A 69,606-nucleotide genomic window follows, 5' to 3' on the forward strand; every position below is an offset into this window, starting at 1 on the left:
GGTGCAGGGAAGGAACAAGGGCTAGGGAAGGCAGGTGACCAGCATGGCACCTCTGAGAAGAGCCAGGCCGGGAAAGGCCAGGGGCAGAGTGGAGGAGTAGCACTGTGGATTTGGACATCACCTGGGCTGATCATTCGTTCAAAGTGAAGTGACTGCCCAGGCTGGAGAGATTGAAGCCATCCCAGAAAAATAGGCGTATTTCAAAACCAACCCTGTTTCTTCAATGTCTCCTTCCTCTCCTGTCAAAACTTCAGTGAGGACCCAGAAGAAAAATCCAATTATACCACGATGGGAATGACCATGAACCTTACCAGCTGCTAATCCCTAAGGAAAGTTTAAGTCATCTCGATTTTTCCAAGGGCAACAGATCGGAGTTTTTCTATGAATCAGTGACAGAATGTGTTTTTCCAGAGGTAGCTGCAACCAATAGCATCTGTTCTACATGTTGGAGTGACCTCAACAATCCCTCACTGAATGGTAGGGTCTTTGTCCCCTGCCCTTGTACTTGGGTCACCTTCTATTCTTGCATCTGATATTGAAGGTGGCAGAATCTAGAACAGCCCAACTCTTTTCCCTGCATAATTTTCCTTCTGCATTTCACTCTCAGTGTCAGGTAGACTAACACATCCTGAGCTGAGCTGCTTCTCTGAAGGTGTTCAAGAACACCCTATTGGCTAGGGCAAATGCAAGATTGTGTTTCCTCATCCTTGTGCTAGAGAGTAGGGAGAGAATTTCAAACACCACTCCCAAATCTTGCAGGAGGTACAATGATGGAGATGGTGACGATGTCTGTTAGTGGGGTGTTACCTGCAAAATGGCACCCATCTCAACTTGGGTGTCAACTATCCTTGGTCATCAATACCTGCATTTTACCTTCAAGTGGCTGTGAATTCAGATGACCCGAAAGGTCATCTGACAAATCCCAGTCCTCCACCTCTTCTAGACTTTTGCTCACGCTTATTAGAAAGCATCATGATTTCAAACTACAGGGCTGGGGCTGGGTCCAGTAGTGGATGATGCAGCGTCTCTTTGTTAGTTCAAACGTTTAATGTCTTTGACAGCCTAGGACTCAAGCTTTAATAACAGCTGGTTAATAATTTTTAAAAGATTTATTTATTTGAAAGTCATGGAGAAGGAGAGAGAGAAAAAGAGAGAAAGGGAGAGAGATAGTTTATCTGCTGGCTCACTCCCCAGATGGTTGCCATGGTCAGGGCTGGGCCAGGAGCCAGGAGCTTCATTTGGGTCTCCCATGGGGGTGGCAGGGGCCTTAAGCATTTGGGCCATCTTCTACTGCATTTCCCAGGCTGTTAGCAGGGAGCTGGATCAGAAGTGGAGCAGCCAGGACAAGAACCCGTGCCCACATAGGATGCCCATGTCACAGGTGCCAGCTTTACCCGCTATGACACTACAGCAGCTCCATGGTTAATAATTTATAAACAGCGGTGGAGAATGAGTGCATTAGACAGTCAGAGTCCCTGTGGGTCCTTGAGAACTTCCAGTGTCCTTTGGAGAACACTTCGTTAGTCCTATCTTGTCCAGAGTAGAGCCAGGACATGAAAAGTGAGGAGAAAGAAGGGGATGTATGGTGGGTTGTGGCAGTGATTTTATTTATTTTTAAAGATTTATTTGTTTGTTTGAAAGGTAGAATAGCAGAATCACACACACACACACCGAGAGAGAGAGAGAGCGAGAGCGAGAGAGAGAGAGAGAGAGAGAGAATCTTCCTTTTACTGGTTCACTTCCCAAAACGCCACAACAGCTGGGGCTGAGCCAGGCTGAAGTCAGGAGCCTGGAACTCCATCTGCATTCCCCGCATGGGAGGCAAGAGCTCAGGCACTTTAGTCATCATCTGCTGCTTCTCAGGTGCATTAGCAGAGAGCTGAATCAGAAGTGGAGTAGCTGGGCTTGAAATGGGCACGTGGATACAGAATATGAGTTTCCCAGGTAGCAGCTTAACCTGCTATGCCACAATACCCGTCCCATGCCAGTGCTTTTTGTCACCCGTCATGACAGCTCCCTGCACTGCTCCTGGGAGGCAGGGTGGAGTGACATGGGAGGTATGAGGTCCATGGTGGCTTCCAAGCACCTGCCCTGTCCTAGAGCATCCTGTGCATGGGCAGCGGGGTTCCTGGTGGTCCAGGTGTCAGATTTCACCATTCTCCATGGCAGATCTTACACAAGAGGGCTCTCTGCTTCTGGAGTCGTTCCCTCAGCACAGACGTCCTTTTTCTTTTTCCCTGGTGAGGAGATCACAGAGAAAGTTACCCCTTTGGTGCTTGGAATCTTAGCATGCAGGCTGGCCCCACTGGCCCTAGAAGACCTGGGGCAAAGAAACATCTCTCCTTGACTTACATGACTCTGAGAAAGGAGACTTCTCAAGACCAGAAAGTTCTTCCTGATGTCCAACCTTGATGTGCACCTACAGCATACCTTTAACAATGGGAGGTCTGCAAAGTCAGGACTGGGGTAGACCTGGTTGAATGGCCAGAAGCCACAAGGCAGAGCTGGGTGCAGCCTCTTGGCTCCCTGTGTGGGGTCTTTCCTTTCCTTTCCTTTGGTGGTTGGGACCTCCATGTCCTTTTTCAGAGGCCAAAGCTGTTCTCTTCTGAACCTTGAAGACATTAGGCTAAGTGCAAGAACTGAGCCCCAAAGGACCACATGGTGTGTGATTCCATTTATGTGAAATGACCAGAGTAGACAAAGCATAGAGAGACTGAAAGGAGATTAGTAGTTGCCTAGGGCTGCAGGAGGATTGAGGGAATTGGGGTAATGACTAAGGGAACGTGGGGTTTCTTTTTGGGGTAATGAAATGTTCTAAAATTGGTTATGGTGATGGACGCACAACTCCTTGAATATACTAAAGCCACTGAATTGTGTGCTATAAATAGGTGAATTGCCTGGTGTGTGAATTGTATCTTAATAAAGCTGTTAAAAATAAAAATGTTTTCCTGGATTTCACCTGCTGATCCTGAATCCTGGGGACTCTCTGGGGGCAAAAGCCAGGGCCAGAGACCCTCATGCTGGCCTACCGGGCCTCCAGGTGGAGCCTCAGCTGCTCCCTCCCCCCACCCCCACCCCCAGAAAGAATAAGCAGGAGTGGGCCACCTGCCCACTGCCATGCTTAGTGACTGGGCTAAGACTGTCAGAAGACACACACACCATAACAAAGGCTGGTGCCTATTCTTAGCTGACCTTGGAGTCAGCAAGTTCAGGCAGGCTGGGTGGAAGTGGCCATAAAGCCCAGGTCAGTCGGCTGGTTCCTTCAAGGACAGGGCTTCCTGGGGCAGAGGTGAGGGCGGAGCTGGCTGTAGAGCTCAGAATGTGGTCTGATTAGAGCTCCCCTTGCATTTGTCTTCTCAGGAAGGTGGCCACTGGTCAGAGGGGATTCTCTGCAGGAGACATTACTGGGGAGGGGTGGGGGAGGGCAGGCAAGAAGGAGCCAGGATTCATCTCTATTTTCACTGAAAAAGTGTTTACTGCCACCACTTCTGTCCCAGGAACTGTGGTTCCAGGAATGACTGGGAATGCCCTGCGGCGACATAGCTTCTGCCCTTAGAGGGATTAGAAGGTAGCAGGGGGAGGAGTGTATTGGCTTCCGAGACCGGATAAGCAGTGGAGATAAAAGGGAGGACATTAGCCAGTCTGAAAGGGATAAGGGGAAGTCAGGAGAGCCTCTCTAGAGCCCACGCAGTGTGAGGGTGACTGGGGAGCAGGCTGTGTAGTTGGCGCAGAGGTTAAGACGCTGCTTGAGATGCCCACATCACATATCACAGTGCCCCAGTTGGAGTCCCTGTTTCTCTCCGATTCTAACTTCCTGATAATGCTCACCCTGGGAGGGAGCAGGTGATGGTTCAAGTACCTGGCAATCAACTGGGAGACCTGGATTGAATTCTGGGTTCATGGCATTGGCCTGGCCCAGTCCTGGCTGTTGCAGGCATTTGGGGAAGGAACCAGTGGATGGAAGATCTCTCTCTGTCTTTCCCTGTCTGTCTCTCAAATATATATCTGAGCAGAAGATGGCTAAATGAAGAGGGGAAGCTGACTGGAAAATAATGGAAAGTCTATTGCAGGCAGAGGGAATAGAATGAATAAAAGGCCTGGTGATGTCTGTGAGAGTATAATTCATCTGGAGAACTACAAGTGAAACCTCGAGTTTGGGGACTGACTTCTCGTTGGAGACCAAAGTATAAGATGGAGAAGTGGGAGAGGAAAGGAGAGGCAGGTCACCTGAGCCTAGGTAAGAGGAGATCCCATTTCACTCTGAGCCCCGGTAAGTCCAGCTCCTCCCCCCACCTCCTGCACCTGCATGACGCCTACCTGAGCAGCGGCCACACTGCCAGGCAAAGAAGAGACCAACGAGGATCAGGAGCAGTGAGACTGGCACCACCACCAATAGCACATCTTTGTAGGAGGTGTTTCCTGGTGCTGGACATAAAGGGGTAGGGTCAGGGGTGGACCTGGTGTCTTGTAGTCCCCAACCATTGATCCCTGGCCCTTGGCCTACCTGCCTCATGATGGCAGCTCTCCCAGGGGGTGACTGTGGCCAAGTTCCAGCTGACAGGGTTGGAGACAATGCAGGAGTAGGCCACGTCCCTGTCTCCTGGTCCCAGGGAAATGCTCAGCACCTGTCCATCCACGAACAGGCTGTGTGGTTCGACACCGGAGTCTGCTGTCCCATCCCGTCGCCAGCTGTAGGTTATGTCACTGATGTTGGAGGCCCAGCAGGACAGGAAGACCTGGCAGGTTTTGGGGAATTGAGCTTCCTCTGCTACCGCGGTGAACACTTGTATCACCGGCCTGGGCACTACATCTGGGCAAGAAGAGGTGTAGGTTAGAGGAGTACCCGGCAGGGCTGACAGCTGGGGCCCTGGGCTTTCTGCAGGGTTAGAGGCCACCTCTGACCAGGCATTGCTTGTTCCTGAACCCTTACGTGGCTTCCACTGTCCATAGGACAGAAGCTGAATTCTTGAGACTGGTATTCAAAAACCTTCAATGACCGTTCCATGTCAACCTCTCCAGCTGGTCCTGCTCGCCCATCCTAATTAGTCTGCAGTCCACCGAACGTTTCACGCTGTTTCATATCTGTCATGCTTTCAAAGGGCTCCTCTGTGCACACATAGGCGTTTCCCTTCTCGTCCCCCTAGAAAACTCCTACCCACTCCTCAAGGCCCAGCTTGGACCCATTGTGTAACACTTTCATGGTGAAGCTTTCCCCGATACCCCAGTCTAGCCTTTTTTGTAGCCCTACTCATGTGGTATCAGTCAGCGACAAGCATTTATTGTCAGGCCAGAAAAGGAACACATCCCTGGACTTTTGGGGCTTACAGATAGATGAGGAAGAAGGACACTTCCAAGTGATTATGAATAATAAAGAAAATAATGACAAGGATGCAAAACACTGTGAAGGGGGAACTCAGAGGTGGGGGCTCTGTCTCGTTATCTTGATAAACTTAGCTCCCCGGGCTGGCAAATAGCAGGTGTGCGATACCTGGGCCACTGAACACATCAGAGTTCTGCTGTCCGAAGCGGTGGCTCCCCTTTCCCGTATGGGTTGATGAGTAAATTGGGGGGCCAGCGGGAGAGCATTCTGGTGACAACAGGAGGGCTCAGGCTGTGACAGCATTCCAAAGTCAAGCAGAGTAAAACCTCATTAATGCCAGCTCAATCTGGTGGGATTTGTGATATGAAAAAAGAAATTATTTGCTGGGCACACTAATAGTATAAACAAGGATTACAGGGGGGATATTTACACCACTTAAGAGGACAAGTTGCTTCCAAACATGATCAGGCACAGTAGAAACACCCATTGACATTTCCAGTAACTGATCTGCTAATTCAAATCATTCTTATCTATTGTCAAAGCAGAGCTCCTAAGGACGGCTGCTTGGCAGCTCTGTGCAATTAGTTCTAATCACGCTATGTATTTGGAAGCAATAAAACAGCAATTTCCTTAAAATCTGTAATTCAGATGCTGGGAACAAGGCATTTTAGAGCTTAGTGGTGTGGGTGCTGCGTGTATTATTGCATTCAATGTCCTCGTTTCACACATGTGGCAGCTGAGATCCGGAAGGGGAGAGGCGCCAGGGCTGCACAGGGGCACTGGGCAGAGGGGACTGCAGGGGTCTCAGGTGGGGCTGGGTGTTGAAATCCCGCTGGCCCTCTGCTTGTTGAGGGAGACCTGCAGCCTGGTTTGGGGCTGCATGCACCCAAAAGGGCACCCTGTAACTGCACATCTGTTCCCGAGGACAGCCGGTCAGCAGCCTCCCCGTTTGTGTACCGTCTTTGTCCCCTTCACTGCCTCCCTTTTCCCGGCTGCCTTCCTTCCTTTCCGTTCATGAATTTACCCTTCTCTCTCTCTCTCTCTTCAAAGTTCTTACTGAGGTAATGGTTTGGGGTCACTTGCATCTCTTTCCCAAGTCCTCAGACAAGCAGACAGGTGGTGGAGATGGAGTTGTTGGAAAAGAAGGCCCACCCAGTACCCCCTGCCAGTTCCGCCACCCCCACTGGGGTGGTGCTGCAGCTGCATGAATGAACTTGGGAGACCCATGCCGCTGGGCCCTGCCTTTCCACAGCATCGTGAGAAATAAAAATAGTTATTGTTTTTAGCCTGTAGGTTTTTTTTTTTTTAATTTTTTGACAGGCAGAGTGGACAGTGAGAGAGAGAGACAGAGAGACAGGTCTTCCTTTGCCGTTGGTTCACCCTCCAATGGCCGCTGCGGCCGGCGCACTGTGCTGATCCGAAGGCAGGAGCCAGGTGCTTCTCCTGGTCTCCCATGGGGTGCAGGGCCCAAGCACTTGGGCCATCCTCCACTGCACTCCCTGGCCACAGCAGAGAGGTGGCCTGGAAGAGGGGCAACCGGGACAGAATCTGGCGCCCCGACCGGGACTAGAACCTGGTGTGCCGGCGGCGCCGCAAGGCGGAGGATTAGCCTAGTGAGCCGCAGCACCGGCTAGCCTGTAGGTTTTGAGATGGTTTGCTTTACATGGATGAATGACTGAGAGAACCCGAGAATGATATGTAGTTAAACTCTCTCTAAAAGAGCTCTTTTAAGACATATAAAAATTGTATCATTTAATTTAAATTTAATTTTTAAATAAAAAAACACATTGTGCCATACTTTGATTTGCAAGATTTTTCCCTTTTCCTTTTAGTGGCCCATAAAATAAAGACACATCTTGTGATCTATGTTGATACCTTAGAATCGAGGAAGCACAGGCCAGGCTCTGCCATTGTAATGGCCGGGGCCTGACATCCTCACAGGCACCAGACACAGTGCTATTGTAGTGGCCACTGGACAGATGAGAGAGGTGAAGCATGTGTTCAAGGCTACTGAAAACGGGGAAGACCGAGCTGGAGGCCAGGTGGGTCTGTGGGATGCTGCTCCAGACAGGAGTGTCCCGGGAGTACTTGGGGGAGTATTCTTAGCTGTGACTGCTGGGAAGCAGCTGTCCCTGGAGTAGCAACAGAGGTTTCTGAAACCCAGCTCTCCCCAGTTCCTTTGCCTCAGGTTGCTTGTCTGGTGCTTTGTGGGAGGGGAAAGGGGTTGGGGAGCATGGTCAGGTGCACTTACCGTATACCTTGAGCTGTAAGGTCTGGGTTAAGGTCCGACCTCCCATGTCTACCATCAGCACAGAGAAGTTGCCGCTGTCTCCAGATTCTAGTGGCCCGAGCTCCAGGCTGAGGTTGGTGTGCAGCTGGGCTCGGCCCAGGAAGCGGGAGTGGTACAGAGTCTCCAGGGAGCCTCGGAAGAATGTGGCCAGGAGCTCCTCTGAAGGCCAGAAACATCTCCAGATGGCCTCTCGGACTTGGAAGCCAGGGGGATGCTGGGCCGCCAGCAGCGCCGAGCTACCAACCATGCTCAACACCTGGGCGCCAGTAGCTGCCGTGGGCAGGAGTGCTGCAAGAACAGAGCCCCCAGTCACTGCTGGCCCCAGGCTGCTCCCCGCCCCTGTCCCGCATACAGCTGAACTGCTGTGGGGTGAATTAGAGTCCCGCCACCTACATTCCCACCGCTCAAGGTGAGCAGGCATTGTGCTAAGTGGCAAGGGTGAAACAGGAAGAGAATTCTATCCCTGCACTCATAGAGCTCCCAGAGGGATCTAGACACTCAAACAAACCATTAAAATAAATTGTGTTAAGTACCACAAGGGTGGACACTGGGGGTACACAGATGAATAGAAGGGACCCCCCTGGGGCTCCCAGTCCATGGAAGATGCTGACTCACACACTGCCCATAATAATAGCAGGACATGGTCAGTCTTGGTGGTGATCCCAGGCCACCATGGGAACACAGAGCGTGTGCAACTTGTAGCAAGGGGTGGGAGAGGGGGAAAAAAAAATGGGATGCCCTGGGAAAACACAGGTAGGCTGATAGGAGGACCTCACCCAGCCTTGAGAGGCTCAGAGAAGAAATGGTTAAGCTGAGATCTGAAGGGGGAAGGGACAGGAGCCAGGCCAAGCCAGACTGCCGGGAGCAGGGATGGTGATGGGCAAGTGTGATAGGCGGAGGGAACAGCGTGCACAGAGGCCTGTGCACTGGGGAACTGAAAGTAGCTCTCTGCAGGGGAATAGGAAATTACACTGCAGAGTTGGCAGGAGCCGGATCACGCAGGGCCCTGAAAGCAGCAGTGAGGGCTGGGCTTTGTCCTAAGAGCGATGGGGAGTCGCAGACAGAGCGTAACATGATTAGCTGCACGGTTAGAAAGATCTCTCTAGCAGAGGTGTAGAGGAGGTGAGGCAGCATGGAGGCTGTGTTAATGCAAGGGACAGGTGATGGGGACTTGAACCGAGGAAGGGAAGATGGGGATGGGCAGGAATGGGAGAACCCGAGAGAGCGAAGCATGGTGAAATCAGCAGGGCTTGGCAATAGGTTAGATCTGGGGCGGGAAGGTGAAAAAGGAGCTGGGATGGCTCCCAGGTCCGTGGGACCCATTGGGTGCCATTCTCAGTGATGTGGAAGAGGACTCCTCCTGTTCATGCTTGGGGGAGGGTACTGAGACGGCTAGATACTGAACATCTTGGGGACTGTACTTGTGTTCACCATGAGCAGAAGGCACCTCTGCTTGGAGAGCTTTGCTGATGTTTTTGCTGGTTAATGTCTGCTTGTTCTCGAAGCATCACTGCCTGGGCTGACCTCTCCCACCCCTTGCTGCAAGTTGCACACGCTCTGTGTTCCCATGGTGGCCTGGGATCACCACCAAGACTGACCATGTCCTGCTATTATTATGGGCAGTGTGTGAGTCAGCATCTCCCATAGACTGGGAGCTCCAGGGGGGTCCCTTCTATTCATCTGCGTCCTCCCAGTGCCCACCCTGGTTTGTGACCACACTGTAGGAGCTCTGTACATTGAACTGAATGAGTGAATGGATTTTCTGAGGACTGACCCTATGCCTGGCACAGGGGTAGGCACTGGGAGGCAGAGCAGCTAAGACCTGAGTATAACACAAGCAAGTGCTGGGAGTTTGATGAAGGAGGCATGTTCTGTGTGGTCACCCAGCCAGCCACGGGAACTCCAGTCTCTCATCCCTCTCACTGCCTTCCCGGCCCCGCCATCTCTGTCCTGACTAGAGTTGGCTTCAGTGGGAACGCAGAGCAGAGAAGTAACATACAGAGAGAATTGCACAAGACACAGGTGAGACCTTGCTTGTATTCTGTCTGGGCTCTGCCACAAGGCAGCCACGTGACTGTCAGTGCATCACCCTCCCTCTCAAGGCTTCGGTGGGCTTGCCTGTAGAACAAGGCATCTACACCAGATCACTTGCATTGCTCTCTTGTACTGTAAGAGCCTTGTAAAATATTTAAGAAAATCACATGTCTAGTGTCCAGGACAATGTCCTCTGTATTAAAAGATTTCGTGAATCAGATTGAGTTTTTTTTTTTTTTTTTAGGACTAAACGTGTGATTTCCTGTAAATGTTTAGAAATGTTGAAGCAATCTAGAAGGCTTTTGTGCTCTCTGAGCCAGGAAACTTGGCAGGACTCTGGACACAGTAGCGTCAAAGTCCCTCAGATTCTCTGTTGTAAACATTGATGTTCTGGCCTTTGTCAGCCCCCATGACTTCCATCCCTGGCCCTTCAGCGCTGAACCATGGCCACTTGCTGACCATTGTGGGGAACTGAGACACTGGACTTGTGGCAGGATCACCCAGTGTCGAAGCGATCTATGTGTCAACCACTCCAACATTGCAGCATTGTCTGCCACCCCAGGTTCACTTGGGGTCACCACCATGGCTGGCCGTTTTCTCTCATCCCTACTCAGTGTCCACCTCCTCTTACACAGGCCTGCAGGGGTGTGTGTTGGGGGAACCTCAGCTTCCCCCACAGGCTGCTGAAAACATACTTTTCTCAGATCTCAGGGAACCTCACTCTGCCTTCTCTTCCCCTACTAAATCTAAAATTTCTATGTGTTGACAGTGCCAAGTCCTCACCATTCTCACACTTAACTTTCTCCCCAAACTAGCTCAGTTCCAACTGCCTTGGGCCACCCACCAGCCTTTTTCTGCCCAACACTGATGCTCCTAGTGCTGCCATCTCCTCCTGCCGGACCTGCATCTCCTGTATCTGTCTAGCTTTCACCATTGCCCGCTCTTCCCTGCCTCCTCACCCCCAGTTCCTGAGTTTTCACTGGGATTAGGAGACCCCACTTACCTTCCCAGAGAAGAAGGCTCCACAGGGAACACATGGCCGTCCTTCTCCAGAGGAGCTGGCATGCTCCCCCGACAGCACAGATCCTGCACATCCCAGGCCGAGTGGAGGCACCGAAGGAGCTGTGATCCTCCTGGAAAGTCCCATGTTCAGGAGGAGGAATCTTGACTCAGAACGAGACGCCTCAGAAGTGAAAGCATCCGGAGGGAAGTGGAAGTTGGCCATGGACTTAGCTGGGCTTTGAGGAGCAGATTCTTGTAAGTCAGCCTCTTTCACATGCACGTGGTTGGCTAATGCGTGGTGACGAGCAGCCCACACCAGCCCACGTTCTCCTCATTGACTCTCGCCTGGCCTTCGGCAGCAGTCGCACCTGCTGCTCTCTGTCCTCACAGCCACAGACAGCCCTCCTAGTTGCAATTCCAATCAAGTCGCTTCTCTGCTCTCAATTCTTTTGTGATCTGTGGCCCCGGGGATGAAGACTTTCAGCTTAGCATGCAAGGTGCTTCTGCTTCTGCAGACGGGCCGCCCACGTCCATCCTGTTCTCCGGCCGTCCCGAGCCAGAACTACCTCTTCTCAGAACTGGCCTTTCACACTTCCATGCATTCTACTTGTTCCTCCACCAGGGTGCTGCCCCACTCTTCCCTCAGGGCTTCCTGACCTCAGGCAGAGTGAGAAGCCCCCCTTCTGTCCTCAGCATGCCCACTCTTCCCTCATCATCCTCAGCAGGTTTTCTGTAGGGCGTTCCTGGTCTTCACAGGCTGCCTAGCCAGCAAGACCTCGATGCATTTCTGCATTTCCCTCAGTGCTCGGCATGTTATAGGTGCTTATCAAGTATCTTTTTAAAAGAGTGAGTGAATGGATGCGCCTGTGGCCTACTGTTTAAGACATTAGTTATAACACCTGTGTCTCGTGTCAGACCGCCTGGGTTTGATTCTTGATTCTGGCTCCAGATTTCAGTTTCCTGCCGGCATAGACCATGGGAAGCATAGTGATGGTTCGTGTACTTAGATGCCTGCAACCCACATAGGAGACCTAGGTTGAGTCTTGGCTCCAGGCTTTGGTCTGGCCCAGTCCTGGCCATTGCAGGTATTTAAGGAGTGAATCAGCAGATAGGAAATGCTGTTTGTGTGTCTGTCTCTCTCTGCCTCTCAGATGATTCCAGACATGTTCATACATTTTGCTTTATGTAAGCACTTTTTTTAGAGATGGGGGAATTTATAAACCAGAATGAGGTTGGTTAAAACCGGAACAAACTTGCTGAGGTCTCACAGAGACAGAACTGGGACTTGAACCTCTACGGTGGGAACATGTATCATTTTGCCACAGACTCCCCCTTCTCACCCTGTTTCCTATGTGAGGGGAGGCTTTTGAGATGTTGCCCTGAGGGAAATTCCCAATTGTCCCAAATGTGGCTGCTTTTGTGGCCCTGTCAATCAAACTGGACACTCTGCTTTGAACCTCCCAAGGAACTAGGCAAGTATGATGTGAGTCGAGCAGGACGATCTTGGGATGTAGTTGCTGTCCTCCAGGTACTCATAAGTAGAATGAGAGAAAAGCAGCTCTCAACTTTGATAATTACTTGGTTTCTTGGGGTGCTGTGTCCATGAGGTGGCGATGGGGCCCACATGTCTGTAGTTTTATTGTAAGTTTATTTACTTATTTGAAAGGGGGGGCGAGGAAGGAAGGGAGAGAGAAAGAGAGAGAGAGAGAGAGAATCTTCCATCTTCTGGTTCACTTCCCAAATGCCCACAATAGCTAGGACAGGGCCAGGCTGAAGCCAGGAGCTCAAAATTCCACCTGGGTCTCTCACGTGGGTGGAAGGGACCCAAGTACTTGAGCCATTATCTGCTGCCTTCCAGGGTGTGCATTAGCAGGAAGCTGGATCGGAAGCAGATATGGGTATCAATCCTAGGCACTGTGGTGTTGAGATGTCAGTTTAACCCACTGCACCACAACACTTGCTCCAGGATCTATAGGGTTGCATTTATTTTTTTTTTAATTATTTATTTGGGGGCCGGCACCATGGCACACATGGTTAATCCTCCGCCTGCGGTACTGGCATCCCATATGGGTGCCGGGTTCTAGTCCTGGTTGCTCCTCTTCCGGTCTAGCTCTCTTCTGTGGCCCAGGAGGGCAGTGGAGGATGGCCCAAGTGCTTCGATCCCTGCACCCGCATGGGAGGCCAGGAGAAAGCACCTGGCTCCTGGCTTCGGATCAGTGCAGCGCCGGCTGTAGCGGCCATTTGGGGAATGAACCAATGGAAGGAAGACCTTTCTCTCTGTCTCTCTCTCTCTCACTGTCTGTAGCTCTACCGGTCAAATAAATAAAAAAATTATTTATTAGAAAGGCAGAGTCACAGAATGAGAGGTAGAGGCAGAGATAAGGAGATCTTTCTTCCATCTGCTGGTTCATGCCCCAAGTGGCCACAATGCTTGGGGCTGATCCAGGCTAAAGCCAGGAGCCTAGAACTCCATCTGGGTTTCCCACGTTCATGGCAGAGACTCACACACTTGGGCCATCATCTGTTGCTTTCTTGGGTGCATTAGCAGGGAGCTGGATGGGAAGCTGAGTAGCCGGGACTCTAGCTGGTGCTCTGATGTAGGATGTAGTGTTGCAAGTGGTGGCTTACCTCACCCTGCCACAGTGCTGGCTCCTGCAGACATCTGCAGCTTTAACAGGCACCTCATTCCAGGAAGTCTGTGGCTGGTGGGCTGAGGACCACTCTGAGGAGGACTACTTGGAGGTAGGGGTGCTATTGCTCACTTTGAGCTAGGAGTGAGCTGCCAGTGAGAGGACAGTGTGCTGAGCAGGCTCGGAGAGAGAGAAAAGGCGCCCAAGACTGGGGAGCAGCTGTTGTGAGGGTCCTGGGGAAGAGGAGATGGGCTCAACCATGAAGGGAAACTCTGGAGTAGGGAGGACTGGGCAGAACTTGGAAGCTGCTGTGAAGTGGAGAGGCCAGCAGAGGGGAACTGTTTATGACTCTATTGTCAACTCCTTCCTCATTTGTGAGGCACTTATTAGGCATTCGCTTGGGTGCCAGGTGCGGGGGACACAGACATGAAAGGCTCAGGCCCGGCCCTCCAGGAGTTCACCGCAGAGAAGGGGAGATGGGAGATGTAACCCAGTGATGGCAGAGTGGTAAGAACAATGCCCGAGTGTGCATGGGATGCTGCGAAGGCCAGAGGACAGACGCCTGCCTTGGTTTGGGCAAGTGCTTGGCCCTCTTCCCCCAGGCTAGGCACTCCATGGGGTGATGTTGTGGGGATTGAGAGCCCCAGTAAGACTTAGTCCAGGTCCTTGTCTTCCTGTGTGTAAGAGTATAACAAGGCCAGCGCCGCGGCTCACTAGGCTAATCCTCCGCCTTGCGGCGCCGCCGGCACACCAGGTTCTAGTCCTGGTCTGGGCGCTGGATTCTGTCCTGGTTGCCCCTCTTCCAGGCCAGCTCTCTGCTGTGGCCCGGGAGTGCAGTGGAGGATGGCCCAAATGCTTGGGCCCTGCACCCCATGGGAGACCAGGATAAGCCCTGGCTCCTGCCTTCGGATCAGCGCGGTGCGCCGGCCACAGTACGCCGGCCGCGGCGGCCATTGGAGGGTGAACCAACAGCAAAGGAAGACCTTTCTCTCTGTCTCTCTCTCTCACTGTCCACTCTGCCTGTCAAAAAAAAAAAAAAAAAAAGTATAACAGGGTAGGACCGGCGCTGTGAAGGCAGCGGGTTAAGCCACTGTTTGCTGTGCCAGTATCCCATATGGACACCTGTTTGAATCCTGGCTGCTCCAATCCAGCTCCCTGCTAATGCACCTGGGAAAGCAGCGGAGGATGGCCCAAGTGCTTGGGCCCCTGCACCCAGTTGGGAGACCTGGCTCCTGGCCTCAGCCTGGCCCAAGCCCTTGTCCTTGAGGCCATTTAAGGAGTGAACCAGCAGATGGAAGATGTCTTTCCTCTCTCTGTCTCTCATCTCTCTCTGTAACTCTGATTTTCAAATAAATAAATACATGCATAAATAAATCTTTTTAGAAAAGGAATGTGAGAGGGTGAACAGAAGGCTTTTGTAGAAAGACTAAGTGGATAGTATATGCTCAGGCTTGAGCATGGACAAGCTCAAGAGAGAGGATTGCCCCCACCCAGTCTGGGGTTGTCTTTTTATAGGATAAGGGATGGGGCTCGGAGCCAAGCCTGATTAAAGGTCCAAAAGAGACAGGGTCAAGGTCGAGGTCAAACTTCCCAGGAGGGGATGCCCTGTTAGCATCTGTCAGGTGGACTGGATGATTCTGCGCTGGGAGGGCTGTAGGGGCAGAGGTGTTGCCAGCGTTGGGTGAAGATCCTGAATTCCTTTGGAGGAGGCAGTGGGCAGTTGCATTCCCTCTCAGCAGCAGGGTTGCTCATGGTGGTCCACCCAGCAGGAAATCAATTGCAGTATTGCAGTCTACCCCACTCCCACCGCCCACGCCCCTTGGAGGGGAATTTGGGGAAGCTGCGGAAGCGGCCAGGAGGAGGTTGGATGAGGACTGGGAAATGCTGGGCTTGTGCTAACTGCAGAAAGATGAACTGAAGGTGTTTCCTCCCAGGTGCAGGGAAGAGTTAAGTCTGCGGCAGGCAGGCAGGCTCTCCCCACCACTGCTAATCACTGGTTCACACCACATTAATTACCCAGCCACAGGGGGGGTGCATTGGAGTAAATTAGCTGCTGAGTTCAAAGGGGCCACTCCCTGCATTCCTTAATTAAGAGAGCAGCTGGCAGCCAGGGCTGCTGCTCCACCTCCCTGGGGCATTTCTGGGAAGCCTGGAGTCGCTGAGTGTGAGTGTGTGTGTGTGTGTGTGTGTGTGTGTGTGTGTGTGGCCTAGCAGTTCCATCTGCCTTGTGGAACAGCCTGCACCCCACCATGGGGAGTGGAGTGGCTGGAGGGGCTGTCAGGGATGGAGAACAGATGTTGGCCATAGCCAAACAAGCGGCCTGCACTTGACCATTGACGCAGGGTGTTTGGTGCAGAGACTCACCCCCTGGTGCATCTCGTGCTCTGGTGCTCTGGTGTGATGCCCTCACCCTGAAGGCAGAAGGGGGCCAAGGTGGAAAAGGGGGGACAGGTGGAGGACTTGAGGGGTGCTTGAGGGAGCAGGTAGGGACAGAGGCAGAACAGCCACAAAGGGAGGAGTGGCATGCAGCAGGCTTCTGGAAGGAGATGGAGGCATTATGGAAGTGTACGAGGCAGGTGGAGGGAACAGGCAGGACCCCGCTGCTGAGCAAAATTTATAGGAAGAGGCCACTGCTTTGCACTGAGCCCTTGCACAAGAGCCAGCAGAAAGGACCAACACAGAATGGGGTCACCTACGCTAAGTGCCACACCTTCCAGTTTTCTGGAAAACAAGAGATTCATGGCAACCACTCAGGAGAGGCCCAGTTTACCTGAGCTTGTTTAACCCTTTCAGGAAAATAATTTGGAACTTCCAATCCCTTCTGCTGCTCTGTTTCTGCTTTTTTTGGCCGTTTTCTGTCTATAACCCCCGCCTCGTCTGCTCAGCTTGTCAGAGCGCCTCTTCTAAATTTTCAGAGGGAAGGTTACCCTATTCATGACTTGTTATTAAAAAACCAATTAGGTCTTTAAAGTAAACTTGTTGAAATAAAAAAAAAATTCATTTTGTTTGAAAGGCAGAGAGAGACAGAACGAGAACAAGAGTTGGGGGGGAGAGGGAGAGAGAAAAAGAGAGAGAGAGAGAGGGAGAGAGAGAGAATCTTCCATCTGCTGGTTCACTCCTCAAATGCCTGCAACAGCCAGGGGTGTGACAGGCTGAAACCAGGAACAGGGAACACCATCTGGGTCTCCCATATCAACGACAGAGATCCAAGTTTTTGAGCTATCACCTGCCTCCCAGGATGTATATCAGCAGGAAGCTGAATTGGACTCAAGCCAGGCATTCTGATGTGGGATGTGGGGGTCCGAAGAGGTGGCTTAGCCGAACCTCTGGCCCAGAAATTTTGTTTGTGCCTGCCTTGAGCTGCATGGTCTGTCAGCACACACCAGGCCATGAGGCATTGGCAGTCCTTCCCTATTCAACCAATGCAGGCATCCCTGCTGTGGCAAGAAGACTAGGTGCAAGCAGGAGACCCTGGAAGTAGCACTGCCTTTTCCACTTGTTAGCAACACTCACTGCTGTTTCTGCACATGTGACGTGGACGTAACTCACCCCATGGGGACATAACTCACCCATGAGACAGTGCTGTCCAAGTGCCTCTTTAAATTTAGTACCAAAGCAACTCTCCTGTCTCTCCCTGGTCAGGTAGAGGGAATGGAGTCTTGGATGTATTAGGCGCATGGTACAGCCAATCGGAGAAGGAGAAACTGAGGAGAGAGGAGATAGAGTGAGATGGAACACCCACAGAGCGGCCGGCGCCTCGGCTCAATAGGCACCCAGGGTTCTGGTCCCGGTCGGGGCGCCAGATTCTGTCCCTGTTGCTCCTCTTCCAGGCCAGCTCTCTGCTGTGGCCCGGGAGTGCAGTGGAGGATGGCCCGGGTCCTTGGGCCCTGCACCCGCATGGCTCCTGGTTTCGGATCAGCTCAGTGCGCCGGCCGCAGCGGCCATTGGGGGGTGAACCAATGGAGGAGAATGGGTGGGCGGGGCCTGCAGCGAGGGTCTGCTCTGCTTTTGAGGCAAAGCTACACCTTCCCGGAATCTGAAGGAAGGCTCTACATGAAGAAAACAAAGCCAGACCTGTGCTTTACGGGGCATAGAGGGGAAACCTGGAGGCTCGTGCATGTATTCACTGAGACACCAAACACTTTTGAGAGCCCATCCTGTGTGTGCTAATGCTTCAAACTAATATTTACAGAATATCAAGCTCACATACACCCATGAGGAGGAACTCACTGCCAAGAGGACTCGTTCGTCTACTGGTGATAAAAGGAATCCACGGTAAGAATTCCAGAGACAAGCAGAACACGCGCTGAATTCTAGAGTTCCAGAGAAGGCTTCCTTCTGAGCAGAGGTGCACTGTGCAACATGTGCTGCAGAAGCGGATTTGCTGGGGCTCCAGGTCCTGCCAACCTCAGCTGCTTCTAGCATTGTAGAGGGAGAGATGCACACAGCACATCCCGCTGTTGTCTGGAAATTCTGGGTCTTCCCATCCTGGACTCCCTGTCTGCAGTTAATGTCCCCTGAGTGGAAACAAAGATAGAAGAGACAGAGTTGTGTACTGGAGGCTCATTGCAAATAAAATGTAGACCTCATTTCCTAGCCAAATCTAAGCTCTTGAACCTAGAGTTGAAAGAAACCTCAATGTGTGCCATCCGCCTGGTTCATGATCCATTTTTAGTTTGTATCCAACTTGTATACCCAAGTACAAAACAAGCACTTAATCATATCTTGCAATGAGCTTGTCCAATGAATGAACACCACAGGCTGATGTGGATGTCCTTCACTACCAGAGTAGGCCACCAGAGGGCAGACATAAGGCACCCAGCTGGCCCTTCTTTCTCCCTCAAGGGACTGCTCCAGGATGTCTGCCCTCAGCCAGCCAGTGTTCTTCCCTCTCTCTTTACCTTGCATGGTATGTGACTCCACGGAGCCCCCCGGGTTCCCCAGAGGAGGCACAGCCAACTTGCCAGGCTGAATAAGTGTACTTAGCTCTGCCGTGGAGAGAAAAAGTGTTTCACAGCGCAGAGCCTGGGGCTATGCGGAGGCTGCTTCTGGGCTCTCCTGAGGCTGGTGTGGCCAGCGCAGCTGTGGCTGGAGTAATCCGCTGGCTCCCTTCAGGGCACCCTTGCTTGGGGTCTGCAGGGTCTGTCCCTAGAGAATTGTGCAAGACCCACTCCCCCCGGACATGGCGTCGTGCCCCTGCCTGCCAGCGTCCTTGAGCAGTGGAAGCAGCTCCTACTCCAAGAGAAGCCTGGAAGTGGAGTCAGGAAGTGATGTGCTGATGTCAGGCCAACCAGCGAGAGGCTGGGCTGAGGAGCGGGGGTCTGCTCAGAACTGCTTCCTCTAGGTTTTTGTTTGTTTGTTTTCAATTTTCTTAGTAATGATTCATTTTGAACATTTTTTTTTTTGACAGGCAGAGTGGACAGTGAGATAGACAGAGAGAAAGGTCTTCCTTTTGCCGTTGGTTCACCCTCCAATGGCCGCTGCGGCCGGTGCACCGCGCTGATCCGATGGCAGGAACCAGGTACTTATCCTGGTTTCCCATGGTGTGCAGGGCCCAAGTATTTGGGCCATCCTCCACTGCACTCCCTGGCCACAGCAGAGAGCTGGCCTGGAAGAGGAGCAACCAGGGCAGAATCTGGCGCCCCGACCGGGACTAGAACCCGGTATGCTGGCGCCGCAAGGCGGAGGATTAGCCTAGTGAGCCACGGCGCCGGCTAACATTTTTATTTTTAAAGATTTGTCTATTATTTATTTGAAAGTCAGAGTTACAGAGAAGGAGAGGCAGAGGCAGAGGCAGAGAGAGAGAGAGAGAGAGAGAGAGAGAGAGAGAAAGAGAGATGAGAGAGAGATCTTCCATCCGCTGGTTTACTCCCCAAATGGCTGCAACAGCCAGGGCTTCCAGGCTGAAGCCAGGAGCCTCAATCTCCACCTGGGTCTCCCACATAGTTGCAGGGTCCCAAGCACTTGGACCGTCTTCTGCTGCTTTCTCAGGTATATTAGCAGAGAGCTGGTTTGCAAGTGGAGTAGCCAGGACTCAAACCGGTAGCACCCATATGGGATGCCGGCACTGCAGGTGGTGGCTTTACCTCTATGCCACAGCACTGGCCCCTATGCCATTTTTTTAATGATTTATTTTTATTTATTTGAAAGGTAAAGTGACAGAAAGAGAGAGGGAGAGTTGTGAGAGACTGAGATCTTCCATCCACTGGGTGATTTCTCAAATGGATACAGCAGCTGGAGATGGGTCGTGCTGAAGCCAGGAACCTGGAACTCCACCTGGGCCTCTCACATGGGTGGCAGGGGCCAAGCATTTGAACCATTTCCACTGCTTTCCCAGGCATTTGCAGGGAGCTGGATCAGAAGCAGAGCCGCTGGGACCCAAATTGGTGCTTGATGCCGGTGTTAAAGGTGGTGGCTTACCCCACTGCACCACACTGCCAGCCCCTCATTCTTTTCTGCACGAAGGGAAAACTGTGTTTTCCCGTTGTGCAGATAGAACTGGGTGGAGAGGTTTGCTGGAGACAGAGCCAAGTGCCTGAGAGGCCCAGGAGTGGTTGTGTGTGCGTGTGTGTGTGTGTGAGGGTGAGTGTGTGTGTAGTTAGAGCTTCTCACCTATCCATGCTGAAGGATGTTTTATTTTTATGTCCAACCCATTGTGGATCTAAAATACAATAAAAACAAATTACCAGAAAAATGAAAAAAAAAGGCAAAATACAAGCGCTAATTTTTTATGATTGCATTAAACAAAATAAAATTATTTCAGATCACTAGAAAAGCTCTACATTTTTCTTTCTTTCTTTTTTTTAAAGATTTATTTATCTATTTGAAAGACAGAATTACAGAGAGGAAGAGGCAGAGAGAGAAGCTTCCATCCACTGGTCTACTCCCCAGATGGCCGCAATGGCCAGAGATGCGCTGATCCAAAACCAGGAGCCAGGAGCTTCTTCCAGGTCTCCCATGTGGGTGCAGGGACCCAAGGACTTGGGTCATCTTTTACTGCTTTCCCAGGTCATAGCAGAGAGCTGGATCGGAAGTGGAATAGCCAGGACTCGATCTGGCACCCATATGGGATGGCAGCACTGCAGGCAGTGGCTTTACTGGCTATGCCACCACACTGGCCTCTGCTTTAATTTTTCTACTTGTCATGGACTATATAAAGTTCACAGATGGGCACCCATCGGTAAGCTACACAGAGTGGCTATTACTGATAGAGAGGCAAGGGCAGGGCAAAGGCATGAGACTCAGGAAGGAGGGCTGGTTCCTTCCCAGGCCCCTCCAGCAGTGTTTCTGTTTTGATTTTTACAGGGGAGAGTCTTTTTCAGATGAGTGGCAAGGGCTTGGGTGCTCCTGGTTAGTCAGTGCGGACCCTGTGCTTTTCAGTCCTCCAAGCAGGGTCTCTGGTTAGCAGCAAAGGAGTGGGGATCTGATGTACTCTGGGCACAGACTGGACTGGCAATGAGACATAAGGAGGAGGATGAAGAAGAGGAAGGACAATGAGGATGGGGTGGGGGAGAGGTGGGAGGAAAAGGGAAGTGAAATGGGAAAAGTGCTAGCATAAGTCATCTTCCTATTCCCTCTCTGTCTTCACCCAGAGCACAGGCATGGATAATTAGGCTCCCAGAAGTGAGCTGATGGATGGGTGCTCTTAGGTTGAGTTTGTGTCCTGTCAGTAGACCTGTGCTATCTAAACTTGGCATGCATACAGATAGCCTGGAGATCTTACTGAGATTCTGATTCTGATGCAACAGATCTGGGGTTGGGCCTGAGAGTCTGCTTTGCTCGTGAGCTCCTGGGAGATGCCAACATTGCCAGGCCAAGATAGATGCTAGCTGCTAGCTGCTCTGTGGTGCTGGGCGCTCTCTGATAAGGTGGACTTGGCTTCTGTGGGTAATGTGTGAGGAATCTGGTCAGCCCAGCATTGCCCTCTTTGTGATTGCCAAGCAGGAGCAGAGGAAGCAGGGCCAAGGTCTCGCAGGAGTGAATAGAGTGAGTCTGCCTGCTGCTATGTATCAAGGAGTAGGTAGTCCTTGAACAAACCAAATAGGCACTGCCAATGATTGACACTGCTGAACATGATGCAAACGGATGCCCATGTGTTAACAACATAGATTTCATAACATGTACCATTTTACTGATTTATTTTTTATGATTTTATTTATTTATTTCCTTTCTTTTATTAGAGAGTGAGCAAGCGAGTGAGCGAGCGAGAGTCTTACATCTGCCTGGTTTATTCCCCCAAATGCCCACAACAGTCAGGGCTGGACCAGCATGAAGACAGGAGTCAGAACCTCAATCTGGATCTTCTGTGTGGCTGGCAGGGACACAACCACTTGAGCCGTCACCTGCCTCCCACGTTGTGGGTTAGTGGGAAGCTAGAATTGGAAGTGGAGCCAGAACTCGAGCCCACACTCTGTTATGGGATGTGGGTATCTCAAAAGGCATCTTAACTCCTGGACCAAATCCCCGCCATGACCACGTCGTCTCAAACAAGCAAGGGTAACAGTTTTCCAAGGTACTCTACAAATGAGGGCTTTGGGCAAGTCTCAGTTCTGTCTTTGATAAGCTGGAAGGGATCTGAACAGAATCGGGGTGGCAGGTGAAGGCAGAGTTCCCAGCGCCCTGGGGCTAGGTGGGGGCGATGGATGCCCTTTTTCTTTCAGGGTCAAGCCAAGTGCATTCAAAGGGACTGTGAACCACAGTGGAAATATACAAGTATAGTAGAAAACATTTTTGGTACAAAAATTGTTACCAACATATGTGGAAAAATGAGTGGCAGAAAAAAACCAGGCATGGATATAGAAACTTTTTTTGGCACCAAAATAAGCTCATACTTTGAGTCACATTTTTCATAAAGTTTTTGAAGTTTCCTTGTGTGTTTTTGTGTGTGTGTGTCTCTCCCAATCATTGCCTTGTCTTCTGCTAAGACAGGGCCAGGACTAGGGCTCAGGAGCTTCCTCACTGCTGGTCTCAGGGACTGGAGGACCCACAGGAGGGGCTGGGGCTGGGGGTGCACTGGAGGCCAAGGATGGGTTGTGTGTTTTCGGGAGATCATCACTAGTAGAGAACCTCGTCATAGTCGCCAAGTGGACCTGGGTGGGCATGGTTCAGGCTCAGCTCCTCGGGGGAAATCTCACGATGGCCTGGCTTTCTCACTTCAGCATAGATGATGGAAATGTCCTGTGGGAAAGTCCGGTTAGGATGAGGAAGCAGAGGTGAGACAGCAGCCCGGAAAAGAGCAGGGATCCCAGCTTACCTTTGGCTCGGAGGTTAACTGCACAGGCCTGCCTGTGGGAAAAGAGAAGCTCCGGGGTTAGATAACTGTGCTCACAGCACGTCACTTGCCAACATGTGGACCCAGCCCAGGGAGGTGCCTTTTCTTTTCCCTCAATCTGAAAGTGGACCAAGTTGGGAATTGGGAAACCAGGGTTCTTGCCCTAGTTTGGCCACACACCAGCTGTGTCAGCTAAGGCCAATCACTGAGCCTCTGAATCTCAACGTTCTTAACCCCCAAAAAGGGTAGTAATTCTACAAGGATTGCAGTGAGAATCAAGAACAGAAAAATCCCAAGACAAAGCAATGTAAGTTGAGGTCCCCCTGGCTTCATTAGATGCCCACTGTACACAAGGGAATCTTCCAGGTATGAATATTATATATTACACCTGCAGAGTAGGGCTTCTTCATTTCCTCTTTTTTTTTTTTTTTTTTTTTTTTGACAGGCAGAGTGGACAGTGAGAGAGACAGGGAGCAAGGTCTTCCTTTGCCGTTGGTTCACCCTCCAATGGCCGGCGCGGCCGGCGCGCTGCGGTCGGCGCACTGCACTGATCCGAAGCCAGGAGCCAGGTGCTTCTCCTGGTCTCCCATGTGGGTGCAGGGCTCAAGCACTTGGGCCATCCTCCACTGTACTCCCTGGCCACAGCAGAGAGCTGGCCTGGAAGAGGGGTAACCGGGACAGAATCCGGCGCCCCGACTGGGACTAGAACCTGGTGTGCTGGCGCTGCAGGCAGAGGATTAGCCTAGTGAGCCGTGGCGCCGGCTTCATTTCCTCTTATGATGGGATGAGAAAATGGAGGTTCAGAGTGGTGAGCAACCCTCTGTTGTCTTTTCCATACATGGAAGTGTAGGTAAGTAATTACAGGATCTGTATGAACTGGGAAAGTTGTTGGCGATGGTGGAGCTGGTGGTGGAAGAGAAGTGTAATGTTTATGGTGGTGTTGGTGGTGGTGATGGTTGTAGCGTGGATGGTGGTGGAGTGGTGGTGATGGTTGTGGTACTATGGATGGTGGTGGAGTGGTAGTGTTGGTTGTGGTATTGTTGATGAAGGTGGTGAAAGTAGTGGTGGTAATGGAGATGATGGTAGTGAAGGGGGAGATGGTGGAGGTGATGGTAGTGGTGAGTAAGGTGGTGCTGTGATAGTAGTGGTGTTGGTAATTATGATAATGGCAATCAATGGTAGTGGTAATGGTAGTGATACTCTCACCCTGGGCCCAGAAGCTCCCCTTAGCAAACATGTCATGTTAGACCCAAATCACTCACATTTACTCCTCTTTAAGGTTGTATGCACCACCGGGCAGGTAACATCTTCATCTTTCTGGTGGTGCACTGGAAGAAGGAATGAGTTGTGAGCACCCATCTGACTCCCCTACCTCAGGCCATAAGTGTCCTGAAACATATATGGAGGGAAGGTGACCAGGTGTGCTGTCGTATCTGACAGTGGCAGCTGATGTTAATGTGGGGATATCCATCTTGTCTGGAGTGCCTGGCTCCTCAGCATACTCTAGCTTGGATGCTGCTTAACCAAAATGTTGACAAACTTTTTCTATAAAAAGATAGTAAGCATTTTAGTCTTTGTCACCCCTGTAGTCTTGGTCACAATGACTATAGTGCAAAGTAGCTGTAATGAATACGTAAACAAATAAATGTGGCAATGTTCCAATAAAAACCTTTTTTTTTTTTTTTTTTTTTTTTTTTTTTACAAAAACAGCCCACGGTCCATGGTTTGCCAAACTTGATCTAGCCGCTACCCACCCTCCCTCCTGGGCCTTTGGCTTCCTGGAAGCCATCCATTTCCCTTTCCCCAAAGAGCCTGATTGTAGAGACTCGAAACTCAGGAGGGCTTGCTTCTTCCTTAAGTGGCCTTTCCCCACATTCATGGACAGACCATGGTCCTGATAGGCATCCTTACCATTGCCATAGATGGGGCACTGCTCTCCACCTGGAGCTGGGGGCAGATCCTGGGATGGAAGAGGCCCTAGGAGACACAAAGGCACAATCCGCTGAGCCTCCGTCAGAGAGCAGGTGGGGCAGTAGGGACAGGGAGGCTGCAAGAAGGATGCCAGTAGGGCTGCTGAGGGCCTGAGGCTGCTTTACAAGGGTTAATTCACAAGTCTAGATGTGGTTTTTATGGTATGCTTCCTTTGAAAAACAACCTACAGGGTAGGATGGCTCCACTGTAAATCACAAACCGGGAGGGAGAGAATCGGGGGTGGATTGCACTCTTGCTTGGAAAGGGCTCAGGCCCACAAGCCAGGCTGCTTTTTAGACACTGGGTGGGTTAATTCAAATAAAACGTTGACGTCCTAGCAAATCATCTAACACAATGACCAACACATAGTTGGATCTCAAAAAATCCTGCCTTCCTAATTTGTTGGTACCTGATACTTTTCACAATTGTTTTTTAAAAAAATTTTAATAGTTTAAAAAGATTTATTTTTATTTATTTGAAAAAGAGTTACAGAGAGAGGTAGAGCCAGAAAGAGAGAGAGAAAGAGAGAGAGGCCTTCCATCTGCTGGTTCATTCCCCAGATGACCACAATGGCTATAGCTGTGTCGATCTGAAGCCAGGAGCCAGGAACTTCTTCCAGGTCTCCCATGTGGGTGCAGGGGCCCAAGCACTTGGACCATCTTTTACTGCTTTCCCAGGCCATTGCAGAGAGTTGGATTGGAAGTGGGGCATCCAGGACTCAAACTGGCACCCATTTAGGATGCCAGTGCTGCAGGCTGGAGCTTTAACCCGCTGTGCCCCAGTGCCGCCCCCAACAATTGTCTTTCCAAAGTGGGTACTAGTATCTCCATTTCATAGATGAAGCAACTGAAGCTGGAGGAGGCGACTTCTCCAAGGTCCGAGGTCACAGTGCTTTTTCTCCACTGATATGTGGCTCCTGTGACAGCAGGTCCTTCCACAACCAAAAATTTACTCCTGGCATGGGAACTGTATCACATGTAGATTTTAGAAGACTGGTCCATGCCTAGTGCTTGCAAAAAATGCTCATTAGCTCTAAAAGCAAGAGAGAACAGGACCCCCAGGAGGAGCTGTGTGCATGACTCCTCCTGCAAAACCACAAGGGAATCTATGGGGACCTAAACCAGCCACTGATTATTAAACGTTTCCTCGCACACTTGTGTCAGTGCCATGCTTCTGCATTTTTATTCAGTCAAGAGTTATGTGAATTGTTTTGTGTGAGGGGAGCAACAGGTGGTAAAATAAGCTTTTAAACAAGCACACCAGAGCTCGTCTGTCTGGACGAGTGTGGCTTTGAAGTGACCCCTTGTGTGACCACATCCTTGTTCCAGTGATGCCATCATTGGGTCAGAACGGTCGGAAAACCGCCTCCAGACATTTGGTGACTACCTTGGCAGGGTATATTTTTGTTTGCCGAGCAGTGAATATGTTATCTGGAAATGGCTAAGAGCCTTCCAGACTAGCTAGTCCTCGAGAGTGAGTGTTATTCTACAGCACAGAGTAACACCGTTGATCTGTTTTTTTTTTTTTTTTTTTTTTTTTTTGGGGGGGGGGGTAGGTAGCTGTGGAATGGGGCCTGAGAGTGGCTTTATGAGCGGACATTCAAAGGGAGACTGTTCCCACGGGATTCTGAGGTATCAACCCCACCACTAGGAGTCCTGTTTGCATGAGACACAGGCACCTTAGCAAAACAGATCCTGCCTGCGGGATTCTGAGGTATCAACCCCACCACTAGGAGTCCTGTTTGCATGAGACACAGGCACCTTAGCAAAACAGATCCTGCCTGCTCCAAGGTTGGCAGTAGGGGTAAGGGGGTATAGAATCCCTATATGAATAAGGATGCTCTTTTGTTTCCTCTTGAGCGTCTTTCACTAGTGCTGCCCCTCCTCCTCCTTGTTTGAGGCTAGAGAGGGAGTCAGCTGTACTCAGACCCAGAGGTGAATAGACAGAAACACTTGTGCCACTAAGGCCAGGCTGGGCCATTTGGAAGAGGATAGTTGAACTCATAGATCTTCAGTTTGTGGTCCCCTACTTCAGCTTTCTCTCCATCCATCTAGCTCTGGGCCCAATTCTACCTTTTTGCTACCATACAGATATAGCTTTAGCAAGCCATCCTGCATGGAATATAGGCTCCATACTAGTGGGGAGAGGGCGTGGGAAATTAGATGGGTAAAAGTTGCTATGTTAAACTTAAGGGAGGGGGGAGTTGAAGGCTGGCTCAAGCCCTAACTAGGGTTCCCTGTGAATCAGGGGATTGGATCCACGGCTGGGGAAAGAACTTTTCAGATACACTGGACAATGGTCAGGAATGTTTTGGATGCATGGCTGGGTGGTCTTTCTGGATGAGTAGGCTGGCTCAACTGGAAAGCTCATCACAAACTCCTCAATGGCTTTCAAGGTCTGTGAGAACAATCATTTTTGCTCTAGACAAGTAGAAAACAAGAACTTTGCTTCTGTGGAGGAGGAAGGGGGTTGATCTGAGACTCTGTAGGTGGATTTGAAGCCTTAGGAACAAACTGGCACCACGCAGACTTGGCACTGGTGCCCATTCCTTAAATGTGGCCTGAAGCAAACAAGCATTTGAGTTGTAATAAACATGTAGCTGCCCAGAGTGATTGCTCTGAAAGCCAACATTCATGTTTAATTATCATAACCAAGGCGGGAAGAAGAGAGTCTGGAATACCAAAAGCAGCTAACAACCTGGAAATGCCATTAAAGGACTGTTTTTAATCTCCTCTCTGTGGAGTACATCAGAATTTTATCTAAACTTATTCCCAGTGACTGTGATTAGGGGACTCACAGAGTGGACAGTGGAGAAAGAGCAGCCTGGGGATGTGCTGGGTGGTCTGCTTAGACAAGAACTTACGCAGCACTCACCATTCAGTGCCAACTGAACGCATCAGATATCAGATACATGTTGTCTCTTCATCTTAAACCCTTCTACCACCATTCTCAAGGGGAAGAAAATTTAGGGAATCTTAGAAGGAACTGCTGAAAGGCAGTGGAGCTCGTATACAGCAATGCTGTGAGTAGGCACTGCTCAATCCTTTCTCTCCCAGGCATTCTCTGATGAGTTCACACCTACAGAACACTCTTCCAGGCAGTTATTTCATAATATGTATTGCTCACAAACCTTTTAAAGACCCTTCATGGGCTTGGATTCAAAATACTTTCCCACCAAAATAAACAAATCTTTCAATTCCACTTTCCATAGACATTTTGAAGAACTCTCATAAGTATTGGAAGCTGTAGGTGTCCCTCCATGTGCTCCTGTGTGTGACCTGTGAAGAGAAGTCCCTTCTCCCTCCCAAACACCCAGGAGAAGAGAGTGACTGGTTCTGTCAGGCTGACTTCACAAAGGCTGAGCAGTGATTATCATAGGGATTCAGCAACCAAGAAAGCAAAAAAGATTTACCAACCGGCTTTTTTCCATGGTTTGAAATAACCCAGAAGTGCAGCTGCAATGACCATCACACCAAGCAGGCCTGCAGGCAGGTAAACAACTGGCCAGTTGCAGTGGGTGGGGGTGGACAAGACTTGGGAACCTGAGTTAGGAGGAGAAGGTGACCATGAGCACTAAGGTTGAAATTCAGAAAAACATCCTAGACTGGCATAGAAGAGAACCATTAGGCATTAGGGGAACCATCTGGCCTGCAGGAGCCTTGTGTGTGGGAATGGCGATGGCTCTGAGAACATCAGCATGGACAAGCAACACAAGGGATGTTCATGGAAGACCTCTCTCCAGAGTGCACTGCACTGGCTGAGGGCTTCATGGTGTCCCTGTCCAGTTCAGTGGACAGTTACTCAGGCAGGGGCTGCCATTGGCCCACACTGTATTGGACATGGTAGGAGCTGCATAGAAGAGATCTTCTCCCATCAGCTTGCTGAAGTTCAGAGCCTGGCTGGGGGACCAAACATACCCTTCAGGGAGATCTTCCTGGGCTCACTCCTCTCTCTGGAAACACTGTTTTCAGCCTCGCAGGAGGAGTTCCCAATGTCCTGCTCTGACTTCACTGGGACGAGGAGGGAGGCAGCTCCACCATGAGGAGCTGAAAGGTTCCCCAGGAGCTTCCCATCGAAGTAGAAGGAGTACAGGACTGGAGGGGAGCCTCTCTGGACCTCACAGAAGAGCTCCACCAGGTCCCCCACGGCAGGGCTAATGATCCTGTGTGGCAGAGTGAGCAGAGGACGGCACACAGGAGCTGGGAAGACACACGGGTGGAGGGTCAGCCTGGCCACCCGGGACTCAGGCTCCTTCCTCCCCCAGAAACTTTGCCCCCCATTCCTAGGGGGTCCCATTGCCTGGTGCCCAGACCCCCAGGGAGTGTCTCCCCTCACTCGCCCACTCACCTTGCACCATGATCTCCAGCTGGGGGCTCCGTTTCTGGACCCTGCCACCCTCAGGGGCTGCCTCACACCAGTAAAGCCCAGAGTCTCCTTCCTCCATGGCCAGGATGTGGAGTTCTGGGTGCTGGCCCCTGCCCTGCATGGTGCGGCCATCCTTGTAGAAGGAGAAGAGGAGCCTCAAGGCCGGCCTCTTGGGGTGCAGCCTCGTCTGGCATCTCAGAGTCAATGGGCTTCCCTCACAGAGCTTGGGAGAGGGGATGGCGTTCAGCACAGGAGGTGAGAACAGCTCTGGGGAGATACAGGCCCAGGATCTAGGAAGGATGTCCTCGACAATGAAGCTCCAGGGGTCTGAGGACCAAGCTTCAACACATCCCAGGCTGCAGCCCCTGACCCAGACAGGACCTTGTCCTCACCCATGAGCTTTGAAATGCCTCCCTTAGCAAGCCCCTCAGAACCAGAGGGGCTTTAGTTGTTATCTGGTCTACAGAGCAGAAGGGCAATTGGCTGAGCTGGTCAAGGCCTCTTCCCAACCCCTACCCCTCCAGCCATCTCCCCTCTCCTTCTCCATGAGCCCCCTGGTTGGGGGGAGCTGACATTTGGACAACATCTTGGGAAACCTCAGGACCCTGTGTGTTGACCCAACATTGGTGCAGACAGAGATTATGGTCCTGTCCAGAGAGCTACTGGCCTCCACAGTGTACATTCCTTAGCAGCACCCTACTGCCCTGCCAACCTTCTTAGTGACTGACTCACCTTGGACCTGAACTGTGGTAGTCCCTGAGGTTTCTCGGCCTATGTGTGGCAAATATGTCACACTCCCAGAACAGCTGTACTGGCCACTGCTTTTCAGTGTTGCTGTCTGTATGGACAGAATGTTCTTGCCATTTGATGAATGGAGGCGTGCTCCATCTTTGTAGAAATTCACCTGGGACAGTTCCATATTTTTCCACCCCTGGCATCGCAGAGTCAGGGACTCTCCTTCCAACACAGGGTTTGGCAAGGCTTGGATGTTCAGCCAGCCTGTGAGACAGAGGAACAGGGTCAGACCTGGAGCTGCAGGCCCCATCAGTCCACTTTCCTCCCTCTGTTCCCCAGATAAGGAACACGAAGTCTCCTGGATTGTCAATACCTCTTCATGCCAGACCAGAACAGGGCAGGGCCATGACTTCCTTTTCTTCTTCTTCCCTTCCTCTTTATTATCTTCCCTCCTCCCTTCTCTTACCTCCAATCCCTGTACCTCGTCTCTGTCTTTACCCCCTCTTATTCTCCTTTTCTCCTTGTATGTAGCACTTTGCTCCTCCACCTTGCCAAATTGGTTTGAATTGGGTTCGCTCCATCTGTGGTCATTCCTCATTCCTCCAGACTCAATTCTCCTCCCCTAGATTCATTTCTCACCCTCCTGCCACTCCACTGTGACACTTTCTGCAGTCTTCACTTCTGGTCACTAGGAAGAAGCTGCTGAGGGATGGCAGGGGGAGTATTAGAGTTGCCAAAGCCTGGGCTTGCTCCCTCTTGCCAGGCCCAGCCTCTTTCTTCATCTTCAGCAGGGAGTTTCATTTTCCACAACAGTCATTTTGGGATTTTTCCTCTCTGTCTTTAGTTCTAAGATGCATTTTATGTCCTGATGTGGGCAAGAGAAGAGCTCCCAGCAATTCAGCACCAGCTGCAGATGGTGGTCAAACTCAGGCTGGGCATCTTCCTAGGATGTATCTCTCTGGCAAATCAGACACCAATAATCCCAGAGAGTATTAGGAGCCTGGACCGACAGCTTGAGAATAATGAGGAATCAGATAGAGATCCTTGAGGTGAGTCCCAGCCCATTCCTGCCTTTGGCTGGGTCTCCATGGATGCTTAGGTCCCACTCACCTGACTCTGAAAATAATGATGCTCACAGGGTTACTGAATGGTGAGCTTTGTTTCCACAACTGCTGCTTGTTTCAGCCATAAGTATTGATTTGAATTCCCTCCCCTTGAATTATAGAACATGTCTTTGGGGGTCAAGATGTCCATACATCAGACCTGTTTCCTACTTGACAGAAAGATCCATGAAGGTCAGGGAGACAGGATGGACCAGAGGGCAGGGCTATCTGAGGAAGAGAAAAAAAGACTAGTCAGCAGACAAAGATGCCTGCTTCTGTGAAAATAAAAGGGACTCTAAGTTTTACTGAGTGGAGAAGACAGAGGCCAGAGCCTCTTTGAAGGGAACAGGATGGAGTTCCAGAAACACTCTATTGAGATTTGAGTCATCTATGGACAACCCTCAGCCGTAGACCAGTGGGGTCCCAGGTTTCTCCTCCTCCTGGGAACTGGTCAAAATTTCTGAGAAAGTAGACTCATCTGGGGCTGCTCTGCAGATGTTACTGGGGGCATTAGTGACATTGTAATATCTCCATCTGCTAAGTTTTGGCCCAGAGACACAATTAGAGTCAGAGGAGACAGGAACAAGACTTACCATTTGCCCCATCACAGGGAACTGCAAGAGAACAAAATGATATAATTAGATTAACTAGCAGGAAAAGCTTTCTGACAGCAAGTCCTGTCAATTCAGCAGTGGGTACTTATATTCATTTAATCATTGAGCCATGCATTTAATAATTTAATAAGCAGAACCACCCACCCATACAATCATTCAACCACTCAACTATCCAGCCTATTTCAGTTCAAATGTTGCCACCCCAGACAGGTTTTCCTGAGAATCCAACAACGCAAGAATCCAGTTTCCCAATCACCCAATTAATCAGCCACCCAACAGTCCAATTACCCAACCATCCAGTCTCCAATCCACTCACAGCCTAACCACCAGCCACCAGTCATCCAATCATCCAATTAACCAACCATTCACTCACTTAGCCATCCAGTCACTCAAAAAAAAACAAAAAAAGCCCAGTCAACCAATCATCCAACCATCTAACCATCCAATATTCCAACCACCCAACCATCCAGTCTTTTAGCCACCAGTCACCCAATCATCCAATCATCCAACTACCAGTCACTCAACAACCTGGTTAATTTATCACCCAGATATCTAACCACCCAACCACCTAACCACCCAGTCACCCAACCATCAAACTACCAAACCTCCCAACCACCCTATCTCCCAACCACAGAACATTCAGATACCTAGCTACCCAATGATCCAACCGTCCAACCACCCAAACATTCAGCCACCAAACCCATACAATTATCCAGCCACCCAACTACAAAACCACCCAACTGCACAACCATCCAATCACTCAATCATCTGACCACTCAGACACCCAGCCACTCACCCACCCAACCACTCAACTAACCAACTTTTATAATGGGTCAACTTTTATAGTGGATCCACTCCTCGACATATCCTGCTCCATTTCATTTCAAGCATTGTCTCCCCTGACAAGTCTTCCCTCAGAGTCCAATGAAAAGAATTATACCAAATCACAGTCATAGTGCCCCATCATATTATCATGATAGCACTTATCACTATTTTTATTATTCCTTTCTTCCTCTGCTTAGAATGTAAGTCCCATGGGAGCAGCAAATTTGCCTATCTTACTTATTGCCGTTTTCTTCATTCCTATCATCTGTGCCTGGAATAGCCTGTCTTTAAGAAAAATCTGTTGAATAACTGTATGACTGCTTTTTTGTGTGTCCAGTTGTGTGATAAAAAAGAGTAGAACACATAGTATTTGACTCTTACATTAATACACCCAGGGGGTCTACCTCCTACAACTATAGGAAAACTCATATAGTGAAATCAGGATCTATTTCCTGTGATCAAATTTGTCCACAGAACTCTGGGGAATGGTGTATGGATATGATCATACTGAGGAATCAAAGATTCCTGGAGGAGTAATTATTAAGGAGTATGGGACATGGTCAGGTAGAACAGATAAATGAGAGAACTACATGGGGCTGGCTCTTTGGTGTAGTGGGTAAAACCACTGCCTGCAGTACTGGCATCCCAAATGGGTGCTGATTCAAATCCTGGCTGCTCCACTTCTGATCCAGCTCTCTATTATGGGCTAGGAAAGCAGTAGAACATGGCTCAGGACCTTGGGCCCCTGCACCTCTGTGGGAGACCCAGGGGAAGCTCCTGGATCCTGGCTTTGGATTGGCCCAGCTCTGGCAGTTGCTGCCACTTGGGGAGTGAACCAGCAGATAGAAGACTTCTCTCTCTCTCTTTCTTTCTCTCTCTCTCTCTCTCTCTTTCTGTCTGCCTCTGCCTCTCTGTAACTCTTTCAAGTAAAATAAATAAATCTTTAAAAAACAAAGTGAAAGAACTACAAACTGGACAGAGGAAACACACACCAGGCTTGCACCTCTCACCTTGTATACACTGCATTAAAATTTTAAAATGAGTGAGTGCTTGAATATAAAAAGGTGGCCATGGAAGAGAGGACAAGCCACAAAGTAATGTCAGATATTGCTAGATAGTATGAGTAACTCAAGGAGCAGAGGACCCTAAGTTGAGGTGCATGGTTATATTTGAAGTAGTGGATGATATTCTGGATTTTGAGTCAAGAGTTGAAACCATAAGTGGTTGTAGGGCTAAGTACAGTCAGTCCAGCCAACTGGCACATGTAGCTATGTGTTCCTTATTGTTGACATCTTCTAGGTGCTGTGCAGGACACTGAGAAATTCAAGAAGAGTCTTGGGAGGGGTGGATGAAAAATCTCAGAACAGATGGTTGGCATATTCAGTCAACACTCTCATTCATGGTGTCCACAGTATCTCAGGCACAGATGGAAACTTTTAGCTTAATAGCTTAATTCTCTGATCAGCTTACTGTTAGTTCAGTCATAGGTCCTCAAGTTTGTGTATAACTATAATAATATTTTTCTTATCATCTCTCTGTTCTCCTCCCTTCATCTATGAATTTGGTGTAAAGAATAGCATGCAGGATTTGAAAGTAGGTGAACTGGATAGCACCCATGAATTCACTTCTTTCTGTGTGACCTTGGATAAACTCTGGATTTGAAGAGCCTCCAATTCCTTGTTCCATCATATCATATAATGGGAACAATAATAGTCAATTTTTTCTTACAAGATGGTTGTAAAGGTTATGTTGACCCACTGCCTGGGAAAGTGGCTATTACATTAACTGAAAACAGAAAGAAGGCCTGACCTGAATGATTGAGAACTTACTCTGTAGTGTAAGTTCCCTCCCTCTCCTCATCAGAAAATAATTTTGTAACTACAAAGTGCTGGACAAACAAGGTTGAGGGTACTGAAGCTTATATCAAGAAAGAAGGCATCCAGAGAGCATAGAGCCAGTTCAAATGAACTCATATTCCAAATCCTGATGACCTGCTGCCCACGAAGATGTGGCCGCAAAACTGCTCTCTGTAATTAAGATGGCAGCCAACAGGAAACATATGCAGCAGACAACACCTATCATAGAAGTTCCTGTATGGAGAGCCCAGAGACCTTGGTTAGCTGTAGGATGAAGATGAGGTGACAATGTGGTGAAGCCACCAGAGCTATTGTCAGATTGATTTGCATAACAGACTGTCAAACAATGGAAGCAGCAGTCTTTTCAACTCTGTACTAGTCAGGTCAACGTGGAAGAAGAAGAAAGTTCCGTCCTTGTGCACTGATAAATGGTGTCACGACAAGGAAGATGAGGATGAAGAAGAGGCTCTAGGAACGATCTTAGGTTAGAGTTGCTGAGGGACTGGGAGATATTTATCTGGGAAAGATGTGATAGAGACACAGTAGTGCAATAGTAGTCTTCAAACATTTGGTAAAGAGAGACCAGTATTCTGAGTTACTGCAGAGAACAGAAATGAGATTAATTCGTGAAAATGAGCAGGATTAAGGAAGCAGATTTCAGCTGAATATGAAGACCAGTGACACAGTTGAATTCTACTATGGCATAATACATTGCTTTGCCAAGTTGTGGCTCCCATGCTGCTGGGAGGATTGTGTGGAGGCCTCACGATGCCTCCCACAGTTGCCGCATGAATATGTATGGGTAGTGTCCAATGGTGAGGGTGAAATTGGCTAATGCTTGACTCAAAAAAAAAATTAAGACTCATCTCCCAAACTTTACAGACATTATTTAGTGCACAGCCATGCAGATCATATTCAGTGTCAGGGCCTCAAGACACCTGGATCCATGATGGCCAATAAAAATAGCCACAAATTATTGTGCCCATTCCCTGCTAGGCATTTTAAATGCACTTTCATTTTCTAGTTTGTAGCTGATTAGAATCTAAAAAACATCTAGAGGTAAAGAGGCAGAACAGACAAAGCATGGGCTTTGACATCAAATGAACTAGCTTGCTTTTGCATCTCTTGGGTTTTGCTCATGTTAGCAGGATGATTCCAGGCAAATGACTTAATCTTTGTGAATCCCAGTTTCCTCAACTGTTTAATAGTGATAAAAATTCCTGCCCAATAAGGTTTTGAATATTAGATGAAATGGATGCACCATAAAGTAGGCATTCAATGTTCTTTTTCTCTGAGAGGAAACAATAGCTCTGCACTCATGGTAACTGTTCCCACACAGCCCGCCCTGGAGTTTACAGATTAAGTTATTTTTCTGGGGCTCCTAGGCAGTGAGTGTGGCCAGTTCACGCCAGATTCTCCATGATGCTGTGCACACGTTAGCTTCTCACTGACTCCTTGTGCTCTCTTCCTTTTCTCTTTGCCATTCAAATCCTGGGTTCCAAACTGAGACACCCTTGAACTTTTTCCTAGGCAAGTCCAGGGGCAAGCTCCTCTTAAATGACAGAGCAATTTTCCCTCAGGAAACTTTAACCTGGAGTATATTGTCACCAGGGGCCATCCTGTCCCTGCCTTGGTGTTCTTAATGCCCATTTGCAGAACACAAATGGCACAGAGCTGTCAGAGAGGGAAGAACATTGAGTATGGCAGGCACTTTCCTCCCAGGGCCAAATTCTCACAAAGTCTGTCCAGGAAGACAGCATGTTTATGAACAGTTTTTGCTTTCTTAGCTCCATGAAAACAAACAGCAAACAAACTACTGGGATTATGTTTAAAACAAAGTGTTTCCACTAGGAAACTGTAAAGGAAAACAAAGCACATGCACAGTTTGCTTCTTTTAAGTGTAGCAGGGTGCTCCTACCGAGGGTGATCTGGGTCTGGGGGAACTCAGTGACCCTCCCCATTGCCGTCCTCTACCCTTACACCAGCTCCTTTAGGCACCTGCAGGTGTGACCGACCTGGGGGGACATGGAGAGAAGACATGTGGCTCAGAGAGAATGGCCCCGAGGACCAGTCAGCTCTGAAACTCCTCCACTCCTCAGCAGAGTGAGGATGTGTGCAGAATTTGCAAAGGGATTTGGACACTCATCGCATGCGTTTTGACCAGGTGAGAAGTCTGGTCATTGCAAAAAGAACTGTCTCTATAAAATTCCATCTCTCTCTGTTGAGTGAAATGCATAGAACTGTATCCCTCATTTCTCGAATATCTTCCCAGATGGCCCCAGGAGCTTTTTTCCCTTCTGAAATTTCTTTTTGGTTTTCAGACAGCCCTGATGAATATTTTAGCTTGATTTCACAGGGTAAAAATGTCGTTGGGAAGCAAGAAAGCCTCAGACTGTGATTTTATGCCGCCCTGATTATCTCTGACACATCGAAGGGTTGTTCTGCTAAGGATCCAAGAAGATGAGGTGGTAAACATCAAGGAGTACCCCAGCCACACACATCCATGTGCAAATCCCCCAAGCATGCCCTTACACAGACACTTCCATGCCCATCTCCCCCAGGCATGCTCTTACACAGGCACTTGACTCAAGCTCCCTGCTCCACATGAGCTGGGAAAGGTAAGACCAGGCGCTCTGTGTCTCAGGAGTGACTTACAGTTCCGAGCATCCCTAGAGAGGATGTATATGCTCTGTGACTTACCGAAGAGCAGCAGGGAGATCCAGGGCAGCATGGAGCCTGTTCTGGCACACAGCAGAGCACACAGCTCAGTCTGCAGGCAGAGGTGAGGCTGTGGACCCAGGCCCAGGGCTGGTGATCCTCTGGCCTCTTTGGTGTCAGAGCTTGGTACTGTAACCAGAGGAAGTGGGGAAGAAATATGAAAAGCTCAAAATGGTATTTCCTTTCTGGCTGATTAGAGCAATTACATGAACGAATGCCCTTGAACATGAAGCATTGGAAGAGTCAGGTCAGTCACCAAGAAGCACTTTCTGACTCTCTGTGGCTTTACAAAGCTCACGCCAGGGAACCTGGATGGGACATGGCTATGAAACCTCCCCGGTAGAAAGACGAGAATTTGCTTGCCTGTGAGGTGGCATAGCCCTGGAAATGCTCCATCATCCACCCCCACTCTCAAGTGATTTCTGGTTTTCTGAGGCAAACCACAAGTTGACAAAATATTGCTAACACCTATAGTCGACAAAGGGCTCATACTCAGAATATAAGAATTTCTATAAGCCTGTAAGAAAAAGACAGGGGACCCACTAGAAAAATGGGCAGAATCATTAGAGAAGAACTTCACAAAAGCAGATCTCTAAATACCAATTAAATATAGGAAAATTAACTTGACATCATAAATCATAGTAAAAATGCAAATTTAAACTACAATGAGATATTACTACATCCCCATAAGAATGACCCAAACTATAAAGATAGACAGCTGAGCATTGGAGTTGAAGCAACTAGGATTCTTGGTGCATAAGTTGGTACATAAGTTGGGAACATAAGTTGGTACAACTACTTTGGAAAATGGTCTTCAGAATCTACTAAAGCTAAACCTATGGATATCTGATGAGTGAAAATGCATATTTATGAACATAAGAAACCATGTACAAGGGATTAGTGTTGTGGTGCAGTGGGCTAAGCTGAGGCTTGCCATACTGGCACCTCAAACTAGAGAGCCAGTTCAAGTCCCAGCTGCTCTGCCTCGGATCCAATTTCCTGCTAATGCTCCTGTAAAGGTGGCAGATCGTGGTTCAAGTGCTGGGCTCCTGCCACCCACTTGGGAGACCAGAACAGAGTTCCTGGTTCCTAGTTTTGGCGTGTACCAGACTTGGCTGGTGTGGCCATTTGTGGAGTGAGCCAGTGAATGGGGGAACTTTTCTCTCTCTCTCCTCTCTCTCTTTGTATCTCTCTCTCTCTCTCTCTCTCTCTGTCATTCTGCCTTGAAAATTGGTAAAAAAAAGTCTTAAGAAACCAAATACAAGTGTCACAGCAGGATCATTTTTAATGGGTAAGAACTGGAAACCATTCCTCACAGACCACTTTCCCATTTTCTTTGAGGACAGAATGTGGGAATTTAAGGTGAAACATGGAGGAGCTGAGTAAAACACGAGGAAGCACTTTCTGACAGTAAGATTTTCCCCAGACATTTTTCAATAAGTCCTATATAGTATGAAAAGAATTTGATGTATGTATATGCTGCTGAAGCTGGGATGGAGAGAGTGAATTTTCTGTTTTCTTGCCCTGTATTCTCTGACTCAGTGGACATGGAAACCAATCTGACACAGTCAAGCAATTCTCTTGTGACTCAATTGCTCAGGAGAAAGGTAAAAGCAATAAGGAACTAAAGTCTGAAATGGCTATCTTGCCCACTCACCTAAAGAGGTTGGCAATTATATACTTTCCTCAGTTGTTCTCTTTCCAACGAATCTCCTGGTCTGAGTTACCTCCAGTTTTGTTCAGCTGTTGGTGCAGTAGATGGGCCAGAGACGCTGCAGGGCAGCAGCTGGGGTAGGAGACGAAAGAGGGTATCACAAACTATCACAAACGGTCCAGCTTGCAAATGCCTGTGGCGGTTTTCACACAGAGCAGCTGTGGCCTCTGTGCCCACCCGTTTCTACTCTCACTGGGTTCAGCAGCGTGGGGGTGTGAATTGTGCTCTGCCTTGGTGCTCTACCCCTGCAGGGTGAGATGTTGCACCTTCAGAGGTGGGAGTGAAACTGGCTTTCTGAGCTGAGCTGGCTGCGCATCGTTCCTTTGGGGATGACAGTGGCCCTAAAGTAGCAGCTGCAGGGCTGCTGCCCAGGTAAGGAATCTTCCAGGAGTCAGGCTGACCTGGAACCTAAGTAGGAAAGGCTTAGGGGAGGAATCAAAATCCATAGTGAGCCATAACAATACGAATGCTCTAAGGAAATCATGGGGCTAACAGGAGGTGTAAGGATTCTTATCAGAACCCCCGATGTCCAGGTGCGTTCATTACTCAGGGTCAGGGTCAGTTTCAGGGCAGCAGCGATAAGGAACATTGGCTGCTGTGGAATGGAAGAAGTCAGTCTGATCCCCAGGAGGTGAGAGGAAGCAGGAAAGCTGACACAGACGCAGCATCATGCTGGGCTCAAACCAGCCACTTGAACTTGATCCTTGCTCTGGAAGACCTTAGCTACATTTTAAAAACTCTTTGTGCCTCAGGACCATTCTCTCTAAAGCAGACAAAAATTATACCTGCATCATGGGGTTGTTATGGAGGTCAAATGTGATAATCTGAGAAGTGCATAGACAGTACTTTGGGTAATGATGGAAGTGTTCTTTGGACTGCCCAGTTCAGTAGCTTCTAGCTGCAGGTAGGTACAAGGCACTTGAAATTTTTTTAAAATTTATTTGACAGGTAGAGTTATAGACAGTGAGAGAGAGAGAGAGAGAGAGAGAGAGAGGCAGACAGACAGAGAGAAAGGTCTTCCTTCTGTTGGTTCACTCCCCAAATAGCCACCACGGCCAGTGCTGCGCCGATCCAAAGCCAGGAGCCAGGTGCTTTTTCCTTGTCTCCCATGCGGGTGCAGGAGCCCAAGCACTTGGGCCACCCTCCACTGCCTTCCCAGGCCACAGCAGAGAGCTGGACTGGAAGAGGAGCAGCAGGGACTAGAACCCCGCGCCCATATGACACCGGCCCCATAGGCACTTGACATTGACTAGAGATACTAGGTAGGAAGCTAGACATTAGCCTATGTGTGTGACAGGGCCCCAAAGAAAACAAAGTACCTGCGGAAAGGAACGTAGCAGCCTCTTGCAGCCTCAGAAGCACATCTTGGAAGCAGCCCAGTATTTTACACTACAAAGTCCTGCCCATACCCCAGTAACTTTATAGGTGGTCCCGGACTTCACGCAGGGAAAGCACCCTAGGAGAATCCTCTCTGCTCAGCACCCAGTCTGATGACATTGGGTAATAAAACCTTGGGAGAAATTTTACCTATTTCATACACAACAAACCTTTGTCCAAAAGAGGGAGGGGGGAAGGAGAAATGATGGGAAGAAGTGGACCCCACACCCTTGAAAACCTCCCATCTAAATGTAAACTTGGCACTGTCTCTCCTTGCATCTGCAGAGGTGCCCATCTATTCTGATGGATGCCCTACCCCATGAAACCTTGCTACCTTGCTTACCACCACTATCTCAGTGCCTAATTCTTTCTTGCACAAAGACAAGGACCTCTGTTCCAGATATCTCTAATAGAGACCGAGGAGCTGAAGTCCTAATGGCTTTTATTTTAGTTGAAATTTAAAGAACTCCATGTGGGAACTGGGATTGTGGTGTAGCAGGTAAAGCCATCACCTGCAAAACCAGCATCCCATATGAGTGCCAGTTTGAGTCCTGACTGCTCAGCTTTCAATCCAGCTCCCTGCTAATGGCCTGGGAAAGCAATGGAAGATGACTCAAGTGCTTGGGCCCTTCACCCATGTGGGAGACAAGGAGGAAGTTCCTGGCTCCTGGCTTCAGCCTGGCCCAGCACTGGCTGTTGCAGTCAGCTGGGAAGTGAACCAGCATATAGAAGATCTTTCTCTCTCTGCCTCTCTCTCTTTGCCTTTTCTTTTCTCCCTCTGTTACCCTGACTTACAAATATATATATATATTTATTTAAAAGGTTTATTTTATTTATTTGAAAGTCAGAGGTGCACAGATAGAGAAGGAGTGGCAGAGAGAGAGAGAGAGGTCTGTCCACTGGTTCACTCCCCAGCTGGCCGCAAGTGCCGGAGCTGCGCTGATCCAAAGTCAGGAGCCAGGAGCCTCCTCCAGGTCTCCCATGCACGTTCAGGGGCCAAAGGACTTGGGCAATCTTCTACTGCTTTCCCAGGCCGTAGCAGAGGGCTGGATCAGAAGCGGAGCAGCTGGGACTCAAACCGGCACCCATATGGGATGCTGGCACGGCAGGCAGCAGCTTTATATGCTACACCACAGTGCTGGCCCCAATATATCTTTTTTAAAAGAGCTCCATGTGGCAAATGGCTTGCTTGTAGAACATCCCAGGCTTGGAGCCATGGTGGGGAGGTAGGAAGTGCCTGGTGAAGGTCAGTTCCCTTTACAAAGACGCTGATCCAGGGAGCCCTGAGCCTCCAGAACCTTCCTCCCAACCTGAGCTTTAATTCCCGAGACCCAGAAGGATGCAGTAATTTGTGCAAAGGCATTGATCTCTACAGTCAGCCAGGACTAGCGCCACATCCCTAACTAGAACTAGAGTCTCAATGTTAGACCTATCCGAAAGAGCCTTTAACTCAGGACATGAGCTGCAAGACCAGGAGTAGGATGAAGAGAAGGTGGAGCCAGCCTGGGAATGAAGCTCTGGGCCAGGCTCACGTGGTAGGAAACTATGCAGCATCCAGTTTCCACCTTCAATCCTCACCCCCCCCCGCCGCCCCCTCCCTTCCTTCTAAGAAGACAAAGAGTAGGGATTCTTCAAAGGGAAGACTTCCTTTGTGTCAAGTCAATAGCGACCTCTTGTGGCTATGAGGACAGGAGTGCCCTAAGGAGGGAATCTTTAACAGTGAATGGGCATTCTTGACTTCATCCACTCACCTCACCCATCCTTCCATCAATCCATCCATCCCCCATCCTGTCCACCCAGCCACTCATCTTTCCTTCCGTCTACCCATTCATCCTCCGTTATCCTCCATCCCATCCACTCTTCAGTTTTTTCTCTGTGTTAGCTCTTGTACAATGCTTCGTCTATCCCTGACTCCATGAGATCAGAAAGAATGAGGCATAGTATACTCGGGTACAGTCTTTATCCTTATTTTCAAAAAAGATTTATTTATTAATTTTACAGGGAGAGAGATAGAGAGAGGAATAAAGATACAGTTGAGAGAGAGAGAGAGAAAGAGAGAGAGAGAGAGAAAGGGAAAGAGCATTTCCATGTACTGGTTCACTCTCCCCAAATGACTGCAACAGCCAGGGCTGGGCCAGGCTGGAGGCAGGTATCCCAAGTACTTGTCAGGGGGCAGAGCACTGTGTCATCTTCTGCTGTTCTCAGATGCATTAACAGAGAGCTGGATCAGAAGAGCAGCTAGAACTTGAACTGGTGCTCTGGTATGGGATGTCGGCATTGCAAACAGCAGCTTACCCACTGTGCCACAGTGCCGGAATCTCTTTGTGTTCCTTAAAGCATTTTCTCCCATGTCTCCACTATTCTGTTTATCATATTGTATTATATTTATTTTATTGTCTTTTGCTACTTCCAGTCTGTGATCTCATCAAAGTCAAGGACTGAATCTAATTCATATTTGTGTTCCTGGCCTACCACAGTATGAGTTCAAGATAAACCAAGGTACTTGTATGATTTTTAATTCTGGAGTCAGAAGCATATGGGTCATAATCCTGATTATACTGCTTACTAGGTGGCAAACTTGGGGCCATTACTTAATCTCGTAAAGCTTCAGCATTTAAATTTTTGGTAAGAATGACATCCTAAAAATATTTCTAGTATTATACTTTTGCACACATAGTATCTTGAACATTCACCTCTTCACAAGAAATTAGATTATTATATGTCTTTCTAGAAATCTTACACTAGCAAGGCTATATCACCCTTTTCTCTCTCATAAATGCAATCAGTCTCAACCAGATCTTTCCCATAGAAGTTTCTGAAAGGCTCAAGTCCTTTTCATTATCAAAACCAAGCCTAACCAACCCAACAACCCTTCCCTTGGTTCTACACCCACCATGAGCTCCCTCTCACAGTCTACTTGAAAGCGTGGTCTATGGCAGATCTTACCAGCTTGTGCTCTGAGACACACTGGTGTGCTTCAGACAGCTACATGATCCTCAGCCTCAGAGAAGCGGGGTAGAGCCATCTTTGCAGCTGGAGGCATCCTTGCTCAATTACCCATTCTATTTCAGCACCATGTTCTGTGTGTGCCGCAAAGCAAACATGTTTAGGAACCGTGGATGAGTGTTTGTTAGCCTCTCACTCAACTCAGCCACTCTGATGTGGCTTCGGCCTCTTTCCCGTCTCCAGCACACCCTAGGGTTTCCGTCCTCACCTTGTCTGAGTGCACGCTAACATCAGTATCACTGATTATCTCCTCCTTTAAATGCACTCCCCTTCTAGTTTTCCCTCCCCTGTCTCCTGGTACCTTCCTGCCACACTCATCTGCAGGCTCTGCCCCCTGCCGGTGGTGCTCTGAAGGACAGCTATAGACCCAGTCCCAGGCCCTTTTCTCTTCGCTTTCCGTACCCTCTCACTTAGCAATCTCACTTGTGCCTGTGGTCTAAGTGACCACTGTAACCTACTGCATCTCAGACCTGCTTTCCTTGCCCAAGCCACAGCCCTGGGTTTCAGATACGCCCATCCAGAGGCTTACTTGAGAGCTCCACTTAGAGGTCGTGGAGGCTCGAAACTCAGTCTGCCAAGACTGGACTCAGCCTCTGCCTCCCAACCTGGTCCCCTTCTGGTGTTGCCTTGTGTGAGCCGAAAGGACCAGTCACTGATACATCATAAGCCTGAGTGTCATGACTGATTTGCCCCCAAATACAAGTAAGCCCAGTGAAAACATCCCCATTAACATGACCCTCTGTATAGTAGGTGTTGTATTGTGGATATGTGGATGTGTGTCTGCTCTTTGTATTTCTGTTTTTTTTTTTTTTTTCCAAATCTCCCCACTGCTTACTCTTACTGTCAGTCTGGCACATCCTAGTTGCATCTTAGATTCTGAGCTGTAGTATGCTCCCTGGAGAAATTCGTTCCTTACCTAGGCAGAACCAGGTGCACATACAACCCCTGTCTTAGCAGTTGGCATTTTCACTCTGAATGATAATTTCTTCCGCAAACATCGCCCCACAGGACTGCACGCCCCCGGAGGGCAAGGACCGTGTTTGTCTTGTTCTTTGCTTAGCTCAGTGTCTAACATAGAGTGTATTCATTGCATACCTGTGATAAAGCTCCCGCTCTTGCGCAGTGACAGTCAGTGAGACAGTTGCTGAACTGCGGTCTCCCAGCCTCCTGTGGTCCTCTCGCCCTCGCATCCATGACGTGAGATGCCTGTACCAGAGTGTAGTTGCTTAACTCTGAGCTAGCCTAGTATCCAAATACCTCACTACTTTAATACTTTCCTTAACTAGTTTCTTCGAAGGACAATTCCTTTGAGTCACAACTCCACGTTCCATCTCTATCTCCTTACTTTCAATTTTATACACACTCATTACATTCCTCCTGGCATGTGCTTTCCTAGGTAGCAGGTCGGACTTTCCTTAGTGGGCTACACACAGGACACCCTTGACTGACAGAAGCAGCCTTAGAAGCTAAGGATGGGGCTATTGTAAAGGTTCATAACTGTTAAACCTTGCTGGATTATAATTGTGGTCAAAATACAACATCACTTTTATGAAGGTACTTCAAGAAGTTCATAGTGAAATGTAATGAAAAGACAAAAATATAAATATGAACTTTATTTCTCAACATAATCTCCCTCAGGTTCGTGACACTTTTTTTTTTGACAGGCAGAGTGGACAGTGAAAGAGACAGAGAGAAAGGTCTTCCTTTTCCATTGGTTCACCCTCCAATGGCCGCTGCAGCTGGCGAACCGCGCTGATCTGAAGCCAGGAGCCAGGTGCTTCTCCTGGTTTCCCATGTGGGTGCAGGGCCCAAGGACTTGGACTATCCTTCACTGCCTTCCCAGGCCACAGCAGAGAGCTGGACTGGAAGAGGAGCAACCAGGACAGAATCTGGCGCCCCGACCGGGACTAGAACCTAGGGTGCCAGTGCCGCAGGTGGAGGATTCGCCTATTGAGCCACGGTGCCGGCCTGTGACACTTTTGTAAGCAATGGTATTAGCCATTAAGTTAGCCACAAAGAACTGAAGGGGGCAGGCATTGGCATAGCAGTTATGATGCCTCTTGGGATGCCGGCATCCCATATTGAGTGGAATTCCTGGTTTGAGTCCCAGCTCCTCTGCTTATGATTCAACTCCCTGATAATATAACTCTTAAACAGCAGATGATGGCTCAAGTACTTGAGTCCCTGACAACAGGAGATCCTGAGGGAGTTCTAGGCTCCTGGCTTCAACCTGGTCAGCCCCAGCCATTCTGGCCATTTAGGGAGTGAACCAACAGATGGAAGATTTTTCTTTTTGTAACTGCCTTTCAAATAAAATCTTTTTTGAAAAAGAGAGATTATGGAATTGTGCCATGGAAGGGGCTGAAAGCTGCCGGAGGCTTACTCTTCTCTGGGGATTGAAGAAGAAAAGCATGTATAATTAAGCGACAAATTGGATTTTTTTGGCTTTTGTGTTTATCATTGTCAAATATAATCTGTTTCATGCATTTATGCAGAATGCATAAGAGAGGTCAGATTTAATTTTCTTCAGTTTGCTTATTTTCCCCTCCAGTTCCCTGGGTAGATGCAGAACCCAGATGGAAACTGGGAGACTTGTGCATTTGTGGGAGATGGTGGTTAAGGGCTTAGTGTCCTGGGCCCTGGGAGTTAGACACCCATGGGCAAGTACAAAATAAAAGGAGGTAATGAGATATCTTGGAAAGAGCTCGGGATTTGGAGTCAGAGCAGAGCCCTGGCTGAGCTGAAGGAAGTCGCCCACTGTGCATTCCATTCTTGTTCCTCTGCTCAGGGTACTTCCTGCGTGCACTCCCTCCACTTTCCCTACTGCATTCGTTCCCTGGGCACGCGGACATGCATCACCTAAAACAGGAGGAACGTCTCCCTTGCCTCATGCGTCCCTGTGGGTTTCCACTCTGTCTCTCCTCCCTCCACACCCCAGCTTCTCAAATGACTCACTGACACCATCTCCTCTTCTGCACTCTCCTCACTCCCCAACATGGATGGTCGGGTCTCGGCTTCCACCACTCCACTGAAATGCTTTTGTCAAACTCACAAAGACTGCGGTTAGCTCCAAACGGTGGTTCCCTACTCTCCGCTTATTTGGCTGCTCAGTGGCGGTTTCGTCAGCTGAACACTGCTTCCCCGTGGAAATGTTTTTCTTTCTTGGCATCCAGTGCATTCACTCCTGCTTTTGCTCTTGCCTGGTTGGCCACACGTGTCTGCTTGTTGGATCCTTTTTTCCCTGACACACAAGCAGGGATACTCAAAATTTAGTCTTGGGCCCCTTCTCGTCTCTTCCTTTAACATTTTTTTTTTTTTTGATAGGCAGAGTTAGACAGTGAGAGAGACAGAGAGAAAGGTCTTCCTTCTGTTGGTTCACCTCCCAAATGGCCGCTACGGCTTGTGTGCACCGCCGATCCGAAGCCAGGAGCCAGGTGCTTCTCCTGGTCTCCCATGCTGGTGCAGGGCCCAAGCACTTGGGCTATCCTCCACTGCCTTCCCAGGGCCACAGCAGAGAGCTGGACTGGAAGAGGAGCAACTGGGACAGAATCCGGTGCCCCAACTGGGACTAGAACCCAGGGTGCCGGCGCCGCAGGCGGAGGATTAGCCAAGTGAGCCGCTGCGTTGGCCAACTTTGACATTTTAAAAATGCATTTATTTGAGAGGCAGAGAAACAGAGGATAGAAAAAAAAGAAAGACAAAGAGAGAGAGAGAGAGAGAGCTCCCTAAATGCCTGCAACAACCTGGGCTAGGCCAGGCCAGTGCTAGGAGCCTGGAATTCCATCTGGGTCTCCCATGTGATTAGCAGGGACCCAACTAATTGAGCCATCACCTCCTGACTCCCACGGCACACATTGGCATGAAGCTGGAGTGCGGAGGCAGAGCTGGGTGTGGAAGGCCGCTACTGTGATGCGGGACATGGGCTTATTAACTGGTGTCTCATGTGCTAGGTCAAATGCCCAAACCAGGGACTGTAAACAATACGCTGGGGCACTCAGGCTTACACCTCTGCACCTACCCCCGACCTGTCCCATGGGCTTAGATCTGAAGATGGTTGCTGTCTCTTCTCCACTTCTCCACTTAGGTGGTTAACAGACATCTTTAACTCCTCCTCCCTCTCCTCCCTCCTGGGAACAAGCCAAGGCACAGTCTTTTTCACTGTCCCTGCCCTCCCCCACTGGTTTCCTCATCGCAGACAGAAACCTCAGCGTCTTGCTCACATCTCACCCAGCACCAGGCTCTAGCTGTTCGGGTTCAGAATACACGCTGGGTCCACCTCGTTCTTTCCACCCCTCCCGCCTCCATGACCAGGAAGCTCCCCCACATTCTGACCTACATTAATAAAGGCCTCTTAGTTTATCTCTGTGCTTGTCCTTTGTTTTCTGTCTCATGTGCAGACAGTGATTACACAGCGCTTACACTCCCTGCCTTAACGCTCCCCATCCATGCGGGGCCCCGCCTCTCTCTCCGGCTGTGCTCAGGTTGTGCCCCCTCCTACCATGTTCTGGCTGGGCTTCTGGCTTGGCTCCTCCTTCTGCACCTGCACTTGCTCTTCCCCTACCCACCATCTCCTTCTACTCTTCTTAAAAGTGAACAAGCAAATGATACACACACGCACACATACACACAGACATAATTACACAGTCACAAAAGCATAGCAAGTAATGTAAGAAGCACCCCGGTGCCCACAACCCTGCACTATTTACAGTTTCTGTCCTATTTGCTTCAGGTTTTGTTTTCCTTAGAGACACAAATAGCACAAAAGGAGGGGACCCCTGTGTTCTCCTCCCCGGAGTGACCCCTCCCTTGGGAACTTATCCTTTCCCTGTCTGTTTCACAAGGGCCTGCCCCTCAACACTACCTGGCATTGTTTGCACTCTTTACAGTTCTATGTCCCTGGCTCACCGCAGCAGGTCCCTGCCGCCCAGTCTCTCCCTGTGCAAGGTTCGTGCTGAGGATCTGCACTGACAGGTGCGTTCTCCCAGCACTCAGTTGCACTGTGGGTAGTATTTCATTGGCTACAGTTGCCCAACTTTATTTGTCTATCCTCCTAAGGATGGATAATGATGTCATTTGCTATTTTTGGTCTCCAGAAAAAGCACTGCCAAGAACATGTGTGCTTGTTTCTTTGGGCACACAGTTGAGATTTTTGCTAGGGTAAAAACCTTAAAAACAGAATTTCTGAATAACAGACCATGTGCCTCCTCAACTTCACTAGACAGTCCTGGATTGCTCCTCAAGCTGTTTGAACAAATTTTAAACCTCAGCGTGGGCGAGTTTCCTGGAAGGCCTCATTCGCCCCGGTGGAGCTGCTGAGCTGGACAGGGCCGCCAGGGGACGCCGTGAATCTCGCTGGAACGCAGGGCAGGCAGCAGGGGCTGGGCCCTACTCATTTTTCCTCTTTGGTCCAGGGGCTCTGCGGGTGGATGTGGGGGATCCTAGAGACACCTCTGGGGCATGGTCCAACCCCTAGGTCACAGGGAGATGGAGTCTTAATCCTCTTATTTAACTCTCTTCTAAAATCTGAAAGCAATACATAACAAAAACTTCTGAACTAAAACTAAAACACAAACACAAAGCGGCACATTGTTAAGACAACATCTATATGCTTAACATCCAAAGTGTACAGGTCTGATATTTTAACATCTTTATTTGCATGAGTTATTTTTGTTAGGAAATGAAGAATTCGAATTAAACCGATAGCTCTCCTTCCCTGCCTCCCCCCTCCTTTCCTTCTAGGAGGCTGCTGCGACTCTGAGTTTGGTGCCTGTACAAACCATTTATTTTTATGACATATGTATGTATCCATAAATGATTTATACTAGTGTTTGTTTTTATTCACACAAATAATATTCTGCAAATGCTTTTCCTGCCCATAGAACATCATTTCCAAACTATTCCTGTGTTGATGCTGGTGTCTCCAACCCAGTGTTTTCCCATTCTTTCAAAGGTGTACTTTTTTAAACCTTTAAAAATATTTATTAATTTTTTATGTACTTGAAAGGCCAAAGGAAGGCAGAAGGGAAGATGGGAAAGAGGGAGAGAGAATCTTACATCTGCTAGTTGACTCCCCAAATGCCATCATCAGCCAGGTTGGCACCTGGTCAAAGCCAGGAGCCTGGAACTCCATCAAGTTCTCCCATATAGGTGGCGGGGACCATGCACTTGAGCCATTATTTGGTGCCTCCCAGGGTACACATTATCAGGAAGATGGATCAGAAGCAGAGGAGCCAGGACTGGAACAAACTCTGGTATGGGATGCAGGCATCTGAAGCAGTGGATTACTTCTCTGCACCACGCCTGCCCCTGAGAGGTGCACTTTTAGATTACTGTCAGTTGTTGGCTATTTAAATGATGCTGTATATACACTCACAGGGGTAGAGATTTTTATCTTTTTGATACTCACCTGAAGTTCTCTGACTTTCTTGCAATAGAAATAGTGAAGAGGCCAACATGAAACCCAGACAAAGTTTCCTGGGGGCCTGTGGTGAGCACAAGGGAGGCAGCAGGGTGGGAAGAGTTTCTACCAACTGGCTCCCCAGGGGGAGCTGAAGAGGGATTTTATTGAGTTTGGGAGGCGTGGCTGCACCCTCTGTCTCTGGCTCATCCCCTCAGTTTGGTTTGCACCTGGCTTGGTGTTCTGTGCAGCTGCTCTTTTGCAGCATATCACATGTTCAAAATGGCAGTGTTGCTCACTACCCACACCCCACGAAGGTCACATGGGAGTCACATGGTGCATGCAGGTTAGTTAGGGAAGTCCCTAACAAGGCAGTAGCGGGTCTTTTGCGGGGTCTTTTGTGGTCAGAGTCTGGACACTCCTCACTCTTGATTGGTTTGGAGCTGGAGATGGATACTTGGTCAGGTCAGGAGGTGGATGCTTGTCAGATCAGAAGAGGCTTGATTTAGCAAGTCCTGTTTCTATTCTGTCTCATTTCATACACCCTCAGTGTTTAGCCCCTGGAATTGTTCTGAGCACACAGTAGGTGCTTAGGAAATAAGTGCTGAGTTAACGAACCAGTGAATGGATTCACGCATGTCTCTAAAGGCGGAATTTGTCTATATGTATTCATATATGTATGAAGTGGCTAGGTTTTTGGGTGGATTCCTCATATCACTCTCCAAGGTTATCATACTAATTTCTATACTCATAGCAGTTTGAGAGTTTCCCATTTCCCCTTGGCCTTGACAGTTTTCATACTTTGAGTTTTGGGTTGTGTGTGTCCAGCCTTGTTGTGTTGATTTGTATCCCCCAAGCTCCTTTCTGATTTTCCTCACCTGGCTTTGCCATCGACTTCCTGTGTGGCTTCCAGGTAATCCAGAGCAAAAATGGGATTAGGATCACTCTCAAGGGAGCAGCCTGACTCTTGCATGACCTGGAATCCTCTGTGCTTTCTCCTCCTTTTCCCTGGGGGGATTTAAGTGCATATACAGATTCTGGACCCCCAGGACTGAACCGCACAGTGCGAGTACCCAGGGCCACCCTCCTTGCCTCGTCCCACCTTGGTCTCTGGAGGCCCCCACAAGGGGCAAGAAAGTGTTCCCTTGGTTCCCATGCAGGTTGGCTCTTCTGTAGGCCTCTAGCTTAAAAATCCAGCCAGGAGGGCCCCGAGGCGTGGGTGTTTTGGCGTTTGCAGCTGCCACGATTCCCCTGGGGATCCTGCATGCTCTTGGTGGTGGAGCTGTCTCTGGCGTTCCTAGCACTGCCCCTCTTTAGAACTGGGGCAACAAGCAGAAACACCAAGGTGCTGGACTGAGTGCAGCATCATGTGTCACTGCCTCCAAGGACATCAGAATCAAGTCAACTGTGGTTTGGCAACGGCCTAAGACTAAAGATAGGGTAGCAGTGAATCAGCCAGAGCAGGGGATGTGCAGGAGCCAGTGCACGCCACCCTCTGAAAGACATATTTCCAGCATGTTACGGATGGCACTCACTTGAGCTCCTTTCCCATTTGAAAAGCAGTTAAAAATCCTAACAGGCAAGCCCAGAGGGTGAGCACTCTAACTTAACAACCCTTTTACTTTCTTCTGCAAAGCATTAAAGTCATTAACTTGCAGCAAGCAGGAAAAGCAAGTTCTTACTTAACTCTTACCTCCTGAAAAGTCTTAAAAAATCAGCAGTGGTGAGATCTTGTCTCTCTTTGACAACATTAAACCAGAAAGCATTGCTCTGCTGCTAAGTAACAGGGCTGTTCTGTCTGGGTGATTCATGAAATATTGAATCCAGTGACATGTCCTCTACTCAGGAACCCGTGGCGATGCTACCCTAGTGATCGGGTATGAGCCTAGCCCTTTGGCATGAGTTTCTGCGGTCCTCAACCTAACCATGTGTTTTCTGCCACCCACTAGAGGAGCCCTGTAGGTCCTCTATGTCAGTCAGTTCCCCATATCTTTCCGTTTCCTCACTGACACCCACTCATCCTGTCCACTTCTCTGAGCCTCCTTATGTGGACTCGCACCCAACACATAACACTGCTATTTTAAATAACATCCAACATTTGTATAACCTTCTAGGCTACCCAGCCACACCTTCTATATCCTTTTGAAGGTTCAGCTTTTTGAATTTTACCAGACACACTTCTGTTTTCAATGACTGTGTGTATTACATATTTGTTAATTATATGTATCCATCTTTGCATTGACACTTAAGAGTGCCCATGTGGGGTCAGTGCTGCGGCACAGTGGGTTAGTGCTCTGGCCTTAAGCACCAGCATCCCATATGGGTGCCGGTTCAACACCCAGCTGCTGCACTTCTGATATGGCTCTCTGTTATGGCCTGGGAAAGCAGTGGAGGAGGGCCCAAGTCCGTGGAGTGGGAGACCCAGAAGAAGCTCCTGTATCCTGGCTTCAGATCAGCACAGCTCCAGCCATTGTGGCCAGTTGGGGAGTGAACCATCGGATGGAAGACCTCTCTCTATCTCTCTCTGCTTCTCCTCTTTGTGTAACTCTGACTTTCAAATAAATAAATAACATTAAAAAAGTGCACATGTGTTATGTGTTCCTCCACTACATAATCTACCTTCTAGATGTATTTTTCCTGGTGTGTTTGCCCACATGCAGACACTGAGGTAGGGGACAGCAAGTGAGTTAGTCACCATCTGTTTACTGAGCACCCATGTGCTAGGAATTGTGTTAGGTGTCAGAGGTATGGACACAGCACTTGGATTCTAGCAAGAGAGAATGACTAAGTGAACCTCTTCAGGCGAGCAAAGGCTTCCAAGTAGAAGGACAGCTCCCTTGTGCACATGTAGGGGACTTTTGGAAACCTTTCTCTGGGGAAGTGATGTTTAAACTGAGACCACTGGGGCTGGGGAGGGGTTAGGAGCTGGGCAAAGCATCCCAGGCAAAAGGGATAGCAGGGACCCAGACTGTTACATGGACAGAGTGCAGTAAAGGTTAGCTCAGCAGTCTGGGGCTTCCCAATCCCTGCACTTCCAAAGGTCTTCAGCATTGCCTTCTGGCTAGCTCTCAAGAGACATGCTCTGAGCCCTTGGAATATCCTGCCTCATAAGAGTGTCTTTGTGCACCTGAGACCTTGGCTAGGGCAGATAGTTTATGCTCATAGTTTAGGATGTGCCTGTTTTAATGTGCCCAGGCCACTTGCAGTTTGACCCCTGTTGGGGCTGCAGGCTGAGGATGCAGGGCCAGTCGTGCAAATATTGTGACTGACCCCTAGTGCAACTCAGGACACCAAGGCTCTGGGCACCATCCTTGGTTGGTGAAGGCATGTATGGTGGCACACGTTGTTGATGAAGAATTAAGTGCTGTCCATGAGACTCCACTGGGAGAGGGTACCTGGAAATGTGGGCCTGGCTGCTTCTGGCCTCTGCCCCATTTGAGCTCCTGCCTTTCTGATTTTAACCTGTGTCCTTTTACTGCAGTGAACTGTGAACAGGAGTGGATCAGATTTTCTGAGTTCTGTGAGTCCTTTTGGGGTGGTTTTGGGGATCCCCAGCACAGATGAAACTGAGAAAACAAAGGTGAGGGAGGGGAGCAGCTGAGGTGAGGGAGGGGAGGTAGGAAAGACGTGGGACCTCAGATCCTTACAGATCATGGTTAAGAATGGCTTGGCCTTTGGCATGATTCCAGGGTGGTCATTTTGTTAAATTCTATGCCGTGGCACTAGGCTGCACCCAGCATCAGCTACTTCCTTAAGAGTACCTGCAGAAAACACAGGACTCAATGTGTTTGCTAGGGGGTGGGAGACCCCAAAGGCACACAAAAACCTACTTAAGGGGTGAATGGTGTCACCTGTGGGATGGCTGCACTGACTGTCCCTTCCCATGAGGCGACCTTGGGTTTGGAGCAGTCACTGACTCAATGACTATTGGTAAAGATGACACACTGGTGTGTTTATTCTCAAACCTATGGGGAAAAAAATCCCAGAACTGTTTGCCATATGGAATGCCACATATTGAAAATTCAGAGGTGATACCACTAATTTGTTTCAGAGTCACATATTCGTGATGACAGAATAAGGGAAGGGAAAATAGAATGAGAGAGAGAGAGAGAGAGAGGGAGAGAGACGAGAGGAGAGGTTGAAGCCATTTAAGCAATTTATTGTCACAAAGACTCAGCTGTCAAGGTTGCAAGTAAGTTGTCAAGTCCAAGCATGGATGGGGGATCCAAGAATTTGTCAAACTTCTGCTTGCTAGGCGCAGCATGCCGCTTTCTCAAGAGCATGCCTTTAATGCACGTTGGCCAGAGAACATCCCTGAAGCAATGGGAGAAGGGCTTGGTGGCTCATTTCTAAAGCAAAAGAGGCCTACACTTTGGATGGTGCTGGGACTTGAGGCAGAAGCCTGTGATGGATGACAGCTGAGTTGGTAGCCAGCCCACCCCCAAGTCAGAGCTGTGCTACTGAATGCTTGGCCTGAACTCAGGGAAGCCAAGTGATCACAGAGCTCTGCTGATAGCCCGTGAGTCCAGATGCCTGGACTCTGCCAACACAGAGGCTGTTACCTATTTTCTAATTACGACAAAGTGTCTGGTCTCTGCTCTCAGGAGGGAAGGCTGTTTATAGCCAGCTCTGGGTTTGAAGCCTATTGTACTGTGTGTCTTTGGGCAAGTTTCCTAAGACTCTCTGGGTCTGTTTCCTCAATTGTGTACTGGTTATTCTCATGGACTTTGTTCACAGGATTGCCTTTTCCTTGAGGACTGAATGAGATAATGTCTGTAAAGCACTTGGCACAGTGCCTGGCATGCATTAAAAGCTCAGACAACAACAAAGCCAGAGAAAGTATTGGGGTTTTTAGTAAGTCATCAGACATAAAAGGCATTTTGGAGGGGTGATGCTAGTCACACATGTTCAAGAATGTCATGCTGGCAGAGGACATCCGTGTGCTCTGGGTCAGGTTTCAGTGGATGGGACAGAACTGCCCTGATGGATTACTTTCACTATTTAGGCCTTCAGTGCTCAGGTAAAGTTTTAAGAGCAGCACATAACTTACGTGCTACTGACTTTAGCACCAGGGTTGCTACTGACCTCAGGTGCAAGGTTGTTCTGTCATCTCCTAACATCTCCCAAGAGAATGAAGAGGGTAGAACTTGGAGGGTATGCAGATAAGATGGCCCATGAGACCACACTCTCTGATCATGAAGGCACACAGTTCTATGTCATTAGAGCCAGAGATAGTACTGGCAGGCACCCACTGTGGACTCCCAAACACGACTTGTGTCTGTATTCCAGCTCCTTCAATATAAGTGTGTGGATCTGGGCATGATCTCAGTCTCCTCGTGTATTAAAAAAAGGAAAATGCTTGACTTGCAAAGTTGTTGTAAGGATAAAATAATATAAAGTAATGTAATAGAAACACCTGCTACATGGGAAGCTCTTCATAAATGATGCAAATTATGATCACATAAGTAGGCAAAGTACGGTCAGGACCAAGTTGAAATGCATTAGTGGTAACTGCTATTGTTCTGTGACAAAAACAATCCTGTGAGACCAAATTAGTTTCCTTCTCAGAAAGAATGGCAAGATACAGACAGCAGAAGGTTTGCTTTGAAGCTTGGCAACTGGATGCAGTTCATCTTGGGAAACAGTGTATGGTTTGGATCAATCTCCGCTCATTATTGTCCTGGGGAGACTGGATTTTGCTGATACTGGGCGGGGGGCAGACGGGACAGTCTGCATGAACAGACCTCAGCCAGAGGAAGATGAGTGATGAGCCCCCTGTGGACAGCATCCTTACATGTTATGAGCAGCTGGAAGATCAGCTGTACAGGCAGGGATCACACCTAGCTCCAGGGGAGGTGCGGGCAGCCTCAGTGCATATGCAAGTGTGGGCTCACCTCCCCTTCTAGTCCTCTCGGCAGCAGGCAGTAGTGTGCGGGGATCCATGGCCTGTCAGGCAGTCATGAAATCTGGAAGCCCAAGGACCCAAGGGGGAGTGGATGTGGGACAACCAGGCCAGAAGGAATCTTTTCAAAGAAAAGTGTGGATGGTGCCCCTCCCCTGGTGACTCCAGTTCTTTTTGAATCCAGTTTTCTGGAAGACAAATCCAAGAGAGACTGGAACAGAGCCCAGATGATAGGGAGAGATGATTTCCAAACAGAAAAGTCTGCATTCAGCACAGAACCCATACAGAGAATAAGCAGGCATGGAAGTTGAAAAACACAGGAGTGGGAGTAGATGTAACTGCAGCTAGGCAACTCATTGAGGACGGAACCCCCCTGAATAGAGTCACTGGTGTCTCCCCCAGTCGCTTGGGAAAAGGCTGAGGAATGCGGGTGGGCTGCCAGACCTTGCTTGTGAAGGTAATGCAGCCAGACCTGGTCCTTTCTTCCCTATTAAGGCTGTGCATCCACAGGAGAAATGACCCAAGGATGTCCCCAAGTCTATCCCCGCAGGAAATGAACACTGATGACTGCATTTGGTGCTTGTTGGTCTGATGCAGACGTTCTCAACTGGGCCACATTTTGTTCCCTCAGAGGGCACCTGGCAATGTCTACAGAGACTCTTGGTTGTCACAACTGGGGGCCGGGGTGTGCTACTGATGCGAGGAGAGGCCAGCAGGTAGAGGCCAGGGATGCTGCTAAACACCCTGCAATGATAGCACCCCCAACAAGAAAATTATTCAACCCTAAATGTCAATAGTGCTGAGTTTGAGAAACCCTGGTCAGATGCAGTGCAGATGTTCCAGACGGAGCCAGCTTGTTCCTCTCACCCAGCAACTCTGCAGGGTAGAAGGGGGGAAAGGCCACGGCTAGCCTGTTGTCCCTCACTGGTGGACACACACAGATGAGTGGGTGATGAGAAGGCAAAAAAAATTGGGAGTGGGAATGAACCCAAAGGTAACCCTGGGCTAACTTCTCAAGGTAGATGGAAGGATAAGGGCAGACTTTCTCATTTCAAGGCAACTCTTACTTATTTAAAAAGCGATTTCCTTAAGCACATAATTATATGTTTATTTCCCTGAGGAACTCTCGAAGCAGAGGAGACCTGCTTAAATTATGGGGATGGAGGCTGCACACAGGGCTTTAATGGGGTTAGAAAAATTTTCTGTCTCCTTCAAAGGAGCCTTGGGAGTGAGACAAGGGCAGATTCCTCTCCTGCAGTGCAGGGGATGTAGGGACGGGGAGTAAATAGGGCCAGAGAGGCTGATTGTATGGCCCCAGCAGGTCAGGGCAGAGTGAACTCTGGGAGGCAGCTTCTAGCCTCTCACCTCTCTTCCCATCATGGTAAGCCTCAGAACAAAGGGGAGGGGTACAGGAAGTGAACCATTCACTTTCTTCCTGTCCACTCCCTTCACATCACACACACACACACACACACACACACACAGGTTCCTCTGGAGGATGCTCTGGTTTGCATCAAGAAACACAATGGGGCCATGCGGTGGGAGTGGGTAGGGTGGAAAAGCTTTTGGGGAGAGAAGACTAAGGGTTTTATTCAGTGCATCCTCTCTTTTTTTTTTTTTTTTTTTTTTTTTTTTTTGACAGGCAGAGTGGACAGTGAGAGAGAGAGAGAGAGAAAGGTCTTCCTTTGCTGTTGGTTCACCCTCCAATGGCTGCCGCGGCCAGCGCGCTGCGGCCGGTGCACCGCGCTGATCCGATGGCAGGAGCCAGGAGCCAGGTGCTTTTCCTGGTCTCCCATGGGGTGCAGGGCCCAAGCACCTGGGCCATCCTCCACTGCACTCCCTGGCCACAGCAGAGAGCTGGCCTGGAAGAGGGGCAACCGGGACAGAATCCGGCGCCCCAACCGGGACTAGAACCCGGTGTGCCGGCGCCGCTAGGCGGAGGATTAGCCTAGTGAGCCGCGGCGCCGGCCAGTGCATCCTCTCTTTGCACTATTTTTCATTCCTCTGTTGCAGCCCGAATGCCTGGAACTGTAGGTTTCTTTTCCTTGGGAGAGTGGGGTCCAAGGGATGAAGTGAAGGAACTGACCTCTCAGATGTGATGCACAGAAGGCAACGGGGGGAGGGCATCTTACAGTCTCTGACTAGGGAGACTTTGGCTGATTTACCTTTTATGTAAGGGTGAGCTGGATGGGGGTGAGTTGCGAGGTAATGGTGGAAAAAAAGTAGGAGTGGGTGGTTTAGTCCTGGGTCTGACCTAGACCTCAGAGATGGGGTCTGCAGGGGGACACCTCCTCCCTCCTCTGTCTCTACCCTACCTGCAAAGCAGGTCTACCGTGGAGTCCATTCTATGTGCTTGAGCTCTTTCTATGTCCATATTCTTGTGAGCTTTTGAGAACAGAAACCACGTCTCATCCCACTGGGGAGCCTCTGTATGTAACAGAGCCTGGTCCACACAGGCATTTACTATGTATTTCACGATGAATTCTACCTTATCCAGCCCAGCCCACTCTAGCACAAGAGGACGGGAATTCACCCAGACACTGTAGCAAATTGAGTCCATTTGGCTGGTGTATGCCACTCCTCCCATCTGTTAGATGTCAAAAGCATATACTGATGGCACAATGGGACTTAGCAAGATAGAAGTGGAGACGATATCTGAGAAACATGGCTAAGATTCATAGTCCTGGAGGTCTTCATTTAATCATTAACGATCTGCATCCTTAGGCCTGATATCGTGGGGGTGGCACAGTAAGCTGGAGATGACACATGAGCCTAGCAGCACTGAGGCTGGCAGGAGGGGCCTGTCCCCAGGAAAACGGAGTTGGTGGTCACCTGTGAGCTTGACGTCCAGGCCTTCTCAGTACTGAGAGGGACAAGGGTGACATTTGTGGGGCAGATGGGCCTAGACTGAGGGGTCGTGCCAACAGGGGTGCATTAGAGAAAGCTGCGGGGTGGGGATGGCTCAGGTGCCATGGGTTTGCATGTTTGTCAATGCCCAGTGCTCCAGAAGCCATATCAAGATACACAGAATTTCAGCATCTTCAAGAGGCAGAACACACGTGTCGTAGCCGTGGCCTATCCTTCCACTCTCCTGGGGGCTCTCTGAGCCTTGGCCACCTCAGCCAAAGAATGGAACCGGCTTTTGCCTTTCCTGTATCTCTGGCCTTGCGTGAGATGCAGAGAAAACAATGTGTGGGAGTACTCTGTGAAGTGCTATGCATTGTGAGCTGGTTCTTGAAGGTTATTTGCTTCAAGAAAACAGTTCAGGGCTCCCTTCAACTCCCACCTCAACGGGGTCCTAGCCATCCCGTCAACCAGGACCTGCCTGCAGGGGTGGCTACTTGAGTCTCTTGAACCGGCCAGGAGCCGCAAGGTTAAATCCTTTAGTCCGTTTCCCTTCGTCTCTGGCTCTGTCTACCCCACAGGGCGGGACAGGAGGAGCCCGGAGAAGGGTGCCGAGGCTGTTACTTAGTTCGCTGGTAGAACTGGAAGACGGCCTTCTCTTGTTCATAGGTCTCGATGGAGCCAGGTCGCAGGCGTCGGATTTCAGCAATGGCATCGCCTGCAGCCAAGCCCTTCTCCTTCACCAGGTAGCAGGCCAGCATGGTGCCAGTGCGGCCATAGCCCAGGGCGCAGTGCACTCCCACCGCCTGTGAAGAAGAAGTTGAGGGTGTGGAGCCCAACACCCTCCCCGTCATTCTTGTGCTGCTCACTGGGATCAGTACCCTCCCCACAGCGGCTTCTCCAGGATAGGCCCAGGGCTCTTTTCATGCCTTCAGAGGGCAAGTGACATCAGTCAGGGAGGGTGTCCCTGCACCCCAGTGGCTAGGAAGCCTCTGAAGTGGCTGGTTCCAGAGCCAGGCTCCGGGCCTCCATCTACACAGCCTTCTACCTGTGCTATCCACTACAAGGGCCTCTATGCATGGCTCCTGTGTACTTAAAATGTGGCCATTTCAAATGACATGCGGTGCAAAACACACACCTGAGTCTGAAGAGGCAGTACAATAAAAGGAAAGCAGCTGTCTACTATTTCAGAAGTGGGCATTACTCCCTACTCGCATCTCATATTGGAGTTCCTGGTTCTGCTCCTGGATACTCCACTTCTGCTCTAGCTTCTGAATGCTAATGTGAACCCCAGGTTCATGTAGTTGGGTATCTGCCACCCATGCAGGGAAACTGGACTGAGTGTGGGCTCCTAACTTTAGTCTGGCCCAGACCTAGCTGTTGCAAGCATTTAGGGAGCAAACCAGTGGGTGGAAGATCTCTCTTCATCTGTCTTTTTATACCTTTCTTATAAAATGAAAAACAAATTTTTAATTTTACATTGACTGCGTGTTTAAATGATAATATTTCTGACTTACCAAGTTAATATTATCCAAATTAACTTCACCTGCGTGTTTTTACTCTTTAAAACATGTGATCGCTAGAAAATTTAAAATTACATATGCAGGTGCTTTGAAAGGCTTGTGGAAAATGAAATGAAATTTATTGTGGTGCAAAAAATTTTGAAACCTATGCAAAGGGTTGTCAGAAAAGTTCATGAAAAATATGTATCATGAAAATACTTTTCATGGATTTCAGATTTTTTTTGGAACCAAAACGAGCTTACCTTTCAATTCTGCTCTCTGAACTTTTTTAAGTGCCCTGGTATGAGAACATAGCTACGGAAACCGGAAAACAGGCTCGCTCTGACTTCACCTTGCACTTCTCCCGAGTCTGTCCAGCCTTTGACCTCTCAAGCGCTGCCTAGCCCTCTCCCCTTCGCTCCTCTGTAGCGTCTTCATCCTCTTCCCCATAAGGGCCTCCCCGCAGCCAGCTCCGCCCACGTCCCCAGCTGAGTCCGGCCAAGTCCCGCCCTCCCCGCGCCGACCCCGCCCGCTGACCTCGCCCCGCGCGTTGGCCTCGTCCACGATCTGCACGAAGCGGTCGATCTGGTTGGGGGCGGGCGGGCAGAAGTCCGGGATGCGCAGCCGGTGCACGGTGAGGCCCGGGCAGCTGTCGCTGTGCGGGGGCCCGCGCTCCGTCAGGGACACCAGGTGCCGCACTCCCAGCTCAAGCAGGAACTGGTAGTGGGCGGGGAGCCGCGGCAGCGCCAGCCCCGCCAGCCGGCCCGGCAGCACCCAGGAGAAGTTGGGGGGCTGCACTCCCATGGCTGGGGGTCACCCGGGGCGAGGCTGGCACTGCTAGAGCCGCCCTCCCGTCACCTCTATTCGGGCGGGCAGTAACCGGCCACCTACGCGGCTTCGGCGCCGACCGGGCCACGTGGGTTGCGGGACCCCGCCCCCGGGTCCGGTCCGCCGCTGGGGATTGGCCGAGCCGCCCGGGGGCGTGGCTAGAGCGCGGTCCTCCAGGCTTTGAGCAATGCAAAGTGGCAGCGCGATCCACCCCCCCACCGCCACCGCCCCCAGGCCCGCCCAGGACAATCGTTGGTTGGTTGCATCATCAATAATGGGCGGGATTACTGCAGCCGTGCGCAACCCAAACAGCCAAGCAGGAAAACCTGGAACGAATGAATTGTTTTCTGTGGCTGAGACAACACGGGGTCGGGCTCTGCTGCGCCCTGGCGGTGTGTTGGTGTTACTGCAACTCTGGGTAGCCGCCTCTGCCTCCCTAAGGCCTGGGCCACACTTTGTCCAGGGGGATGGGCAGTCTCTCCTGTGACTGACAAGTCGTTATCAGTATGGCTTTTTGAATTCTCCCAGTATGAGGGAATCACCACCGCACGGGCACCATCCTTATTTTCCCATTGCTGGAACTATTAAGAATTCTGGGCTACCCTCTAACACTCTGAGATCTTACCAAGACAATAACTACAGTTGTAGTACTAATAATAATAACCAACCAATTCATGTGAGCATCTACTACGTGCCAGCTACTCTTCTAAGTATGTTACATGTATTAATTCATTTAATCACCACGATAATGAGATAGGTGACCTAATTAACCCCATTTTGTACATGAGAAAATTCAGGCACTGAAGAGGCAAGAGGCTCAGGAACTTTTTTTTTTTTTTTTTTAAGGAAAGGGTTTATTGGGGGAAACCCAAAGGCTGGAGGGAAGGGGCGAAGAAGGAAAAAGAGCATAAGAGAGCGAGATCAAGAGAAAGAGAGGGAGAGAGATTAAGAGACAGAGAGAGATCAAGAGAGGGCCCTGTGTTCAGGACCCGGTCCTGTTAAACCTTTGCATGGGGGTCGGGTAGGGAAATAGGAGCAGAGAATCTCTTTAGGATGGGGGTGGAGCTGACACCAGTGGTTGGGCCATGCGGTCACTGGCTTCCAGCAATGGTGAGGGGTGGGGTGGGGTGGGGGGTCAGAGCCTAGTATGGTGTTCAGGGCATAGATTGTGCCATAGATGACTGTGGCATTTTACTAACATTCCCCCCTCCCTTTTTTTTTTTTTTTTTTTTTTATAAAGCAAGAGTTGTATGGGATTACATTGGCCCCAAAAGTCCAGGAGGGGTAGAGGGTAGATGATCTGTCTTTAGAGCTACTTCCTGCTGGCATGGGACGACGAGGTACTCTCTGCTGGCATGACGTGATAGCTCAAGCCACTGTCTCCTGGGTGAGGCTCGGGAACTTGACCAGCAGATGAATCTTTAACAGCACAGAAACTGTTAATTAAACAAAATTAGTTTTTCATCATGTAACCATCCTCACACCCCAAATATGAACTGGTACAGATACCTGTGGGCTTTCTGAATTTTTTCTCTAGTGCACATTTCTTCCTATTTCAGGGTTTCCAGGCTGGCTGGATTACCCTCCACTGGGCAGGCTGGAGTTGATCAGCGTTGCTCTTGTCAGGTGGGGACCTAGATCTGAACAAGCTTCTTTAGCTGAGCTCTGAAGGGTGCAAATCTTTGGGCTTCTAGGGATGCAGAGTGACTGTAACTGTGAAAACTCTTATTGAATGTGCTAGTGTGTCGGGCCCTGTGGTAAGTGCTTTTGGAAAGAAGGTGCTCTATGTCCATTTTGTACGTGAGTAATCTGAGTCTGAGAGACGGTTAACACGGCCAGGCACAGGTCCTTCCCTCCTTCTTCCCCTTCTGCCTCCGACAAACACACTTGACCGTTTAAACCTCTGGCCCCAGCAAAATGAAAAAGGATTTCTCCTCCCTTAGAGTTCAAAGTGTGCTCTGCCCCTGTGGAAAATGCACTTACCATTTGCACACAACGGCTTTCTCCCCGGCTCCAGGAGCTGCCCCATCTCCCCTTTGCTCCCATTCCACAGCATCACAGCCCCGATTAAGCTCTTCCTGTTTGCACTCCCGGTCCCACAGAACTCCCTATCAGTCTCTCTAGCCCACCTCAATTCATTCCACCCCTCCCCAGCTGTAGGCTTTCTGCTGCCCATCACCCCACCTCCACTTCTCTCATTCTAATTGTGCCCCAGGCTTTCTGGTTGCCCTGCTCCTGGAGACAAGACTCCTGCTCTTGCTCCCTGCAAGTTAGTCATTCATCCCTCTGCCTTCCTCTTCTTTCTTCCCACCCTTCCTTCCTTGCCTCCTTGATGTTCTGTCCAAAGCCTGTCTTCTGCAGAGAGATTTCCCTCTCTCCAGAGCCCCTGTTAGTGACTTCCCTCCATGTGGGTCTCTGCAGGGCTGGAAGTGCTTCCAACCACACACCAGGGCTTCTCTATGGAAAGGCCAGGCTCCCTTTTTAGGAATTCCTTCCCCTCCTCTGCTGCTCCCCTCCAGTAGACCCAGGATGGAGAGGGCCAGGGTGATTGTTTCGTCTGTGTCCATCATCAAGAGAGTGACATTTAATTTTCTGTATTGGGACCAGGGAGTCTCAAGCTGTAAGAACAAAACATCTCTGGTGGTGGCCTGGACAGAACCCCTGCAACTAAGAACCCAAGTAGCCCGTCCCCCTGTTTCCCTACACAGGTAATACTGCCTTTCTTCCCTCTTTCCTCTGTACAGGGTTATTTGACCCTCAGGAAGGTTTAGACTCTTTGTGTCTCCTATCTCACGTTGTATCAGGATGCCTTCCCAGTAGGGCAGTTCTTACACTGGATTGGGATGACCTGTTTGCAAAGGAACCAAGACTACTACTTCCAGGTTTGAACTCTACACAGCTAATATGGAGACTGACACAGAAGTGCTCAAAAATGTTCAATGATCAAATAAATGGCAAATTAAGTTAGTGGGAGGCAATGACAAGGCTGTGTGCCTACATTGCTGTGGGGGGGCAAATGTGATTAGGACAAGGTGACAATGTGTATTTGTGGTTCTCTTTATTTGCATGGGTTGAGTGTTGTGTGGCACCTTTTTGAGATGTGCTGGTCTATGCTTTTAAGGAAAGAATGACTGTGTCAATATGATCCCAGCCAAGTCTAATTACTATTTTTGTAAAAAAAGGGATAAATAAGACTTGTTCTTTATAGAGCATTGTTCCTGTGGTGTGCATGTCTGTGACAGTGTGTGTATGAGTGTGTTGGGGGACGTATTCCTGGAAAACAATCTGTTGACACTGATGATGGGATGAGTAATAAGCTTAAGTAATTTCCCTGACTTCAAGGAATTTGCAACATACTTGGGGGGATTTAGACGTAGATATAATTATTCTCAGAACATATAATAAGGTACTAAATTACTCATCAAAGCAATCGTCATCATCTGACAATCAGGTAATATATATTAAGGAGATAATTGTTCAGGAAAAATAACAAGCACAAAAGAAGTCAGTGGGGAGGGGGAGGGAAGATAAGCCTGGTCTGGAACCACAAGGAGAGGCATACGGAAGGTGAGGTCTCCCATTCTTGTTTTGTTCTCTGTCCATTGAAACACTCAACAGAAAGTTTTTTTTTTTTTTTTTGACAGGCAGAGTTAGACAGTGAGAGAGAAAGACAGAGAGAAAGGTCTTCCTTCCGTTGGTTCACCCCCCGCCCCCACATGGCCGCTATGGCTGACACGCTGCGCCAATCAGAAGCCAGGAGCCAGGTGCTTCTCCTGGTCTCCCATGCGGGTGCAGGGCCCAAGCACTTGGGCCATCCTCCACTGCACTCCCGGGCCACAGCAGAGAGCTGGACTGGAAGAGGAGCAACCAGGACAGAACAGGCGCCCCAACAGGGTCTGGAACCTGGAGTGTCAGTGCTGTAGGCGGAGTATTAGCCAAGTGAGCTGCAGCACAGGCCAACAGAAAGTTCTAAGGCATCCTATCCTCCACCCACCTTACCCCAGTTATTTCACACACACACACACACACACACACACACACACACACATTTCTTGACCTAGTTCTTGCTCATGTTGAAGGCTTAGTTCCCTGATAGGCTTGATGCAGTTACAGGTGAAATTCAATTTAAAGAACTTCTTCCTCCAGGAAGGTCCTATGTCCCATGAAGGCAAAGGATTGCTTGGGTTTGGGTTTCTGTGGGCCTTGGACTGCAGTCAGAATTCTCAGTGTCCTAAATGTTGTGATTTTTCTGTGTCTAAGGCACATCTCCCAGCTGGAACCCACTGATCTATAAACTGAATCTATGAAGAAGGAGTGATGTGGTAGCCCTCCTCTGAGATGACCCCCATGGGCCATTCCCTGCTTTGTGAAGTCCTTTCTTACACTGATAGGGCCAGTTTCGGGGTATCATTAAGATATCATGGAAATTATGGTGTGTCACTTTCTTGGTGGGTCATAAAAGGCCCGTGTGTGTGTGTGTGTGTGTGTGTGTGTTGCTCTGTCTTGGGAAGAAGAGTTGCCATGGGAAGCATTTTGGAGGAAGCTGACCTCCATGTGAGGATGTGAAAAGTTCATAGAGTGAGGACCTGAAGCTCCTACCAGCAGTCGCATAAGTGAGTAAGCTATTTTGAGAGTGGGTCATCCAACCCATCAAGACAATATTTGCTCATTATCATGACTGTGATTTCATGGATTCCCTCAATTACCTGGCTAAGCCTCTCCTTCTATAGAAACTGATATAATAAATATTTACTGTTTTAAGCCATCACATCTGTTATGTGGCAGTGAGTAACTAATGCTGATGAAAATATTCAGTTTGAAGAAAGGAAGAGAAGCCATTTCCAATAAACTCAAGAAGTGATATAAGATCAAAGTTAATTTAAACAGAAAGAAACATAAACAATTGTGACATACGTCTGTGTGTGCTGTGATAAGTCACACTTTCTACATTTGGAGAACTATACTGTCTAAGGGAACAAGAGTAGTTGGGAGGTGGATGGTGTTGGGATGGAATATGTATGGTTAGAGATTAATAACTGGTTATGCCACAGGAAGCAAGAAATTAGAACAGGACATCTACCAAAAACAGGATCTCTACCAATTGCCGTACAAAGAAATAGTGATGCTGCCCTGGGGTCTATTGTGTGTGCGTTGGATTTGGGGTTCTGAAATGGTCTGGGTGTGGCCAGATCACCTTGGACATTTAATATAGGTCTTTCCACAAGATGGCACTGATAGCTTTCCCTTGTTCCTCCTCTTTGCTTTGTCTTGTTGAAAAATTGGTGATTTGTGTACTGTTGTAAAACATAGTATAACTGAAATCTCACAATTTACTAGCTGATTTCTTGTTCCTTTGACAATTCTATTGCCAAAAATTTGTGGTTTTCCTTTAGACTGTCCCAGGAGCACATTGAAATGTCAAGTGAGGATGTTGGGGACTGCTGCCTTACTCCAGGTGCTGTTGTTCTGGGAACTGCATACAGGGGAGGCATTGGGGGCCAGGCTTTGGTTTTTGAAAAGCTCTCCAATAAAAGCAGGTGAGAGCAGACTCTGAGAAGAGGGGGCACCTAGTTAGGGAAGAGCCCCCTTTCCATTAAAACCATTTTTGGTGGATTCTCACTTCTGTATTCATGCTGCCTGGAGCCTCAGCAGTGTCTCAGCCTGGTTGACCCATTAAAGTCAGCCTGATGAGACCCTGAGTGGAGAATCCCGCTAACCTGTGTCTGGATTTCTAACTCACAGGCCTATGACATAATCAGCAGGTATTTCTTCAATCAGTAGGTTTGTGGTAGTTTCTTATGAAGCAATAGAAAGCTAACCCAGATCCTCTTATTTACTTATTTTCTTGTCTTTAATATGCTGGTTGCAATGTTAGACCTTCTAAACCACTGTATTACTTCTTTTTTTAAAAATTTATTTGGCCAGCGCTGCAGCTCAACAGGCTAATCCTCTGCCTTGCGGTGCCGGCACACCGGGTTCTAGTTCCGGTCGGGGTGCCGGATTCTGTCCCAGTTGCCCCTCTTCCAGGCCAGCTCTCTGCTATGGCCCGGGAGTGCAGTGGAGGATGGCCCGAGTGCTTGGGCCCTGCACCCGCATGGGAGACCAGGATAAGCACCTGGCTCCTGGCTTTGGATCAGCGCGGTGCGCTGGCTGCAGTGCGCCGGTCGCGGCGGCCATTGGAGGGTGAACCAATGGCAAAAGGAAGACCTTTCTCTCTGTCTCTCTCTCTCTCACTGTCCACTCTGTCAAAAAAAAAAAAAAAGATTTATTTTATTGGCAGAGTTACAGAGAAACGTAGAGCCAGAGAGAAAGAGAGAGAGAGATCTCCCATCTGCTGGTTCAATCCCCAGATGACTGCATTGGCCTGAGCTGAGCTGATCCAAAGCCAGGAGCCAGGAGTGTCTTCTGGGTCTTCCACATGGGTGCAGGGGCCCAAGGACTTGGGCCATCTTCTACTGCTTTTCCCAGGCCATAGCAGAGAGCTGGATTGGAAGCGGAGCAGCCGGGACTTGAACCGGCATCCATATATGGGATGCTGGCGCTGCAGGCCAGGGCTTTAACCCATTGCGCCACAGTGCCAGTCCCACCACTGTATTACTTCTTTCCCCTTTAAGTTTCTAACCTCCAACTGTAGACAGGTTCATTTTCCAGTGCAGATGCAACAGATAGAATCTATGGTGCTCAGGAATTGTCAGCCTCCCTCTGGTTTCCTTTAGGTAATTTCCCAAACGCTTGGCCTTTGCCCCAACCACTTCCAGACCAGTGCTTCCGAAGGTGCGATGCACATTCAGCAACACAGGGAAGCTTGTGAGAAATGCAGAATCTCCAGCCCCACCAGAGACTTGCAGGAGCCCCAGGCGGCTCACAGGCACACTTGGGCTGAGAAGACCTGCTTGTGCTGCAGTGCTGTTTTCCCTTCTGCCTGATGCTCATGGGCAGCACCTGAACACAGGGGCTGCTTGCAGAGGTGCTGACTTGGAGGGCCCCAGGTGCCTTCTTTCTAGACCTGAGAAGCTTTGGCTGAGCAGTGATGTGGGCTGAGGAGCCCTTTGGCAGAGGCAGAGCCCTCAGAGGGGCCTCAGTGGCCTGGGGGAAAGCCTGAGGCCAAGTGGAAGTACCTAATCTCCCAGATGAGAACAGTCTGTTGGCTTCATCTGCAGGTTAGGAAGATGTCCAAGAAAAATACATTTAAGTTTGCGGTTGCCCTTCCTGTTTTTGTTCCAAGGAAGGGCTTGGTTCCCAGATTTCCTTTCTGGAGGAATGCTTGAAACATCACTCCCTCCTATCTCCATCTTAAAACTACATTCCAGGCATGGCAGAAATTGCCCTAGTCATTCTACCATTCAAGTGCTTCCAGTATCCCTGCAACTTTGGACAAAGAGAAAGGAGCCATTGGCAGTCTCCTATCATCCCTCCACCCCTGCCTTTCTTGCAGGGTAGACCACCTTTCCATCCAAATGCATCCATCCTTCCAGAATGTCCTGAGGACCCACCTCCTACGTGGATCTCCACACTGATGTCCCCTATTCCAGCCCTACACGTTTCTCCTCTGTGCAGCTACAGTCACTTTCATGGAACCCACTTAATTTAAAAACAAATTATTTATTTATTTGAAGGTCAGAATTAGAGAGAGAGAGAGAGAGAGAGAGAGAATCTTCCACCTGCTGGTTCACTTTCCAGATGGCCACAACTACACAACTGCCAGGGCTGGGCCAGGTCAAAGCCAGGAGCCAGAAACTTCTTCCAGGTCTTCCATGCGGGTGACAGGGGACCAAGCACCTGGGTCATCTTCTGCTGCTTTTTCCAGACCATTAACAGGGAGCTGGATCAGAAGTGGAGCAGCCGGGACGTGAACGGGCGCCCAAATGGGATGCTGGTGTTGCAGGCAGTGGCTTTACTTGCTAAGCCACAATGTTGGCCTCCCCCCAACTCCCCACCCACTACTTACTTTTCTAGGTCTTCAGTAGCTCCTATTGTCTTCAAGAGAAAACCTCTGGCATTTATAGACTGGCAGAAAAAGTGCCCCCAGGATGAGGCTCCTGGCGTTTCTCTTCAGCCTTGTCTTAGCTCATTCCTCTGTGACAGTGTTTGTTCCCATCTCGTTGAGCAGGGTTTGAGTTGTCAGAGAGGCAGAGCTGTTCTCACGCAGTGCCCTTTGCCTGTTCTGTTCTTACCTTTAGCCTGCAGGAACACCTCGCCTCCCTCAGGTTCAGTTTGTGAATAAACACTTTCTCTAGGAAGGCTTCCCTGGTCCCTTGCAGTTCATCCAGTATGTCCATTTGAGCTTTTGTAGTATCTCTATCAATATTTGTTACATAATACGTTTAAATACATTTGAAAGTATTAATTTCTAACACAATGTTTATTGTAGAAGCATTGAAATGCATATACACAAAAAAGAAATGATTAGCCATTACCTACTTACGTTTGTTGGTGTTCAATTAGAACAAGAAGAGCCACTGTATGCTTTCAGGCATGAAAGGGAGCAATAGAAGGATTCACAGTGTACATGCCTGCAGAGTAGATAGACTGTGTAGCAAAAGTCCCCAAAGGAGACACTCTCAGATACCTGGCCTGGAAGCTATTCCACTGTAAATCTTAAGAACTTCTGGAAAATTTCCACCAGTTGTCAAAGCCTGCAGTACTAATGTGGGGAGACTCAAGAAATTAACTCGGATATGGTCTAAACCTCTCATCTGCCTATGAATTTGTCTGCTTATGGAAAATAATGGAAATATCAGTCTCTTTTCTTCTTCCAAATCTCAAACAAGTGCTCTCAATGGCACTCAAGATCTATGGGGAGGGGGAATCTTTGAAAATGTTCCAGCATCTCTTCTGTGGTGTAGAGACTTTAGAAATGAGTGGCATTGATGCAAGTTTATGTGAGACAATTCACCTAATGATAATCGCATTTTGATATGCTACTTTTCCTATGTATTTGCAAGTGTAGTATATAGCATGTATAAGTGAATAACATGTATAAAACTTTCGTTAATGTGCTTGCCCTGTCTATATATCTATATACATTTCTCCCCTCTGGCTCCTTGAAGGTTTAATGAGCTTGCTTCTCTACTTTTTAAAGCAAGGATTCCCAACACTGGTTTGATGACACCCTGGAGTGTCTTCATTTATCTCAGGGGGTGCCTTGAAATTCACAAAACAAGATTAATTTAAATTCATTTTCATTTGAAAAGTAAACAGACATTATATAGTAATTACAGGTACAAGTGTGTGTTTTGAAATCAAACTAATAAATGCTTGCTTAGAGAGAAATCAAGAGCATGGGGTGGGGTTGGAAGGGA

At 49.2% G+C, this 69,606-nt stretch overlaps 3 protein-coding genes across 5 annotated transcripts; all 3 read right to left on the reverse strand.

Annotated features, from left to right (window-relative positions):
* Positions 1-1,094: 1,094 nt before the first annotated feature.
* SLAMF8 (SLAM family member 8) lies at positions 1,095-14,319 on the reverse strand. The gene is made up of 5 exons (XM_008264245.4): positions 10,648-14,319; positions 7,572-7,898; positions 4,505-4,810; positions 4,318-4,425; positions 1,095-2,237 (listed from the first exon to the last, which is right to left on the reverse strand). Exons 1-5 carry the CDS (start codon positions 10,736-10,738, stop codon positions 2,173-2,175), a joined length of 897 nt encoding a protein of 298 aa, XP_008262467.2. The 5' UTR covers positions 10,739-14,319; the 3' UTR covers positions 1,095-2,172.
* A 7,124-nt stretch (positions 14,320-21,443) lies between these two features.
* Positions 21,444-37,581, reverse strand: LOC100347831 (Fc receptor-like protein 6). Of its 3 annotated transcripts, XM_070077493.1 has the most exons (11): positions 36,717-36,805; positions 31,315-31,335; positions 30,729-30,949; positions 29,616-29,882; positions 28,866-29,150; positions 28,436-28,717; positions 27,935-28,060; positions 24,459-24,524; positions 23,810-23,875; positions 22,530-22,561; positions 21,444-22,453 (listed from the first exon to the last, which is right to left on the reverse strand). In XM_070077493.1, the coding sequence occupies exons 4-11, from the start codon at positions 29,800-29,802 to the stop codon at positions 22,331-22,333; spliced, it is 1,167 nt and encodes a 388-aa protein (XP_069933594.1). In that variant the 5' UTR covers positions 29,803-29,882; positions 30,729-30,949; positions 31,315-31,335; positions 36,717-36,805; the 3' UTR covers positions 21,444-22,330. The 3 variants fall into 3 exon arrangements, with proteins under 3 accessions (XP_069933594.1, XP_069933592.1, XP_069933593.1); XM_070077491.1 differs by lacking the exon at positions 30,729-30,949 and having other exon boundaries at positions 22,205-22,453; positions 36,717-37,581; XM_070077492.1 differs by lacking the exons at positions 28,866-29,150; positions 30,729-30,949; positions 31,315-31,335; positions 36,717-36,805 and having other exon boundaries at positions 22,205-22,453; positions 29,616-30,518.
* A 20,223-nt stretch (positions 37,582-57,804) lies between these two features.
* On the reverse strand, positions 57,805-60,411 carry DUSP23 (dual specificity phosphatase 23). Its single transcript, XM_002715275.5, has 2 exons — positions 60,014-60,411; positions 57,805-58,780 (listed from the first exon to the last, which is right to left on the reverse strand). The coding sequence occupies exons 1-2, from the start codon at positions 60,278-60,280 to the stop codon at positions 58,595-58,597; spliced, it is 453 nt and encodes a 150-aa protein (XP_002715321.1). The 5' UTR covers positions 60,281-60,411; the 3' UTR covers positions 57,805-58,594.
* Between the last annotated feature and the right edge of the window lie 9,195 nt (positions 60,412-69,606).

This window comes from Oryctolagus cuniculus, chromosome 7, assembly GCF_964237555.1.
Source record: "Oryctolagus cuniculus chromosome 7, mOryCun1.1, whole genome shotgun sequence".
Classification (NCBI taxonomy): Eukaryota; Metazoa; Chordata; class Mammalia; order Lagomorpha; family Leporidae; genus Oryctolagus; species Oryctolagus cuniculus.

Excerpts from the sequence above, each read along its gene's own strand:
- DUSP23 (XM_002715275.5), bottom strand. The coding sequence starts at position 60,280 with ATGGGAGTGCAGCCCCCCAACTTCTCCTGGGTGCTGCCGGGCCGGCTG. Across the intron at positions 58,781-60,013 it reads AGGCCAACGCGCGGGGCGAG|GCGGTGGGAGTGCACTGCGC; the intron begins GTCAGCGGGCGG and ends TCTTCTTCACAG.
- SLAMF8 (XM_008264245.4), bottom strand. The coding sequence starts at position 10,738 with ATGTGCAGGATCTGTGCTGTCGGGGGAGCATGCCAGCTCCTCTGGAGA. Across the intron at positions 4,426-4,504 it reads GAGCTGCCATCATGAGGCAG|CACCAGGAAACACCTCCTAC; the intron begins GTAGGCCAAGGG and ends CTTTATGTCCAG. Across the intron at positions 2,238-4,317 it reads GCAGTGTGGCCGCTGCTCAG|GGAAAAAGAAAAAGGACGTC; the intron begins GTAGGCGTCATG and ends TCTCCTCACCAG.
- LOC100347831 (XM_070077491.1), bottom strand. The coding sequence starts at position 36,747 with ATGCTGCCCTGGATCTCCCTGCTGCTCTTCG. Across the intron at positions 24,525-27,934 it reads CAAACCATGGAAAAAAGCCG|GGCCTCTTCCATCCCAGGAT; the intron begins GTTGGTAAATCT and ends TGTGTCTCCTAG. Across the intron at positions 22,562-23,809 it reads AACCTTAAAGAGGAGTAAAT|GCAGGCCTGTGCAGTTAACC; the intron begins GTGAGTGATTTG and ends CTTTTCCCACAG.